Source organism: Spermophilus citellus (genome assembly GCF_964194105.1).
Source record: "Spermophilus citellus genome assembly, chromosome: 4".
NCBI lineage: Eukaryota > Metazoa > Chordata > Mammalia > Rodentia > Sciuridae > Spermophilus > Spermophilus citellus.
In genome coordinates, this window is record NC_138185.1 from 69,502,508 (window position 1) to 69,574,596 (window position 72,089).

Genomic DNA, 72,089 nt, shown 5'->3' on the forward strand with positions numbered 1-72,089 from the left:
CTGAGAACTTTTCCAACATCCTTGGAGGTGGGTTGAAGGCTGGATTATATTAGTTATTTATTGCTGCTTCATTACACATTATACCCAGTTTGGAGACTAAGCAGCTTAAAACAATAAAAAATTATTATTTCACCATTTCTGAGAGTCAGGAATCTAACAATGGCTAAGCTAGGTGGTTCTGGCTCAGGATCTCTCATGTTAGCCAGAACTACAGGCATTTTCAGCTTTACCTAGGATTGGAAGATCTGCTTCCAAGTTCATTCAAGTGGGTGCTGGCAAAGGCCTCAGTTCCTTGTCTTGGACTTCTCTGTTGGGCTGCCTACAACATGGCAGTTGACTTTCTCCAGAGCAAATGATCACAGAGAGAAGAGGGTGTGAGACTGAGATGAAGGCACAATGTCTTTTATAAACTAATCTTAGAAATGATATACCATTACTTGTATTCTGTTGTGTGCACACACCAACTCTGATAAAAATGTGGGAGGGAATGACATAAAAGTGCAATACCAGGAAGCAAGAATCACTGGGGCCATCTTGGAGACTGGCTACCACAGATCACAATTGGAAGGTGAGTGTACAATAAAGGCCTATAAGGAATTCTCTAATGGTCCTTGTTCACATTTCTTTAAAAAAATCTCCTCTACCATCTTAGTGCCAATTCAGAGGCAAAAGTGAAAAAGTGTCCACCATTCAAATCCCATCTCAGAACCTTCAGTTACAAAAATAGTGATCCTTGGGAGACTGTGGGGCCCCAAAGCTCTCAGGAAAGCAGTAGCTCCAGCTGCGCTCTGGTGCCACTATGCCCATCAATTCCCCAGAGTCAGACGCATGGCTATTCCCTGACACTGCTTTTTTTCTCTCTTCTTAAGAGGAGGCTCACATCTGTTTCACCATGGCTTATCCCTGAACAGACAGACTCAGGGATGCTTACATGACAGGGATGTGGGAAGGCATGGCCAAGGACCTAGAGCCTTGGTCATGGAGGATTAGAAGCTGAGGCACCACATCTCAAGCTGTTACTGGAATGTGTTCCTTATAACTCAGTCAACCAAAATGTTCTATTGAAAAAATATTCCAAAGTCAAAGCCAGGCTTAGGTACACTGCAAACTGTAGCCCCACTTTGGGGAGAGGGGTGGCCATATGCACATTAGCATAGTAAAGGCTCAGAGAAGGTGCATGGAAATATTCACTTAAATTCATTTTATTTAAATTAATGTTTCATTCTAAACTTATTTGATCATAGACCTTTTTTCTTCTTTTTTTTTTTCTTGTTTGTTTTCTTTTGGTGGGGCAGAACATATGGTAATGGAATGCCTCTTACATTGTTTACTCAACCTCTTCTCAGCAGGAAAGGTGTCAGGGAGGGCCACCAGGTTTGTCACAGTTGTGGAGGCTCTAATTATTACTACTCAAGTGTGACCATGGAACAGCAGCATTGGCAGCTGGTACTTTGTTAGAAATGCAGAATCTTAGGCCCCACCCATGAACTACTGATCAGAATCTGCTTGTTAATAGGACCCCCAAGTGATGAATGCAAGGCAGTTTGAGAAGCATGGTTCTATATCTTCTTTTCTTTCCCTTCTAAGATGGCCAGTTCAGTCATCTGTCTAGTCAGGTGGGGCTTCCAGGTTCTGTATCCAGATGTAATTTGACATATTTGAGCTGCACACTTTTGTTTAGGGAATTTCCCATATTATGAGTCCTTTCTACCCAAGGGTCCAAGAAGGAAACCAAGGGACATGACAAACACTGAAGAGGACTTGCTTCCGCACTGAAGGACCAAAGAGTAATTCTGGTTTGGCTTCCTCATCTCTACCCAGATGTCCTTCCACAAAGATGCCTATACCCTCCTAACCTAGAGAAGGTCACCTTGAGGATCCAACCATAGCCTCCCTTACAAGGTCACAAGGGCCAGCCACTCTTAGAAGGAAAGGTAAATCAACATCTAGGGAGAAGACATTTTATTGAGATTTTACTACACAAATAGCTACAGAAAGCTGGAAGGGCTGAAGACAGCAGATGCTGTCTCCCTCTACACAGGTCACTGAGGAACCCATGAGGAAGGGTTTTGGGGAAGGCATAGTAAAGACTACTGAGGGAGAGAAGACCCCATTCCAGATGCTATCTGGCATGAGGAAGATGATAGGACACAAAGAAAGAGAAAGAAAGGGACTAATATCTTAGATGTCATGGAGGAAGGGTATGTGAGGACCAAAGAGGTCTCAGCATCACAGCATTTGGGAATTACTGGGTGAGAGCTTGAATAACATCCTTCACCAGCATGGTACCAATCACCATCTTCTCACTGTTGACAATCAGCTGGGCAGTTCCAGTTGGCCGGGCATCCAGAGTCAGCAGAACCAGGCTCCCACTGGTCAGTGTCCTCCCTGCAAACCTGAGATAGGAGTAGAGAAAGGGGTTGGGGAAGAGCTGCTAATTGTGACTGTATTTGGAAAGGTCTTATATCTAGGGCTTGGGATCCCTCCTTTAAGTCATACCCCACAAGAACCCTTTACTTCCCCTCTACCAGTACCTGTACTCATCAGATGTCCCGCAAGGAACACGACCCAGGTTGGCAGTGGCAGTCACTTTCTGTACCACTATGTGGTCACTTCGACAGGCATCTGGCAGCGTGAGTTTCTCTGTGATCTCATTCATGCCAGTCAGCTTTCCTAGGGGTAGAGGTCATGATGATGACAGAAGTTGTAGTGGGCACTGATGCTGGCACCTGCATCTGCTTGCTGATTATTCTTATTCAGTTCTTCTAGGCTGGGCGGGGCTCATGCTAAGGGAAGTTCAGCATCTCCCTCTTTGACTTTGGGCCCTTGGTGTCTGGCCTAGCCTTCCTGCCTCCACTCAGGGCTCTTTATCTGTGGTGTTGACTAAAGACTGTTGGTGCCTCCTGCTGTCAGACATCTGGGCTTCAAGTCCCTTGGGAGTGGCCACTAAACCTGGGGGCCAGACAGTTTCTTCCACCATGGATCCCACGCTTTTTGGTCTTTCCGATGTGACTCTCTAATCCAGTCAACTTCTTCCAGCTCCTGGAAGTTAAGCCCTCACAAAGAGATGACAGTGTTTGCTAGGCTCCTGACCAGAGTCCAGGAGTCATATGTAAGCCTCATAGATTGTGCCTTAATTGAACCTCTACCAAAGCAGTTCCTGAAACCCCCAGACCCTTACAGCATCCCCAGAACCTCTTACTCTACAGGGTGACCTCTCTCTTCACTCACAAGCTCTTGGTCAACTATGAACACCTTTCTCTGCCTTCCTGCACACCACAGTCCTGCTCTTCAGTTTCTCCCCTATCCCATTATCCTTCTCCTTCAGACAACTGACATGCCCCTCCTGTTTCTTCCACCCCTTCCATTCTTAGCTATTAATATCTTGCCATGGTACCTCAGTCTGTCCATGTTCAAGTCTCTCCATTTCTAAAAAACTATTCTGGAAGAGAATACCTTCATCATGCCAATTCCTTGTCTTCTTCCTTATTCATGACCAAACTCTTCCAAAAAGGACTTCATTACCTCAAGGCCTTGGTCTCCCTCCTACTCACTACAACTAGCTTCTGGATTCCTTTAGTAGTGACTTGCTCTCTGTGAGGATGACAGTGGTCTTCTAGATGCTGGATCTGCAGGTTTTTGGTCATCATGGCCTGTAGACCAGCCCAAAGCACACTGCTGTCTTATCATGTCTCCTAATTCTCCCTCTTACCTCCCTCTGCTCTTCTTCCTATTCACCTCCTTTTTTTAAAAAAGTTCTGAGTACACACTGTCATTTTTTTAAATATTTATTTTTTTTTTTTAGGTTTAAGTGGACACAATATCTTCACCTTACATTTATGTGGTGCTGAGGGTCAAACCCAGTGCCTCATTCATGCTGGGCGAATGCTCCACCACTGAGCCACAATCCCAGCCCCCATATTCACCTCCCTTTTATCTGTAGAATAAAGATTTTCCTCAAGGTTCTATCCTTGGCTTCTTATCACCCCTCCCCAACTCTCTCTGCCAGGGTGATCTCATCTATACTCATAGCTTCCATTATGGCCTCTATGCTCATGACTCCAGGATTTAAGCGTTTCCTGGACACAGACCCCAATGTTCAGTGGCATACTGACTCCTCTTGAACTTCCCACATGCACTTCAAAATTAGCTTTCACAAAACTAACCATGATCTTTCCTCCTGCCTTACTCAATCTGTTCTTTCTTCTAGATCAGACGTTGGTCGAACTATAGCCTATAGGCCAAATCAGCCACCGCCTATAAGGCCCACAATGGTGTCTATGTTTTTGAAATATTGGGAGAAAAAGTCAAAAGAATATTAGTATTTTGTGATATATGAAAATTAAATAAACTTGAAATTTCAGTATCTGTAAGTGAGATGTTATTGGAATACTGCCACAATCATTCATTTATATCTTGTCTATGGCTACTTGTGTGTTACAACAGCAAAGCTGAATAACTGAAACAGAGACCACATAACCCTGAAAGCCTGAAACAGTTACTTTATGATCCATTACAGAAAAAATTCACCAAACCCTGTTCTAGATGAAGGGCATTACTTATCTTCCTACTATCCAAGCCAGAAATTCTAGAATATGCTAATATATCACCTCTCCTCCCTCTCAGGGCAGCTACCCATGGCTTCTCTCTTCCCAATCTCAACATTCACCCCCAGGACTTCTTTCTCTTTGCCATAGCTCTGACCCTTGCCTCACCATCTCTCATCTGATCTACTGCAATAACTGTATAGGTACAAAATTTAGCCCAAGATTGTACACCAAGAGAACAGAAGTTCAGAAATAATAGCTAGGGCTCATGAGGCCCCTTATTTCCCTCATTTGTGCTGGGCTGCCTCTTTTTTTTTTTTTTCTTCTCTATAGGCTCTTCCAATCCTAGCTGCTAGTACTGTCAGATTTCTCTTTTAAAGCCAAGGATTGAACCTGTACCTTCCTTCAGTGACTTCTCTACTACTAGGAAAATAAAGTCTGCAGTCATATCTCTCTAGGACTGCTTTCAACTCCAAAATTCTAGAACTGCAATCCTTTAGCATGGCATTCGAAATTCCTAAAAATTAGAAACCAAACACATATTGCTTTTTAGCTTTGTTTTTACTAATCCTCTATGCCAGGGACTCCTATGCCCCAAACCAATCTGCCCCCAACACTCAACACCATAGTTCTGCATGTGCTGTTTCCCCACCTGGGATGAGGTCCTAATGTTTCTGCCTGACTGAGTCTTTCCAAAGCCTCACCAGAATGCCTCAGTATCTGTAAAGGCTTTTCTAGAGGCACAAATTATAGGGTCTCTGTTTGAGGGAGCTGAGATTTTCCCTGTGGAACTTAACAGTAGTGGGTGGTGCTGAGCTCCTCTTTACCCACTCCCAGGGAGTGCCTGCTTACCCTGCTCCTTCTTGAATTCATTCTCACTCATGAATACAGGGGCCATCAGCTCCCCAACAGGTGGCTGAATGGAGACGTAGAACTGTCGGGTTTGGGTGCTGGGAAGAGTGGAAAGAGAGAAGAAGTGAGGTTAGCATCTCTCCCCCTCACCCATCCACCCCCACTCCCTCAGAGGCAGGATGTGAAGGCAACAGAAGAGAGAGGTCAGACATCACTGAGGGCTTCAGATGGCTGCCAGACACACCCAACCCTGATGTAGCCCCACCTACCCTCACCTCCATCTCTGATTCACTTTGATGTTGCTTCTTTCCAGCCCACCCTTCCACCCCTATATGAGTTGGACACATACCACAGCTGGAAGTTGGCTGCCTGGGTTGAGTCACAGAAATTAATGCCCATTATAGCAGTGGCAGATTCTCCAGGTGCCAGCGACTCTGAGTGATGTGAAGAAGGGAAAGGGGGAGCAGAGACACCATCACCTGATAGGCTTGGAGCCCAGTCAAGCCCCATTCTCCCCTCCCAGTCAGAGCCGACCAGTTCTCTATGGAATCCTAGATTTCTGGGTCCCTGCAGATCATCTCTAGTTTCCTCCTTGTATCTAAATGTCTTCCCTCACCTAACTTCAGCCCATTTAATTCAGTTATAAAGCAACCAAGGCTTAAATCTTCTGCTGCAAGTACTTCCTGCCCTTATACAAACTTGCTTGTTTCCTAATCTATCTCATCCACCACGTTATGGATCATGTTAGATATAATCACTGTGTCCCCATAGCCAGGCCCCTTGCTTGTCCCAAAAATTATCAACCACAAAAAGACTGTCTCTGCCCAGAAGCCTCCTCCTCCTCCCTCTGCAAAGCCCTTCTGTACCAATTTCTGGAAATTCTTGGATGCTGATGCCAGCAGGCAGTTTGGGGGTGCCCACATGTAGGCCCTTGATGGGAGTCTCAGAGCTGTTGGAGAAGTAGATGTGCACAGACACCATGTGGGGATCCCCGGAGAAAGGTTGGCGGCTGAAGGCATAGTCCACAGCCAGCCCCTCGCCAGCTACTCTGTGCAGCAGCTCCTGTCTGCCAACACCCGGCACTGGACTCAGCAGCTAGAGTGGTGGAGGAGGAAGAAAAGAGTCTGTCCCAGCCTTGCCCCTACCAAGGGCCATCCTGCAACTGGGAGTCAAAGCTATCCCCTCTATCATATCTCCTCTCACATACAAATTCACACCACAGGATGCATCATGGAGATGGGTCCCTTCCCTCAGCTCAGTCCCTCTCCAGTCCTACTCACCGAAGGTACCAGAGAGGAGTCTGTGAGTGTCAGGCCCTCCAGGTCAGCAGCCAGACTAGTGGACACAACCATGGGAGGAGACACAGGCTGGATGCTGGGAGGGGTGACTGTGGGAGGACATAAGATTATGATGAGGCAGAGGCAAAGCTGGCTTGGGTTGAATGGGGAGCCCAGAATGCAAGAAGCAACCATTTGGCACCATGAACAGTGATACACATGGCAGCCTGGAGGAAAATGCCCACCCTATACCCCAACCCCAGACCTTAGGAACCTGATTCAGAGCTTAAGTGGCTCTGAATCCCTTGACCTCCTCCCTGATGTGACTTCCAACACCCAAACTCACAGTCCTCTAGATCAAGCAAGGAGATCTCCTTGGCTGCTGGGGCACTTTTGCTGCTGGGAGGCTAAAAGAGAAAAATAGATTGTGGGTGTGAGGAAGGGAAGCACCTGGTCTGTAATGGGTTGAGTGAAAGAGCATGGCCTGTTTCAGATAACAGGAGATGTTAGGGTCTGGTTCAGAGGGTAGGGAGAACATTGGTAAGGCCCTCACTGTTTTCCTCTTCCAGGAGGCAGGTTCATCTTGTTCCTCCTCAGACTCTGAAGTCACCTCGGACTCTGAGGAGCTACTGCTGGAATCACTGCCCTCATCTGAGGAGGAGTCTTCTCCATGTCCCTCTGGCAACTTCTTCCTCTTCTTTCTCTTCTTCTTCTCACCTTCCTCCTCACTCTGTTCACTGGAGGACAGAGGGGGAAAACAGGGCTCAGGTCCAGCCTGGATACTCCCTTCTTGCCTCATAGAAGACCAGAAGAAGTCCTGAAAAATGGCAGGGAGCTGGGGAATCTGGGCCAGTAGAACCCATACTTGGGCTCCTATGTCTGGCCCCCATAAGATTTTTAAACCACCCTTACCAGTTAAGGCTCTGATTGCTTCTTACCATTCCCATGAGGTCTCAGAGGCTTTCTGCAGCTGACCAAAGCAACCAGCATGTGAGCTGACCCATGGGTGGTCTGCTGGCCCCCAGCACTCATGAGGAGCTCAGGACCTCATAGGAGGCTGACTAAAGCTAAGCATAAGCTTTTTATATCCAGGGGAAACCTGTGAACCTCACTAGCCATCTGACTCGTTCTCCTCTTACCTCTCACTGCCTCTCCCTTTGTCCTCATCCTCATCCTGGTCTTCATTGTCAGACTCACTGCTAGACTCCCCAGAGCCACTCTCACTGCTGCTCTTACTGTCCGACTCACTCTCAGATTCAGGCTCTGTGGAGAAATGGTATTAGGTCTCTCTCCTTCATATGCAGGCCTCCCTAGGTCCAAAGCAGGTGCCCATGTTCCCAGCTTTAGACTCAGCTCTGAAGCCTTAAAACCCTCTGACCTGCTCCCAGCCCCAGATGCCAATTGGAATTGACAAGGGCACAGGTAGACACATATGAATAGATGCTGCTATTCATAAGCACATACATATATGAAAATGAATCCCTTAGGTACACAAGTAGGTACACACCCCTAGGTCACTGACCATACAAATACACACACAGAGTTCCCTCGGACACACAGGCATGCATGTGGGCAGAAGCACAGAGGACTCCAGCTCTGCCTGTCTTCTCACCACTGTCTGCAGACTCTGTGGGGCCAGATTCCCCCTCAGAGTCTGAGTAGAAGGGCTTTTCCTTCTCCTTCCTTTTCTCCCTGTTTGAGCACTTGGTCCATTCAGGTACCTGGTGATGGGGGGTGGGATGGAGGGTCATTTCCTCATTGTCAGAGAGGGGAAAGGAAAGTACAGGCTCTTTTGACCTTTCGCCATACCTCTTTTGGGGGCCCTGGCTGATCCTGTCCCCAAAAGGGAGTAATGGGGAAGAGGGGCACAAACCACAGAGGGATACTGCTCAACCAAGGAAGAAACAGTGTAGAGAAGGCTGGGGGTATAGCACATAGGGATAGGAAGTACAGAATGGGGCAGAGAGGAGAGTATACAGCACACAGAGGGGACCTCGGTGTATTCGCCCAACAGGCCCACGTGGGTCTCAATAAGGAAGAGGTCTTCTTCCTGTGTATAGGGATGGTATCAGGAGGACTGGGCCAACACTGTCAGTACTCCCTGCTGCCTGCCTCCCCCACATCCATCTCTTTCTCTCTTTTTCTCCCTCACACATACACACATATACAATTCCACCTTCGACCTCGCTGACCTCCACATTGCGCACAGACGGGTCGGGGGCTTCCTCTGGCCAGTCTGGAAGCTCTTGGTATCCTGTGGCCTTGGCATTGAGCAGGTGGGATAGTGAGCCCAGTTGGAAGTGGTCCCGGTCTGGAGACAAGTTTAGAAATCAGAAGTGGCAACTAGGAATGACTTAGGAGTTGTCTTCTACTGGGGCTACATGGTGATTCTAGTCAGGGCTCCCTAGCTCTGTAGGAGAAGGAAATGATTGTGTCCTCTAATGGCTTCAGCACTCTAATTGCACCTTCAGGCCCACATGCTGGAAGAAAAAGCTGCCAGCCAGGGCAGTCCAGGGACTGAGGATTGCTACAGGTGGACCTGCAGAAGCAGGCAGAAGGAAACTCTGGGCCCAGAGACGCTGCTGGCCTGTTTGGATCTTCTCTGTGGGGAAGCAGAAGGGAGAGTATGGCTTCACTTTCAGGGCAAAGCTAGGCTTTGGAGGGAGGCCAAAGTGGTATAAACTGTCTGACAGCTGTGAATAAGAGGCTGGTCAGGCTGGGCCAAGGGGGAGGAGGCATGTCTGGTTTAGCTCTGGATACAGTGGGGAGAGCTGAGCAGCCAGAATGGGAGTGGAAAGGAGTTTGAGTCAGAGGTAGGGCAGCTGGTGTAGGAAGGCAACCCAGAGACCTATGTATGAGCCAAGTGTTGGGGCAGAAAGGGACTACTGCCCTCTTGAATTCGGTCCCTGAGAGGCAGCTGGAGGACCCTTCCCAGACCAAACCCATGAACAGAGGTCAAGCTGAAGGCCTGGGGCCAGAGATCTGGGCTGATCTCGAATGATTATGTACAGTTCTGGCAACTACATCTCAGAAACCCTTATAAATATACACCTCTCTCTCTTGTATGCTGTTTTTCTTCCTGCCTTCCTGTGTCTTTGGTATTTAGCTTCTGAATATAGATTCTCAAGCCTTCAGCATACTCAAGAAAGGCAGAAAGGGAGTCTGAGAGTAAGAGAGGATTCAGAACCCCATCCTGAGGGCATACACTCAGGTGAGATGATATATCTGGTGGTTGTGAGTGGGTAAAAGAGGTAATCCAGGGCCAGGACTGGCATTTCCCTGAAATTCTGCCCACAGAATCCTAAGGCTGGGACCTCAGGAAAGGGTTGGGGCTGGGGACCTGGCCAATTCCAGCTTTCCCCTGGGGAAGTTTCTCTTGATTTCTGCTTTTACCTTTGAAGGATGACTCCAAGACTGGGGCTGGCTTGGGTGCCAGGAAGAGCTTCTTGGCATGGCGGCTGAGGGCCCCACCCTGCTCTGAAGGGACGATGAGCTGCCGGGTGAAGCGTGCTCGGTCTCGGATGTCGTAGTTCTGGTCATATTTGGCCAGACTCAGCACATATTGGGTCAGCAGCTTGGTCTGGAGGAAGAAGATGAGGTGGCTCAGCAGCAAACAGAAAGGATCGGAGCACAGGAGGCTCTGACTCGGATTCTTTCAGCTGACATCTCCAAGCAGAGTTTCTCTCCTCAATTACAACCACCTGCCCACATCCAACTTTTCCTCCCCATCTGTCATGGTCGCAGGGTTCACATTTCAGTTTCATTTAATCTCTCTGGCTCTGACTCCTGCCCCCAACTATGACAACTACCTTGGAGAGGTTTCTCTTTTAGACTCTATTGTTTCTTGGCCCCAGACTCCATTCTTTCTCAGGTTTATGGTCCCCTCCACTTCAATCTCTACTCTGGAGCAGCAGGGTGAGTGGAAGCCTGGAACATTCTGCTAGACCTCATGGTTTCCAGGCTCCACCAGCCATGGAAAAAGTAAACAACACAAAGAGGGGGGCATAAATGGAGATCACTTTGGCAGGAGCTGCCTACCTGCCCTGTCAACCCACATAAAAGTTTCAGTGCAGCCTAGGGGTCCTGGAGGCACCAATCTTTTCCTGGAAGGCTGTCATAAGATCAGAGCAAATAGCAGTTGCTTATGAGTTTGCTGAGATCACATGGAATTCATAGTGTGTAGTCAAGGCAGCTATTATATCCAAGGACCTAAAGTCTCAATTTCCACCCTGGTCTTGGCTTAATCTAACCTGCTTTACTTATCACAATGAGAGTGGTAGTGGTCATCATGGAGTTCTTTCTGGTACTAGGCACTGTACTATGTGCTCCAACTATCTCATGTAGTCTCTACAGCCCTTCTGCCTTATTTTATAGAGAAGAAGTAAAATCATTAGGTGACCTCCCAGGTTGAGAAATCCATTAGCTCTGCATTCAAACCTGTCCCTCTGGAGCCCCACTTCCCCCTCTACTTATATGTTGACGTAAGGGGGCTTCCCTGACCTAGGTCTCCATATCTCCATCTCCTGTGACCAAGATCAAACACACCAAGGAGTCAATAGCCAAAGTTCCTGGGGGCAGTGGGGACCAGCAGGATGATACCTGGAACTGACTCTGGTCTTCCTAAGATTTATGATGACATACTGTCATATCCATACTTGGATACAGCTGACCTAGCTAATCTAGCAGAGCTATCAGGCAGATGTCCACGAGGGGCAGAGCCCCCTAGATGCTAACCCAGAATGAGAGCAGCTTATGTGGCAGAATTCCCCCCACATCACTTTAGGGAACCACTGTAACTCCACTCCAATCTACCTCAGAGCCTACAGGGACTTTGATGGCCTGATGTTCAGCTCAGTCCCTTCCAGCATAAGAGCGCCTGCAATACAGTTCTAGTCACAAATAAATATCTCTAACCTCACTCTCTCCCCTAATGCAATAGATCTTAAAACATGAAAATAGGGCAATATCATAATGGATTTCATTATAGACTGCCCCTCCTTTTGCCAGACATTATCTGACCAACCAAGGATGGCAGATGTCCTTATCTGTGTAGTCCATTATCAAGATGCTGTCGATCCTATTTTTAGTTTAGGATGGTATCCTCTTTCACAGACTTCCCAGCTGACTTATCATAAATCCTCTTCATTCCTTGCCTCATTCTAGAAAGAATTGTTTTGGGATTTGGATTCATCTGTCCACAGCCTTAACTGCATGTCAACAACCCACATAAGAAGGGGCTGGTCCACCCTCTCACTGTAGGATCTGCTGATTACAATTCATTACCCTTCTCCACCCTAACAACCTATTCTCCAGGGATTATGGTATATAGTCAGCACCATTAGGACACCCACCTCAGCTCACCAGGATGTATGGGAATTACAAGGCTGCTCAAGAGAGCCTAGGAGATATACTTTAAGAACAGAAAAGTTTTCCACTGACCAATGGACCCCAGTTGCCATGGAAGTGGGGAATACTGACTTCCTTTCAATAACCTATATTAACATACACCTTGCAACTACTTATTATTCTGTGAAAATTGACCATATAAAAAATACTAAGATAGGGCTAGGCTTGTGTCTCAGCGGTAGAACACTTGCCTAATACATGCAAGGCCCTGGGTTCAATCCTCAGCACCATATAAAAATAAATAAATAAGGGTATTGTCTACAGCTAAAAAAAATAAATGTTTTCTAAAAAATTACTAAAATAGCCAAGCATGATGGTGTATGCCTATAATCCCAGTGGTTCAGGTGACCAAGGCAGGAGGATCGCAAGTTCAAAATCAGCCTCAGCAACTTAACAAGGCCCTAAGCAACTTAGTGAGATCCTGTCTCAACATAAAAATTAAAAAATAAAAACAGGGCTGGGTATTTGGCTCAGTGGTAAAGTGCCCTGGGTTCAATTCTCAGTATTATAAATAAATAAATAAAGGCTCAGGCAAGAGGATCACAGGTTCAAGGCCAGCCTCAGCAACTCCTTGAGACCCTTAGCAACTTAGCAAGACCCTGTCTCAAAATGAAAAACAAAAATGTGTAGCTCACTGATAAAGTACCTTTGGGTTCAATCCCCAGTACCGAAAACAATTTAAAATTAAAATAAAAATAATTAAAACACATCCTCAATTCACAAACTACACAAAAATACATTCTATATGGGTATGGCGCACAGACTTTGTGGTCTTTCCTACCAGTCCCTGCTTACCAGTATTTGTATCTTTGTGTAATTACTTCACCTTAGTGTAGGCAAGACCCGGAACTTGCTTCTGATCAATAGAATGCAGCAAAGGTGACAGGGATAGAAGACTCTGTCTTGCTAGCAGCCAGGTTCTGGCTTTTAAGAAAAAAGTGTCACACTGGGAGGCCCATGTGGAAGCAGTTGACAGCAGCCTCCAGAAGCTAAGGGTGTTCTCCAGCTAACTGCCAGCAAGAAGCCAGGGCCTCAGCCCTATAACCTTGAGGAACAAAACTGGCTACCATATGAGCTTAAAAGTGAACCCTTCCCTCCAGAACCTCTAAGTGAAAACACATTCTATATGGGTGTGGCTCTATGGTAGCCTTGCATAAGACCTAACAAAATCATTCATGGACCCTGATGTTTAGAAACTGAGAGAAAATAACTCTGTCTTGTCTGAAACAGTAGAAAACTGATATAATGGATTTAAAAATATGAAACCAGAAAAAGTTTGGAGGAAATTGTAAATGAAAAATATAACTGATATGTGAATATTAAAAACTTTCTAGGGCTGGGGTTGTGGCTCAGAGATAGAGCACTCCCCTAGCATGCATGAGGCACTAGGGGTTCGATCCTCAGCACCATATAAAAGTAAAATAAAGATATTGTGTCCACCCAAGACTAAAAAATAAATATTAATAAAACTTTCTAAACATGAAAGTACTGGAAGAAAACAGAAATGAAAAGATTAAAATATTAGACAATTTTTTAAATTATTAAAAAAATTTTTTTAGTTATTGCTAAGACCTTTATTTTATTAATTTATTTATATGTGGTGCTGAGAATTGAACCTAGTGCCTTACACATATCAGGCAAGCGCTCTACTACTGAGCCACAATCCCAGTCCCAAAATACTGGACAATTTACAAATGAACAACTCACCTGACATAAAAGCACCCACCAAAAGCATTCCAGGCAGTTATCCCACATGCTATAACCAGGTGGCTGAATAAACACTTTCTTTACCAGTCCATCAAACCCTCTGTCACTTTTATCTATTGAGCCTGTGTGTAACAGAACCTGATTATCTATAATGAATCATAGGACACAGTCACCATCTTGGTAATCCTCTTGGTCTCAGCCTGATCTGGACCTGGCATGCAGCAGAATCAGGAAGGAGGGAGGAATGACTCGGATTGCTCTGGCCTTGCAGCAGAGGAAGATTGTTATTTATGGTACCAGGATGAGGGAAGGATCATTGCTGTATTGCAAGGATGGCCATGTGTACATCCAAGCTACCTGCCTCCTAGTATGCAAAGATTCCCTGTTCTCCACCACTTCCAGAACAGGCTGGGAAGAAAGAAGGGAGAAGGACAGTTTGGGGTCAGAGTCATTTGCCTGAACAGCACATACTGGGTGTCCTGGTGGGGGATGGGATCCCTCATATCTTGCCTAGGAGAGGGGTTTAGCTGTATATACCCACAGCTCTCTGCATTAACCCTGACTGTAATTCTTACTACTTTGTATTTAAAATGTTTATTTTTATGCTGTTTCTCTTACTTAATTATGAGCATTTAGATGCTAGTAAACATGTCCTATACATTCTCAAATCCCCAGAACATGGCTAAGTGCTGGGTAAATAGCAGGCACTCAGGAAATGTGTGTTAAATTAACGAACAAACAAATGCACATGTAGTTGATAAACAACCTTTTAAGAGTCCCAGGACTTGGTGGCTCTTCCTACCTCAGCTTGAGGCTGGGGCTCATGCTAGTCACCATGAATCAGAATAGTGACTGCAGAAATCAAGTGCCACCATCCAACATTGGGCAGGACCAGGCTTATGAAAACATGCCAACCTCTCCATAGATTAGTCCCTGGGTCTCAGGACTGTGGTTTAGTCCTAGGCATGTCAGACTCCCTTCACCCCTACTACCTGGGCAGCTCCCCACCCTTTCCACTTCATCTTTGGGAGGGTGTACCAGGGCCTTATGCATGTAAACATGTTCTGTCACTGAGCTACACTCCACATCCCCAGCCTAGTTTCATCATTTCAAATGTTCCTTCAACCTGCTCCTTCCTCTCATCTGAACAAAGAAAGAACACAAACATTTGATGGAATACTTCCCCAGGGTGCTCCCTCTAACTTTTCTCTCTCTAATTTACTTCCATACAATACCAAGACGCAGTACTTTGTTGCTTCCATATGGCAGCAACAACCATGTAGATGTTATCCTTTGGACTTCTGACAAGAACCCCAACACTTGGGGACTCTATGTACCTCACTTGAGTCCCTGGTCTCATGATAGTCACCATGAATCAGAGGAGCTAGTGAAGAAGCCAAGTGCAACCATCCAAAGATTCCCATAGAATGCCAAGAAGCCACCTTCAGGCCTGGCTAGGACGCTGCGGTCTCCAGGGAATGGCCCTGCTGTAGATCCCATTCACCCAAACATTTTGCTTCAAAGATTGACAAACTTTCTCTATAAAGGACCAGAAAGTAACTATTATAGGCTTTGGGGGCCTACAGTTTCAACTCATCAACTCTGCCACTGTAGCATAAAAACAGCCATTGACAATACATATTGAACAAACATGGCTGTGTTCCAAAAACAAAATTTTATTTACAAAAACAGGCAGCAGACAAGATATAGTCCATTGGGCAGTAGTTTGCCAATTCCTGTCTTGATGAACTGAATGGGATAGTGAAGGTAGGAACTTTCCTGGTGTTTGGTGTCTCCAATACCTTGAAAAAGTTCTATCCATGACACTTTATTCTTAGAACCCTCTGGAACCATCTCAGGGAATGCTAGACACCCATGAATCTTTTGACACCTGATATTCCATTTTAGTCAAACCTCATCCTTGGCTATGGTAACCCTCAGAATCCTTCACCTTGAGAATGAGGTTAATCACTAGTACCACCCAAGCCTGAGCAGTGACTTACTCTCTTTTCCCTAGCACAGGTTGGCCATGTATCATCAAGCTTTGGGAAGAAGCAAAGCCTGTACTTCCAAGGATGTATCTCCCATCAGTGCCTGTCACTGCTGGCCCCTTCCATTAGTTCCAATCAACTGTGGTTCTTCACAGCCCAAGGTTCCAAAGGTGGCAGATAGGGACACTTCTATTGGCAGACATGAATCACAGTCTCACAGGATAGCCTCTCCACAGTGAACACTAGCCCTACCAGGCTCCTGATTCCCCAGAATAGGTATGGATACTGGAGTAGCATTAGTTATTTAGGAAGACTAGCCACCTCCCTTGATTCACCTTTCCCCAAATAGAGACTGTAGTTCAAGTCTGCCTGAGGTATGCCAAAAGAACACTGCCTAAGGCAGTTTCTGAGGACTAGAATATAGGAGGAGTGTGTATGAGTCTTTAACCTGCTTAGAGTTGGTCAGGTAAAGCTTGGCTGCCAGGTTGATGACTTGTAGCTTAACAATGTCCTCCTCTGCTGTGAATGACTTGGCCATTTTTCTCAGAACATCAGGTGCCATCCTGGGGACATGCTCACAGTACTCTCCGATGAGCCACAGTATGCTGGCTCGTGCCATGGGCACCTGTAGGCATAGGAGAGGAGTTAGAACTGGGGTAAAAGTGGCAATAGGGACTGCTAAGGAAATGGCATCCCTCCTGTTTGTGCTGGCCTATATAGTCATCTGGGTTCTCTGAAAGTGGGAGTGGGGCAGGTGGAAGAGAGGTTAGAGGTAAGCATTTTCTGGACAGCACTTTCCCTCTTTCCTAGGGTTTCATTAGAATGGGCAGAGCCTCAGACCCCAAAGTTAGTCATGGTTTAAAAGACTGATTTTTGGGATTCATTGTCCCTCATCGCTCTATTGCTATGTTATTCTTCAGGAATGTCATGTTTGGATTTTTCAACTCAGCAGTGACATAGAGAAACACAGAATTTGTCAGTCAGCCATTCCTGGCCAAAGATTTAGAGAGAAAATGAGAGTGGTGGTAAAGGCTATGGAGCTCAGTGAGGGATCCTCAACGGGAGGCAAATCTTAGGCAACAGGGTAAGGATCACATGATCCAGCCTCTTTCTTCTACCTGAAGATCTTTTAGAGCCAATGTGGAAGTTTGCAGAGTTGAGTTTTGATAGGGCTAGAGTATTTAGTTATAAGGTCTTAAAATCACAGGGACAACATTGGGGTGGATTGGGAAACGTGGGATTACTCCCTCACCTGGATGTTGTCTGTGAGCTTTGCCAGGTGTTTGATGATCTCTCCATGCTGTGCTGGCTGCATCTGAAGCAGCTTTTTAATGACCACCACTGACTCTGCGACCACAAGCTCTAGGGAAGGAGAATGAGTATGTGGGCCCAGGGATAATCATATGGCCACACCTAGGTGGACACATCTGCAATGCCTTCATGGCACTGGCTTTTGTCCTCAACCTCCATACTTTTCAGAAATATAGGAATACTCAGACACTAACTGAGCCAGACAGACCAATGAACACACATTGTGCCTAGATAGATAGAGAATACTCATTAGTCAGAGTCAGACATGCAGGCATACACTGATAATCAAAGTTGGACACTTAGACAGGCAAACACTGACCATCACGGTTGGATAGAAGCTGCACTAGACCATTGAGGCAGGTGTCACGAACTCGGCCTATGTTAGTTGCACAGCGCCCAATGGCCTGGATGGTGGCTGCCACAAAGTCTTTGTCCATGCTGCGAATGTAAGTCTGTGGGACATTGTGAGAGAGAAACATTCCATAGGTAGCAACCCTTCATGACTCTGCAAATTTAGGGTGATTTTGATCTTTCATTTTATGGCTTATCATGCCAAAGACTAATCTTGGGAGAGATGTCCCAACCCTACACCCATCTAGTCCTTCCTTAGCCCAAAGTCAGCAGAAGGCATTGGAATGGGGACACAAGATAACACTTTTTCCAGCTTTGGGCTCATAGGAAAGGCATAACTAGGGCAACTGTCACTGAGCACAAGAATTAAAGGATACCTCCTCCTGGGACCCTCTGAATAGGAGTTGCTCTCTGAACCATACCTGAAATTCCCGTAGGACGGTAGGAATGTTGGTTTCATTGGCCAGGTTAGTCAACACTTCTAGCTGCAGGAAGGGGTAGAGGAGCAGAAAGTGGGCAGGGTGGCCAGTGGGGTTTCCATGTTTTCATTTCAAACACACCTCACAAACCAGAAAGCAATTCTCAGGACAGCCCTGCATCGTGCTTAGGTAAATGAGAAAACTGAAAGATGACAAAACTTGTCCAAAATGCAAGAGGTCCAGTTTGCCTCTTAAATGGATTCTTTGACAGAGTATATTTATAGTATGAGCATGTTACCTCTTACCTCCTTTGAAAACTTAAAGCTTCCTATTGCTATTAGGATAGAAACTAAGTTCTGTAAGTCCCTGAAGGATCTGACTGTTACTGACTCACCTTTTCCACTATTCTCCCACTTGTCCTCTATGCTCCAGTTATATGCCCTTCTCTACCTCAGGGTCTTTGTATATGCTCTTCCATTTGTGTGGAACAGTTCTTCTCTGCATTTACCTAGGTAGCCATGTTCATTTCTCAAGCCTCAGCTCAAGTCTCAACTTCTCAAGGAAACTTCCTTAACACAACTAGAAAAAGTCCTTCACCACATTTTATAATTTTCTACCCTCTTCTCACTACTATCTTTCAGGAACAGATTTTTCCATGTGTCTTATGATTAGCTACTTAATGTCTCCTCCTCTTTCCGAACAGACACAGTAGACAGAGACCCTACCCATCCACTAGCAGAGGGTCCTAGTGGAGGGTCCCTGATTAGCTTGCTCCATCTACATCCACTAGATCCAGGAATAAGACTAATACATAGTAGATTCTCCCAAGGGTTAGGAGGATAAATGAAATCACTCAATAATGACACAGCAGAGCAGGAATAGGATGGAGGTTCGGGCTCCTGCCACTTTCTGTTCATGTTTGTTTGCACAAAAGCCTTGGGGGAGCAGGCGTAGGGGTGATGCAAAAAATTGCTGTGGAAAAAGTATGGAGTCAGGAGAATTTTGTGACCTTGGGGCAGTTACTACATTTCCCAGAGTTTATGTTTTTATAAAATGGAGGTTATGTATACTTTATAGGGTTGTTATTAAAATCAAGTTACTTCTTATGTAAAGAGTAACTTGTGCATAGTAGGGAAAGGGCAGTCCCCTTCTCTTTGGCTCTCAGAGCAAACAGCTGCAGTATAGGAAGCCCTAGACTTAGCCCCAGAAACAGGTCACCACCAAGGTGGCCACTGTCAGCTGTTTGAATGAGTATGTGGGAATGAAGAGGGAATAGGGAGGGTCTGGAGAGGCCAACTACACTTGGCCCATCACTCACCTTTAGGATCTTAATCTGGGTGGGATCAGTGGACCTGATGTAGAAGCTCTTCAGGTAAGGCTCAAACATACCCTGGTACAAGAGAGCATCCCCAGGAAGTTTCAGCCCACCCCCAGGCCTGACTCTTCCAGAACCACCCTCCCCTCCTGACACTGAGCCTACTACCCTTCCAGCTTCACCACTGCCCTCCCCTTCCCAAGTCTTCACCTCCCCATCTCAGATCTGACTTGTTCTTTTTTCACTGGGCATCCCCACTCAGTGGTCCCTCAGGATCCAGGCCTTGTTCCTAGCCTGCATTTGGGGATCTTCCCTTTCCCACACTTTGCACAGCAAGAATAATCCCCCATCTTGCCCTATGCCAGCAATAGTGCCTCCAGAGCCCACAGGAGCCTTCCAGGCAGAGTCAGCTTGGCTTGCATGCTCACCCGGCGCTTGATGGACATGGTGGCCACATTCTGGAGTACTACGTACTGCACCTCGCTGCAGAGAGGACAGGTGAGAGGTACCAGGGCCCCTCAGATGAGGCAAGGGGCATTAAGTAGGGAGGAAGACAAGTGGGTCAAATAGTTGGGAGGAGAGGGCCAGTAAGAGAAGGGCAGGATGCAGGGCAGTGTGGGAATGGTGAGGAGGGTTGAGGAGGGTTGAGGAGGGTGCAGTAGGGTGAAATACAACCAGGACTACAGAACAGCCAGGGTATGGGAGTCAGGAGGTGCTGCAGGGTGTCACCAACCTGTGGCTTCGCAACAGGCGCACTAGTGCCTTGGCAATGACGCCCACCTCTGCCTTGGGTGCCAGGTGGAAGTAGAGCTGTGCCACCGCCATCACCACCGCAGCACTGCGGCTCTGCAGCAGTGGCTTGGTGTTGCGTAGCAGAAGCCGGTGATCAGGATCCATGACATAGGGCTTTCGAGCAGGTAGTGGAGTGGCAGTCGCCTCCTCAGACCCAGTGCCCTTGGCCTCGTCTTCCTCCGAGCCATAGAAGGCTTTCTCAGGGTTCTCCTCTAGCAGGGATTCCTGGAGGGGGTGACAGTAGCATCTGTGGGCACCTTCCTTAGGTGATCCACCTACTAGCTCTGCCCTAAGTCAGGGTTGGCTGGGATCCTGGCCTACTCACGTTCTGGGTGGGACTCAGGAACTGTGTGCGGGCATAGCGGGTGAGCATGCTGATGATGACCACCTGGCCCCATTCCTCCACGTCAATGAGCAAATTACAGAGTTTCCGGTAGTTTTTGTGAATCAGGTCGATGCGTTCTGGACATACCTCCTCGAAAGCCATCACCACACTGCCTGCCACCAGCTGGGGAACAAAGGCAAGAGAAAGTGAACAGGAAGGACAAAGGACCCTGGGGCAGCACCTGCTCCAACATTTTCTCCACTCCCCCCATGTGCCCATTACACTCACCGTGGTCTTGTCAGCCAGAAGCTTCTCAATGACTTCTATTAGTTGGTCCTTCTGGTCAGAGTCCAAACTGAGGGAGAAATTGTTGATAGGATTTACTCCCTCCTATCCCCATTTTTTTCAGTATCTGCCCAAATCATGTTCACCTCCTGTACCCAGCCCTATTCATCCAGAGATGTGAGCCCCCACTGTCCTCCAACTCAGTTCCCATATTATTTTATTTATTTATTTATTTATTTTTAAAGAGAGAGAGAGAGAGAGAGAGAGAGAGAGAGAGAGAGAGAGAGAATTTGTTAATATTTATTTTTTAGTTATTGGCGGACACAACATCTTTGTTGGTATGTGGTGCTGAGGATCGAACCCGGGCCACAAGTATGCCAGGTGAGCACGCTACCGCTTGAGCCACATCCCCAGCTCCCCATATTATTTTAAACTCTCAATCTGTAAGACTTGGGAGAAGGCAGGGTGAGTTTGGGGTTTAAGAACCAGTGAGAACCCTGAGGAGAGAAGGCCAAGGCTGGGACATACCTGTAGAGTTTAGGGATGGCATGGGCAGCAGTTTTCCGCACATAGGGTGACATGTCTGAGGCAGCTTCCTTGATGGCTAGCATCATGATGGGCACTATAATGGGCACACGGATGCTAGAAAGGACGCGGAGGGCACTGGCACGAATCAGTTGGTTGGGATCCTAAGGGCAGAGGTGGAGGCAGAGCTGTAAGAGGGCACCAGTGCCCTGATGGATGGGGACACCACACCTCTGGAGGTCACTATCTCTGGCTACTACGACCAGCTGTTGAATCCCTGCTTCCTGAACTGAGCCTAGATAAGGTGCCAGTATTGGAGAATTTGGGGGCATTGCCTGCAGGCACTGACTCTTGGCTCTGGCTGAAGAAATATGACACCTGGACAGGTGTGGCAAGGGGCAGCATTGCTTTCAGAAAAAGTGGAAAATCTTCAGAATCCCTAGAGTTCTTTTGGAGAGTCTTTTTATGCCTGAGGTTCTGCCAGCAAATGCAAGTTGGTCTTTCTTCCAAAGAGGTCACCCTTAAATTCTTCTCTCCCAGCAACCTCTCAACAACTGTTCTTCTTCCACAGTGTTTAAGACAGAGTAGCTGCATAGCACCCTCCTATCTACTTCTATTGCATCCTCTATATAACTGATAATCTCTAGACACACTGTATTATAATCATAGAGCTTAGGGCTGTCTTCCCACTGTTAGTATCATCAGCAAGAGCAGCAGCTAAAAATTATTAATCTTGAAGAATGACAATGGAAAAGATGCTGGAATACTAGAGGACAGATGTTACCCTGATTTTCTAAAATGGAGAAAGAGTCACAAAACCACAGATGAAATTGATGACAATCCCTAGAAAAATTCTGGAACTGATTTTTAAACAGGTGGTTTTAAAGCACTTATTTAAAAAACAGGAGTCTATATTTCCTTAGAGATAAATCATAACACATCAACTGCTAAAACCTGGTTCTCTTTTAATTTTTTTAAATATTTATTTTATAGTTGGACAAAATACCTTTATTTCACTCAGTTATTTTTTACATGGTGCTGAGGATCGAACCCAGGGCCCCGCGCGTCTGAGACAAGCACTCTACCGCTGAGCCACAACTCCAGCCCCCTGATTTCCTTTTTTAAAAAACATTTTTATTTTTGGAAATAAATGTAGAGTCACCAAAAAAATCTGTTTGCCTTTTTGATAGTGCAGCTAGACTAGTAGATGTTAGTACTATATCTTGATTTCAGCCAGGCATTGGTGAAACTCTCTCATAACATTTTCTGCATTGCCATGTTTGATATAGCCCTTTTGTTTCACCTAATATGTAAACTTTTTTTAAAAAATATATATTTTTTAGTTGTTGATGGACCTTTATTTTATTTATTTGTATGTGGTGCTGAGAATTGAACCCAGTGCCTCACACATGCTAGGCAAGTGCTTTATCACTGAGCCACAACCCCAACCCATATGTAAGCATTTTTAAGAACAGAATTCAGTTCTGTTTTATCTCTATTACCCACAGCCCTTTGTACATGAAAGATATTAAAAATTTGTTTCTTGCTATTGATTAAGATCCTTCCTTATAAGACAGGAAAATGCTGACTGGCTAAACATAGTGAAACACTGTGAATCCACAACTTGTTAAAAAAAAAATTGGTTGGGGAAGGTTCATTAACAGATTGGTGTCAACCTGGAAACATAATATGCCAAAGATTTGAACAAAGTTTGTGCTCTCCAAATAGCTTATCTTGGAGGAGGACATAAAGTTGAAAGGGACAAAATTAAAATTCAGAATCACCTTGGCTTGAATATTGTGTTAAACCAATAAAACAAAACAGTAGGGTTTCATAGGCAATTCAAGGGATTGTTTGCATAAAAACAGGATGGATTATCTGCTTGCCAGGTAGAGTCCCTCTCACAGGTATTTGAACTAAAAATGTGGAAAGAATAGGGAAGTTACAGGCTATAATTAGAGCTGAAAATCTGATGTGAAGAAAGTAGGCTGCCTGTACCCTGGAAGAATTTTTTTTTTCCTGGAGAGGGAGTGATAGGGATTGAATTTAGGGCCTGGCACGTGATAGGCAACTGCTCTGCCACTGAGTCACACCTCATTGAAGATCCCTGGAGGATCCCTGCAGATCCCTGGAGAAAGCACCCATTAAAGACTCATGCATGCACTTAATATACATGAATTCAATACTATATCATGGACAGAACAAAACTAAAGGTAAGAATATTCACAGTTTAAAACAGTATGGTGATTTAGCTCATCACTCCATTCTAGAGGACTTGAATTTTCCTGTTGTCCTTCCCTTTTGGTGATTTCAACTTCTGCCTCCCTCAAATTACACAATAGATGTGATGCAGGTGTTTAAAGATAGGCATTTTTACTACACTGAAACATCCATGACAAGCCAACTACTTCTGGTGCTAAACAGAATAAAGACTGATTTGTTCCACCTCTTCAGAAACCATTGTCGGTACCAAACTTATTGAGAATGAAACTCTCAGGGTTAGTTTTGACATTATGTGTTTTTGTCCTTTGTGCTGATCTTAGAACTCAGCCTCTAAGTGGAGGCTACTCTCATGCATAATAAACTGTTGTTCTCTGTGTAGCTCATTTGTTCTCAGGAAACACCCTGTCCTCCCTAGTGAGTCCCAGGTAAAAAGGTTCTGACGGTCATTGTTCTCTATGGATACCTGAACCAGGTGAACCTATCCATGAAGGAATGAGGAATCCAGATTGTCACTCCCCCTGCAGAATTCTTCCCCAGGAGGTTGACTTCTACCCAGCCATGGCCACAATTCACATCTTTACACCAGTGGAGGCAGGGACTAAGGGGTTCTCTAGTGTCAGGGGCTCATGTGATTCATACTGGAGGCAGACTGATACAGTTGGATTGTCTCCACCAAAATTGATGTTGAAATTTAATCATCATTTTGAGGTCTTAGGATCAGGTGGGACCTTTAAAAGGGGATCATATCAGGAGGGCTCTAAAGTCACAGATTAATAAGTTAATGGCTTATATAAACAGTGGGTCTGTTATAAAAGCCAATTTGGCTCTGTTATTTATATCTGCCCCTCTCACCATGTGATGTCCTATGCCACCTCAGGACTTTGGAGAATACCTACCAGCAAGAAGCTCCTCACCAGACATGGCCCCTCAACCTTGCCTTCCAGTCTCCAGAACTGTGATCCAAATAAACCTCTATTCTTTATAGATTACCCAGTCTGTGGTATTCAGTTATAGCGACAGAAAATGGACTAAGACACCATCATTACCAGAGGCTCCTAAGAGGTAGAAAGATATGGGCCCTGAGTACCTACTTGATCATCATGCCCCTTCTGTGCTTGGCCTCCACTCTCTGAGTTCCTGGCTGGTCCTGTCCTCTGACTTAGACCCTAAATTTTGACAGGTGAGAAGAAACTTCCAGAGCCTGCTCCCCTGCTCATAGCCTCTATATAGGCCCACTCTTCCCACAGGTTCCAATGAAGCTAAGACCTTAGGAAGGCAAATGGAGACCTCTAACCTTTAGGCCACGTTGGAAGGTGGAGATGGACAGCAGAGCCAGGTCTTGCTGTTCCTCAGCGTAGCGCACCAGGTACACATAGACAAGCTTCTTCACCTGGGGGAGAGTGGGTTTCTCACCAAGAGATTTTTTTCAGCAGATGCTCGTACATCCACCTCCCAGGATGTCATCACCCCAGTCAGTTGCAGTCCATTGGGACAAATTCTTCAGGGGGATATAGCATCCTTGAGAATGTTTCAGGCCCTTCACCCTGATCCATCTCCAGTTCAGGGATATGTAGCCAATGTCTTCTGGATCAGGGACATTTCTGAGCATGTTGGGCCCTCAAGAGCTGACTCATTTCCTTCATCATTCCCAATCCAGCTTGAGTTTAGTCCTGGCACTGGGGGGATGGGAGGCCCCTCACTGGGTAGTGCTCACCTCTATATTCTTACAGGCCACGTTCTTCACCACAGCAGGAAACAGGTCTGAGGCATTCTTCCCACGGGCAATCATCTGGGTAGTGGGGTCAAAGCAGAGGAAGAAGAGAAGAGGCACAGCACTGATTAGGGGAATGTCCAAGAAGCTGAGGAGAGCTGCTCTTTAAACCCAGGACCCTCCCTATGGAAGGCCCCTTCCCTCCCCTCTCACCGCCACAATCCTCTTCATGGCCTCTAGCTTGAGGGAATCCTTGTTGGTGTCCAACATCTCTTTCAGATCATCATGCCTGGGGGAGGCACAAGAGGTTAGCTGAGGGCAAAGGATGGAGGTGGGGGTATCAATCACAAGGGTCCAGGCAGAAAGAAGGGACACAGGCAAGGAAGGCTGAGATAAGACCAAACCAGAGGAGAGGGACTAGAGCAAAGGTAACTGGAAAGGGATAAAATATAGATTAGGGGACTCTGGGTATCAGGAGAAACATGTGGGCCAGCCAGTGTTATGGGTTGAATTGTGTTAAAAGATGTTAAGGCCCTGACTCCTATTACCTCAGAATGTGAGCTTATTTGGAAATAGGTTTGTTAAAGATGTGATTATAGATGCTCTTTCATTTAAAAAAGGGTTACAGCCCCATAAATCCATTATAAGTTGAAAATATTCTAAGTTGAAAATGAATTGAATACGCTTCACCTACCAAATGTCAGAGCTTAGCCTATCTTCCCTTAAATATGCTTAGAACACTTACATTAGCACATAATTGAGCACTGAATGAAATATCATATAGCATATTACCCAGAAAAAAGATCAAAATTCAAAATTCAAAGTAGTTTCTATCGAATACTTATCACTTTCACACCATCATATAGTCAAAAACTCATAAATTGACCCATCATATAAGCCAGGGACTGTCTATTCCTAAGCTATTATAGTTTGGATTTGGAATGCCCCTCAAAGACTTATGTGTTGAGGGCTTGGTCCCCAATACAATGTTCAGAGATGGGGCTTTTGGGAAGTTATTGGTCCATGAGGGCTCTGACCTCATGAATGAATTAATCCATTGATGGGTTCATAATAAATGAACTATTGGGAGGTGGTGGAAACTGTAGGAGGTAGGGCCTAGGTCACTGGAGGCATGAAAAGTACATCTTGTCCCTAGCCACTTCCTCTTGTTCTCTGCTTTCTGGCTCTCATGAAGTGAGTAGCTCTGCTCTACCATGCCCTCTCTACCATAATAGTCTGCCTTACCACAGGCTCATAGCAATGGAGCCAGCCAACCATTCATTCATTCAGACTGAAACCTCTGACTGTGATCCAAAATAAACTTCCTCTTTTACATGTTTTTCTCAGGTATTTTGTCATGCAATAAAAAGCTGACTAACACATAAATTAAATGAGGTCATACCACAGTAGGGTGGGTTCCTAGTCCAATATGCTTGGTCATCTTATATAATATGACAGTCATATGAAGAGACAATGATAGAAGAAGAATGCTATGTGAAGAAGGAGGATTGGAGAGATGCATCTAGAAGCCAAGGAATGCCAAAGATTGCAAGCAAACCACCAGAATCTGGGAAGGGGCAAGGCAGTACTCTCCTACAGGATAGAGAGACATCATGACCCTGTGGACATCCTAGTTCAGACTTTAGGCTCCCAGAACTATGAGACAATAAATATATTTTTTCTAAGCAACCGATGTTGTGGTGCTTTTTTACAACAGACATAGGAAATTAATATAGCCAGAGACTGAGAGTTAGGAGATGAAGGAAGGGTGAGGGGTGGGAAAATATGGACTGTACTCAGAAAACAAGGCCAATTGAATGGGTAAGAAAGACCAGTTAAAAGGAAGTGGGAGGGCTGGGGATGTGGCTCAAGCAGTGGCATGCTCGCCTGGCATGCACGGGGCGCTAGGTTCCATCCTTAACACCACATAAAAATAAAAAATAAAGATATTGTGTCCACCTAAAACTAAAAAATGAATATTAAAAAAAGGAAGTGGGTATTCAAGCAAGAATAGGATGCCTTTGCTCCATACCTAGTGTGTTTGCAGGTCCTGACCTCACAGACAACACCAATTCCAAGGACTAGACTGGTCCCAGAGACTTTACAGATAAATAGTCTTACAATAAAGACCAGATCTATCACTCAACATTCAACAATCATTCAAGGAATTTATAAAACCCTAATGAGAGAAATATACAAACATTTGAATAAGTAATCCCTTGTGCTTGGTTGAGGAAAATAAACATAGTAGCAAAAGCAATACATAAATTTTACATGCTGTCCGCTGAATTCCAAAGCAATAATTTTCTAAAACTTTGTTAAGTAATAGTGAACATTATCTGGAAAAAAAAATCAGTAGGTAAGTACTCCAAAGAATATTTTTTGGGAAAAGAAGGATGGCAGAGGGGATTCCAACAAGGCGGCGGGCACAGAGAGATCAAGTCTCTGACCTCTTCAGCTGTGCAGGCATAGGGAGTCGTAAACAACCTAAATCTGTTTGTTCAGGATCACTACGCAATGCTGAGCTGACGTGGATCTGGGGCGAACAGTCTGGGCCTCTCAGAACACACTCTGAGCCCGGACAGGCTGAATTCAAGCTCCCGTTCGCCTGCTTCCCGCAGACGAACAGCTGTGACTCAGCACTAATCCATCCGGCTGAAACAACTGGTCAGCCCTTCTCATCCTACGGAGGTAAATGCCTACCGAGCCTTCATAGGTAGTGGCCACAGGTTTGAAACGGGACTTGGGAGAGACAGTAAGGACCCACCCGTTGCATTGGTCGTCCGGCAAAGGGAAACGAACTGTTGCCATTTGCAAGAGATACCACCATGGCAGAGAACTGACATCATCAGACTGCGGTGGAGGAGATAACTTCATTGAAACCTGTGGCTACAGGTGTGTAATTCCCTAGCCTTCCCTCTCCACACATCGGGGAAACCTTAAGGGCCCCTCCCAGCTCTCCCGTAAGGGACCCTCCCAGCTCTCCTGTGAGTACGATAGCCAGACCCAGGGAATCAGAGGTGGCACAGGACCGTGGCGCGGAACTACCGCTCCCACCAGTGCTGACAGCTGAGGTCTCTTGCACCAGCTACCGGGGGAGTGGCTATCGGAGGGCAAATAAAATTCGCTGAGGATTCTCTGCCCCAAGCTCTACAAACTTAGGGTCTGAGGGAATGGCAAACTGGAAGAGTGTGCCCAGTCGTTCATGAAAACAGGTCTCCCAGGAGCAGCAGACCTGGCGTGTAGCCAGTATTGTGGTGAGCGGCACCCGTGAGAGGGGCCTGGCTAGAGGAAAAGTGGGAAGTGACTAGACACAAGAGGAGGCCCGAGGCACTCAGGATTGGAGACTCGCCCAGTCTGGGAGGAGCTGCTGCACAGTGATTGGTTCCTGCGTATTGACAGGAGAAACTTGGCCTGGTGGGCACAGCGCCACCTACTGGAAGAGAAGTTAATCAAACTCTAAGACTGCATTTATTAGTTTTTTTTTTCTTTTTTTCTTTTATCTTTTTTTTGATTTGGGTTTTTATTTCATTTTCATTTTTCTTTCTTGTTGTTTTTTTAAATTTTTTTTACAATTTTTTAAAATTTTTTTTCTTCTAATTTTAATTTTAATTTTTTTATTATTTATTTATTTATTTTTTCTTTTTTTATTTCCTATTTTTTTCTTCTTTTGTCTTTTCATTTCTTTTCAATTATCTTATCTCCCCTTCCTTGAATTCTACCTGCTTACTCTCATTCTCTTTAGTGACTTCTTCCCTTCCCTTCTAATACCTTTCCTCCCAAGCATCTAATAAATTTATAGGAGTAAACAGTAACTCATCAGTCAAACAGAACAAGAAGTAACATGAGCAGCTTCAAAAAGCAAGGAAGAAAAGGAGTACAAACAATGCAGGACAGCTTAAATATTCAGGAGGACCTAGAGTCATCAGAAAAATGATCATATAAAGAACTCAAGGAACACCTTATACAGATGGAATGGAACCTTAAAGAGGATACGAGACAGCAAATTCAAGCAGCAAAAGAACACATTGAGAATGAATTACATAAAGAGATAAAAGAAGAAGTTAAGCATCTTTATCAGGAGATAGAGATTATAAAAAATAATCAAACAATAATTCTAGAATTGAAGGAAACGATAAACCAAATTAAAAACTCAATTGAGAGTATCACTAACAGAGTGGAGCAAGTAGAAGCCAGAACGTCAGATAATGAAGACAAAATATATCATCTTGAAAAGAGTCTCGCCAACTCAGAAAGGCTGGTAAAAAATCACGAGAAAAACATCCAAGAGTTATGGGATAACATAAAAAAAACAAACTTACGAGTCATCGGGATAGAAGAAGGTACAGAGATTCAAACCAAGGGAATGAGTAACCTGCTGAATGAAATAATTACAGAAAACTTTCCAGAAATAAAAAAGGAAACAGATATACAAATTGAAGATGCATACAGGACACCAAGCACACAAAATCACAGTAGACCAATGCCAAGACACATTGTTATGAAGATATCCAATATACAGAACAAAGAGAAAATATTAAAAGCTACAAGAGAAAGGAGACAGATTACATTCAGGGGTAAACCAATAAGGTTAACAACAAATTTTTCATCATAGACACTGAAAGCAAGAAGGTCATGGAACAATGTATTTCAAACACTGAAAGACAATGGATGCCAACCAAGAATTCTGTATCCAGCAAAATGAAGCTTCAGGTATGACAACGAAATAAAAATCTTTCATGATAAACAAAAGTTAAAAGAATTTGCAGCCAGAAAACCAACATTGCAAAGCATTTTGAGCAAAACACTACACAAGGAAGAAATGAAAAACAATAACCAAAACCATCAGTAGGAAGTGCCTCGGTAAAGTCAGAGGGCGAGGGGAAAGATAATCATGGAGAAACAAACTAAATTTTTTTAAAAAAGGATAAATAATCAAACATGGATGGAAGTACAAACCATATATCAACAGTAACTCTGAATGTTAATGGCTTAAACTCTCCAATAAAGCGACATAGGCTGGTATCATGGATTAAAAAAACAAATCCAACAATATGCTGCCTCCAGGAGCCACATCTGATTGGAAAAGACATACACAGGCTGAAGGTGAAAGGATGGGAAAAAATATACCATGCACATGGTCCTCGTAAGCAAGCAGGGGTGGCCATCCTCATATCGAATAAAATCGACTTCAAGACTAAGTTAATCAAAAGGGATAAAGAAGGACATTATATACTGTTAAAAGGAACCATTCACCGACAAGACATAACAATTATCAATATTTATGCACCAAATAATGGTGCTGCGACATTCATAAAACAAATTCTCCTCAAGTTCAAGAATCAAATAGACCACAACACAATAATTATGGGTGACTTCAACACACCTCTCTCACCATTGGACAGATCCTCCAAACAAAAGTTGAATAAAGAAACTATAGAACTCAATATCACAATCAATAACCTAGACTTAACTGACATATATAGAATATATCAACCATCATCAAATGGATATACTTTTTTCTCAGCAGCTCATGGATCCTTCTAAAAAATAGACCATATATTATGCCATAGGGCAACCCTCAGTAAATATAAAGGGGTGGAGATAATACCTTGCATTTTATCTGATCATAATGGAATGAAACTGGAAATCAATGAAAAAAGAAGGAAGGAAAAATCCTACATCACATGGAAAATGAATAATATGCTACTAAATGATCAATGGGTTACAGAAGACATAAAGGAGGAAATCAAAAAATTCTTAGAGATAAATGAAAATACAGACACAACATATTGGAATCTATGGGACACAATGAAAGCAGTTTTAAGAGGAAAATTCATCGCCTGGTGGTCATTCTTCAAAAACAGAAAATCCAACAAATAAATGAGCTTACACTTCATCTCAAAGCCCTAGAAAAGGAAGAGCAAAACAACAGCAAATGTAGCAGAAGGCAAGAAATAATTAAAATCAGAGCGGAAATCAATGAAATTGAAACAAAAGAAACTATTGAAAAAATTAACAAAACTAAAAGTTGGTTCTTCGAAAAAATAAATAAGTTCGACAGACCTTTAGCCATGCTAACGAAGAGAAGAAGAGAGAGAACTCAAATTACTAACATACAGGATGAAAAAGGCAATATCACAACAGATGCTACAGAAATACAGAAGACAATTAGAAACTATTTTGAAAACCTATATTCCAATAAAATAGAAGATAGTGAAGACATCGATAAATTTCTTAAGTCATATGATTTGCCCAGACTGAGTCAGGAGGATACACAGAATTTGAACAGACCAATATCAATGGATGAAATTGAAGAAGCCATCAAAAGACTACCAACCAAGAAAAGCCCAGGACCGGATGGGTATACAGCGGAGTTTTACAAAACCTTTAAAGAAGAATTAATACCAATACTTTTCAAGTTATTTCAGGAAATAGAAAAAGAGGGAGCTCTTCCAAATTCATTCTATGAGGCCAACATCACCCTGATTCCGAAACCAGACAAAGACACCTCAAAGAAAGAAAACTACAGACCAATATCTCTAATGAACCTAGATGCAAAAATCCTCAATAAAATTCTGGTGAATCGAATACAAAAACACATCAAAAAAAATTGTGCACCTTTCTTGTAGAAATAGAGAAAGCAATCATGAAATTCATTTGGAAAAATAAAAGACCCAGAATAGCAAAAACAATGCTAAGCAGGAAGTGTGAATCAGGTGGTATAGCGATACCAGACTTCAAACTATACTACAGAGCAATAGTAACAAAAACAGCATGGTATTGGTACCAAAACAGGCGGGTGGACCAATGTTACAGAATAGAGGACACAGAAACCAACCCACAAAACTACAACTTTCTTATATTTGATAAAGGGGCTAAAAGCATGCAATGGAGGAAGGATAGCATCTTCAACAAATGGTGCTGGGAAAACTGGAAATCCATATGCAACAAAATGAAACTGAACCCCTTTCTCTCGCCATGCACAAAAGTTAACTTAAAATGGATCAAGGAGCTTGATATCAAACCAGAGACAAGGCATCTGATAGAAGAAAAAGTTGGCTACGACCTACACACTGTGGGGTCGGGCTCCAAATTCCTCAATAGGACACCCATAGCAAAAGAATTAATATCTAGAATCAATAAATGGGACTTGCTCAAACTAAAAAGTTTTTTCTCAGCAAAAGAAACAATAAGAGAGGTAAATAGGGAGCCAACATCATGGGAACAAATTTTTATTCCTCACACTTCAGATAGAGCCCTAATATCCAGAGTATACAAAGAACTCAAAAAATTAGACAATAAGATAACAAATAACCCAATCAACAAATGGGCCAAGGACCTAAACAGACACTTCTCAGAGGAGGACATACAATCAATCAACAAGTACATGAAAAAATGCTCACCATCACTAGCAGTCAGAGAAATGCAAATCAAAACCACCCTAAGATATCATCTCACTCCAGTAAGATTGGCAGCCATTAAGAAGTCAAACAACAACAAGTGCTGGTGAGGATGTGGAGAAAAGGGTACACTTGTACATTGTTGGTGGGACTGCAAATTGGTGCAACCAATTTGGAAAGCAGTATGGAGATTTCATGGAAAGCTGGTAATGGAACCACCATTTGATCCAGCTATTCCCCTTCTGGGTCTATTCCCTAAAGACCTAAAAACAGCATGCTACAGGGACACTGCTACATCGATGTTCATAGCAGTACAATTCACAATAGCAAGACTGTGGAAGCAACCTAGATGCCCTTCAATAGACGAATGGATAAAAAAAATGTGGCATTTATACACAATGGAGTATTACTCTGCATTAAAAAATGACAAAATTATAGAATTTGGAGGGAAATGGATGGCATTAGAGCAGATTATGCTAAGTGAAGCTAGCCAATCCCTAAAAAACAAATGCCAAATGTCCTCTTTGATATAAGGAGAGTAACTAAGAACAGAGTAGGGAAGAAGAGCATGAGAAGATGACTAACATTAAACAGGGATGAGAGGTGGGAGGGACAGGGAGAGAGAAGGGAAATTGCTTGGAAATGGAAGGAGACCCTCAGGGTTATACAAAATTATATACAAGAGGAAGTGAGGGGAAAGGGAAAAATAATACAAGGGGGAGAAATGAATTACAGTAGAGGGGGTAGAGAGAGAAGAGGGGAGGGGAGGGGAGGGGAGGGGGGGATAGTAGAGGATAGGAAAGGCAGCAGAATACAACAGACATGAGTATGTCAATAAGTAAATCAGTGGAAGTGTAACTGATGTGACTCTGCAATCTGTATACGGGGTAAAAATGGGAGTTCATAACCCACTTGAATCAAAGTGTGAAATATGATATATCAAGAACTATGTAATGTTTTGAACAACCAATAAAAAAAATTTAAAAAAATTAACAAATAAACATTAAACTAAAAAAAAAAATAAAGTAAATGGATGGAGTTAGAGAAGATAATGCTAAGTGAAGTTAGCCAATTCCAAATAACCAAATGCCAAATGTTTTCTCTAATATAAGGAGACTGATTAATAGTTGGGTAGGGTAGGAAAGGGGAGAATGGGAGGAATAGACGAACTCTAGATAGAGTAGAGGGGTGGGAAGGGAAGGCAGGGGGCATGGGGTTAGAAATTATGGTGGAATGTAATGGACATTATTATCCAAAGTACATGTATAAAGACACGAATTGGTGTGAATATACTTTGTATACAACCAGAGATATGAAAAATTGTGCTCTATATGTGTAATAAGAATTGTAATGCATTCTGCTGTCATATATAAATAAAAAATGATATAAAAAAAATTGTGCACCATGATCAAGTAGGATTCATCCCTGGGATGCAAGGATGGTTCAATATACAGAAATCAATAAATGTTATTCACCACATCAATAGACTTAAAGATAAGAACCATATGATCTAGGGAGCCTACATCCTGGGAACAAATTTTTACTCCTCACACTTCAGATAGAGCCCTAATATCCAGAGTATACAAAGAACTCAAAAAATTAGACAATAAGATAACAAATAACCCAATCAACAAATGGGCCAAGGACCTGAACAGACACTTCTCAGAGGAGGATATACAATCAATCAACAAGTACATGAAAAAGTGCTCACCATCTCTAGCAGTCAGAGAAATGCAAATCAAAACCATCCTAAGATACCATCTCACTCCAGTAAGATTGGCAGCCACTATGAAGTCAAACAACAACAAGTGCTGGCGAGGATGTGGAGAAAAGGGTACACTTGTACATTGCTGGTGGGACTGCAAATTGGTGCGGCCAATTTGGAAAGCAGTTTGGAGATTCCTGGGAAAGATGGGAGTGGAACCACCATTTGACCCTGCTATTGCCCTTCTCGGACTATTCCCTGAAGACCTTCAAAGAGCATGCTACAGGGATACTGCCACATCGATGTTCATAGCAGCACAATTCACAATAGCTAGACTGTGGAACCAACCCAGATGCCCTTCAATAGATGAATGGATAAAAAAAAATGTGGCATCTATACACAATGGAGTACTATGCAGCAATAAAAAATGACAAAATCATAGAATTTGCAGGGAAATGGATGGCACTAGAGCAGATTATGCTTAGTGAAGCTAGCCAATCCCTAAAAAACAAATACCAAATGTCTTCTTTGGTATAATGAGAGCAACTATGAACAGAGCAGGGAGGAAGAGCAGGAAGAAAAGAGTAACATTAAACAGAGACATGAGATGGGAGGGAAAGAGAGAGAAAAGGGAAATTGCATGGAAATGAAGGGAGACCCTCATTGCTATACAAAATTACATGTAAGAGGTTGTGAGGGGAATGGGAAAATAAACAAGGAGAGAAATGAATTACAGTAGATGGGGTAGAGAGAGAAGATGGGCGGGGAGGGGAGGGGGGATAGTAGGGGATAGGAAAGGTAGCAGAATACAACAATTACTAATAGGGCATTATTTAAAATTGTGGATGTGTAACCGACGTGATTCTGCAATCTGCATTTGGGGTAAAATTGGGGGTTCATAACCCACTTCAATCTAATGTATGAAATATGATATGTCAAGAGCTTTGTAATGTTGTGAACAACCAATAAAAAAATATTATTGTCATTAAAAAAAAAGAAGGATGGCAGACAGCTCAGCCTTCTAGATATCAAAACATAAAACAAAAGACAATGATAAATGCATATTGTACCAGGTTAAAAACAGAAGATCAAAAGTCACTGGGGAGGAGCTGTGGCTGTAGCTCTGTGGCAGAGTGCTTGCCTAGCATGTGTGAGGCACTGGGTTTGATCCTTAGCACCATATGAAAATAAACAAATAAAATAAAGGCATTCTGTCCATCTACAACTACAAAACTTTTTTTGGAAAAAGATGTTTGGGCTAGGGATGTGGCTCAAGTGGTAGCGCACTCGCCTGGCATGTGCGGGACGCTGGGTTCGATCCTCAGCACCACATACAAACAAAGATGTTGTGTCCACCGAAAACTAAAAATTAAATATTAGAAAATTCTCTCTCTCTCTCTCTCTCTCTCTCTCTCTCTCTCTTTAAAAAAAAAAAGATGCTTTAGGATTGGGGATGTGGCTCAAGTGGTAGTGCGTTCTCCTAGCATGCGTGAGGCACTGGGTTTGATCCTTAGCACCATATAAAAATAAACAAATAAAATAAAGGCATTCTGTACATCTACAACTACAAAACTTTTTTTTAAAAAAGATGCTTTAGGGTTGAGGATGTGACTCAAGTAGTAGCGTGCTCGCCTAGCATGCGTGAGGCACTGGGTTCGATTCTCAGCACCACATAAAAACAAAATAAAGATATTGTGTCCACCTAAAGATAAAAAATAAATATTAAAAAAATGCTTTAAAAAAAGTCACTGGGGAAATTTCATGAAAGGATGTAATTTGATACTTTAGGAACAAATAACTCCCCAATGTTGGAACAACTGCTATGCACCAAAAAATTAAGTTGTGCACATACTTCACACCAAAATAAATACCACATTTACTTATAAATTATTTTTAAATATGGAAGGAAAGAGCAAATTTTATTTATTTTTATTTTTTTAAATATTTTTTAATTGTAGATGGACACAATATTTTTATTTTTATGCAGTGCTAAGGATCAAACCCAGTGCCTCACACATGCTAGGCAAGCATTCTACTACTGAGCTACAACCCCAGCCCAGAAATTTTAATTTTTAAAATACTTTTAGTTATAGATGGACGCAATACCTTTATTTTATTTATTTATGTGGTGTTGAGGATCGAACCCAGTGCCTTACATGTGCTAGATAAGTGCTCTACCACTGAACTATAACCCCAACCGAGAAATTTTATTTATTTTATTTTTTAAAAAATATTTTGTTTTAGTTGTAGTTGGACACAATACCTTTATTTTATTTTTATGTGGTGCTGAGGATCGAACCCAGGGCCTCACCCATACTAGGCAAGAGCTTTACCACTGAGCCATAACTCCAGCCCCAGAAATTTTATTTTTAAGGGCATAAAATTACCAGTAACGATATGGCTAGGTTTAATTTTTTTTAATTTAGGTATATAAAAACTAAATTTAAAGCAGGCATGGTGGTACGTGCCCGTAATCCCAGAGATTCCACAGATTGAGGCAGGAGGATTATTGAGGCCAGCCTTAGCAATTTAGTAAGACCCTGTCTCAAAATACAATAAAAAGAGCAGGGTATGTGGGGATGTAACTTAGTTGTAGAATGCCCCTGGGTTCAATCTCCAGTATAAGAAAGAAAGAAAAAAAATACCTAAATTTAAAGAAAAAAATATGGCAACCAGAACCACTATTAAAAGTCCCATGCATAGGGCTGGGATATAGCTCAGTGGTGGAGCTCTTGCCTAGCTAGCATGCACAAGGCCTGAAGGAAAAAGCCAAAAAAATCCCCCGAATAGTTCCACACGTGGTGGCTTAGGCAACATAAATTTATTTTCTCATAATTCTGAAAACTATAAATCTGAGTGTGTCAAGGTGTCAATGGGGTTGGTTTCTTACTCTCTCTGGCTTGTAGATAGTATGAGAGGTGGGTCAGAGAGTTTTTGAGAGTGGGTCAGAGTTAAACCCTAGGAAGGGGTTTATGGGAACTCCCAATTTATAGCCAGTTGGTCAGTTGCAATTGATTTCTGAAGCAGGGGGCAGTCTTATGGGACTGAGTCCTTGACCTGTGGGATCTGACACTCTGTCCAGGTAGAGAGTGTCAAAATTAAGTTGAATTCTAGGATACCTAGTTGGCATCTGCCAGATAATTGGTTGTTGGTGAGAAGAAATCCTCACACATTTTAGTTACCAGAGATGATGTTTTCTGGTGAGTGGTGTGTATGAGAGCTGCAAAAACACACTTTGTTTTGTTTTGTTTTTAAACACGCTGTATTTTTTCCTATCTCTTGTCACTGTCCCTGTGTCTTCACATGGTCTTATCTCTATGTGTACATATGTCAAAGTTTCCTCTTCTTATAAAGAACCAAGTCATGGGCTGGGGCTGTAGCTCAGCAGCAGGGAGCTTGCCTAGCATGCGTGAGGCACTGGGTTCGATCCTCAGCACACATAAAAATAAAATAAATAAAATAAAGGCATTATGTCCATCTACAACTACAAAAACAAAATTTAAAAAAGAACCAAGTCATGTTGGATTAGGGCCAACCCTATACTTCATTTTAGCTTAATTGCCTCTTTAAGGACTCTATCTGCAAATAAGGACATATTCTTAGGTACTGGGGGCTAAGCCTTCAACATATGAATTTGAGGTGGACACAATTTAGTCCACAGTAGGAACAAAATAGAAAATATTTGGTATATGGTAAATAAAAGTTTAATACTCAAAACTGATAAAGAATTGATATAAATTTATAAGATCTGTGTCCAGCATTCACTGTCAGGGATGCTACAGGCCCATCTGTCATCTGCTTGCCCCATCAGATAGAGAGAGCTCTGAGCTGTTGTTCTCCATTCACTGAGTAGAGCATGGGCCATTTTCCTTGGTCAAATACCCTTGAGTAGTAAACAACATGCCCATCCATACCCAGAGGTCCTGGATCTGACAGTCAAAAAGCAAAGATAGAACTGTGAATAAACTGTGAATAACTGATGGAATTGTTGGCAACCATACCCTCATGTTGCCAAGACAATTTCAAAATGTAGTGAGTAGCTGTGGGGGGACCTGCACATACTAATCTCCCAGATGACACTCTGATAACACTGATAACCCACAGGGTTTGGTGAGTTTTTGTTTTTTGTTTGTTTGTTTGGTACTGGGATTGAACCCAGGGGTACTTTACCACTGAGTTACATCCCGAGCTGTTTTTATTTTGAGACAGGGGTCTCACTAAGTTGCCCAGGATGGCATTGAACTTGACATCCTCCTGTCTCAGCCTCACCAGTCACTAGGACCTCACCAGTCACTAGGACCTGTGCCACTGCACCTGGCTAATCCACAGCTTTTGATTCAAGTGCAAGAACCCAGTCCTGAGAAATATCATAAAAGGAAGAAATTAAAAATCAGTGTATGCAAAGTGAGTCAGAGAAGTGAAGCATTTACAAACAATAGAAAATAGAAATTGAGGCCAAAAATTCTAGGAGAGGGAAGAGCATAATAAGAGAGGTAAATGTGCTGAGTGTGGTGACACATGCCTATAATCCAGCTACTAGGGAGGTAGAGACAGGAGGTCTGCAAGTTCGAGGACAGCCTCTGAAACTTTAGCAAGACCCTGTCTCAAAATAAAAAATAAAAGGGCAGGAGATGTAGTTCACCACTGGGTTCAATACCCAATACCAAAAAAAAAAGGCAAATGTGACTGTTGTTGATACTGAGAAATGAAAAATGGCCAACACTGACAGGAAAAGAGCCCAACATAACATGTTCCCTAGTGCCCTAGTCACAGGGCTGCAGAGTGTATAAGTGCCTAACAGATAAAATGAGGAAGGACAAAAGGAACCCTAGGATGCTGATGGCCCAGTAACTTCGGAAAATGTCTTTCCTGAGAAGATTTTTCACAGAAAGCAAAGTAGAAAAATGGTACCTTCCAGAACACAGAGGCCTTTGCTAACTATCAGGTTAGGGGTGAAGAAGATACCTAGACCCGCTCATATTAAATCAAAATTAACATGAGCCTGGGGAATGCTCCCAAAACCAGAGAACATGGCCCAGCAAGGAATAGAATATAACCACCTTATCACCCTCTCAAACACAGCCCTGGTTGTCAGTTCCTCACGGGTGTCAAGCTCAGAACATCTGGGGTGTCACAGACCATTCAGGTGGGTTTGGATAGCACTGAGGGTCACTAGCTTCCCCAAATACAAACGTTCACCCAGGATCCTTTATATATGCAGTCAATTTACACACTCCACAGACACTCACAACCAGTATGATACACACATACCTCAGTCACTCCCATATCCCCCATCATGGAATACTTATACCCCCTAGATAGACCCACACACACCCAGATACATAAACAATCCATACATAAACACATATACATACAACCCCTGCTGACACACATCTATAGCTCCCAGAGAAACACACCCACACACCCAACATAAACACCTCCCTCAGAAACACTCCTCACCCATAACCCCCATACTTATGCACCCACAAATACATATTACCATCCCCATAGATCCCCCTACCACAAGATCTCTCTACCACATCCTCATAGGGACCTACATATCCCACACAGATATACTCATCCCATAATACGTCCTGCAGTCACACATGCCATTAGGTCACACCTAATAAAAATTTAACTTTGACAAAAGTTAGCCATTCCCATCTCATTCATTAAAATGGCCAGTGGACCCCTTTTTGAGTTTTTTAAAATATTTTTATTTGTCAGTAGACCTTTATTTTATTTATTTATATGTGGTGCTGAGAATCGAACCCAGTACCTCACACATGCTAGGCAAGCGCTCTACCACTGAGCCACAACCCCAGCCCTTTTTTGAGATTTTTTTAAATGAAAAATTTAGGCTTTGAGGATCAAATACATCTAGCCTCAGGGCTGCTTTGAGTTTTTCTGAGGACTCACCCTGGGGTGACTCTTCATTTGCCTTCTTTGGGAGGTGTAGGAGTTGCCCAGTCTCCTTTAATTCTGGGCATTTCCTAAAGCTGACTTCTTCACACTTGCTCATACCCACAAATGCCACAGACCCCTGTCAAATGCACACACCCAAGGGCAACACCCCCACCCAACTTCCTGCACACATTCCAGGCCCCTGAGGGAGAAGGGAGCTGAGGGAAGGGAATGGTCACTGGCTGTAAAACAGATATCAAATGCCCACTGACTCAAAACAGCAGCACCCTCCTGGGGTAAGGTAGCCCTGGGTCCCTCAGTCTTGCTTCTACCAGAGGATGTTCCCAAGAGGCAAAGGAAGGGAACATAGCAACACTCCAAAGCCATGAAACATTCATCTCCCACAGTCAGATCCCCTTACACTGTACTCACTCTGTCTTGACCCCTGGTCTGTTCTGGCCTGGCCTGACCTGAGAGACTCTCCTGGAGTGGCTGGAGCCAGCCAGGGAGGTCAGACATGATGTTTGAGGCCAGTACATCTGCCTCCCCTCATCATCCATGTCCCAGTCCACTAACCAGGCAGGAGCTGGCCAAACAGTCTGTGATTTATCCTGCCCCCATCATCCATGTCCCAGTCTACTAACCAGTCAGGAGCTGGCCAAACAGAGCCCAGTCCAACCAAGGTCTGCAGGGAGAAAAAACAGTCAAGGTGGGACACTGACCCTAAATATTTTACTGTCCTCCTTCCCTTAGAGCCTCCAGGGAGTTAAGCTCCTTATCCCCACAACATACTCATACTCTCAACCCATTTATTCCCTTTGGGCTGCCACCCAACACCCAGCCCCTGAGCCTGGAACCTAAATGCCAGTCCAGAAGAAGCTGGGCTGTGTGATGGCTACCTAGATTTCCTGGATGTCCAGTTTTAGGGGTTCTAGGGGGTCCCTCTTTACCTTAATGGCTGGCTCTGGCCTTGGCTGGCCTCTGGGCTAGATCCTTCAGGGGATGCTTCCAGAGTTGTGTCTTCCTCTGGGGCTTGAAGCCACCGAAGTTCCTCAGGCTGCAGGGCCTGGTACCAGGGTGGGGGCCCACCTTCAGGGGCCAGCACAGGGCTAGCAGCCTCCTGATCTGCCCCACAGGTCCCTCTGGCCCCTGGGAGCTGCAGGAATCGCTGCATTGGGCATCAGGTCCTGCTCCAGGATAGGACTGAGCTGGTCAGTGAGCTGGGGCTTTCTGTCACAGTCACCAGGAGGCCGGCCCCAAAGTAACCTGACACTGGCCAGGAGGGAGGTTCTGGTTTCCTCTTCCCTACTCAGAGATGAGATCTCAGAAGGGACAGAAGGGCAGGGCCTGTGGACAAAGTCTACCCCAATCTCTGGGCAGGGAACTCCTCTCTGATATAGGCAGAGGCAAGGAATGCCCTCTTCACCTCCAATCCCATGGCCCAACTGGACCTCAGGTCCCTAAGAACTGCTTACCCCCAGAAATCTTGCATGTCTGTCCCCCTTTCATGCTTCCCCCAAGCCTCTTGATCTTCACTGCCTTTCCAGAGCCAGTATCTTGAGGTCTTCCTTCCCATTAGCCTTCTCTGTTTGATCTCTGCTTCTTCCCTCCCAGGCTCCAAGGTCCCTCTCTCCATCTGTTCTCTCTCACTCTTGTCCTTGGTCCTCCTGTCCCACTGCCCTCCACTGCCCCACCCTGCTTTATTCACCATATTTTAAACCCCTAGGACCATCAAGTCCCAGCCCTCAGCCTTGCCCTTTCTCTCAAAGCTATACTATCTGCCTCTCCCAGAATGAAAGTCTTTAGAAGAAACCCCCTACAGCTCCCCGCCCCAGGCTCACACACTTTTGCATCTACTATATGTTCTCTCTCCTCCCTATGGGCAGAGCTGATCCTCCTTGCACCCAAGCTAGTTCCTTCCCATCAAGGATGAGGCTACTTCATTCCCTTCAGTCTTTCTCTTGCTACTGGCTCCTTCTTATCAGCACTCAATTTTTTTTTCCTAATAATAAACAAACAAAAATAACTGCCAAAAAAATCCATGAACTGATAATCTCCTGCAGCCAACTCTTTTTTTCCTTAAAAACTACTTAAAAGCAAAATTCCCATTGTATATTATTTATTCACCTTCTATTTGTTCCTTTATTCACTTTAACCTAGCTTTAGATATTGATTTAGAATATATATATCATGAAGGGTCATGATTTCTGCAACTTACACCATTCAACCCAAAATAGACATGGAGAGATGGCTAGATAAAGCAAGCAAGTTATCAAGGATGTTTGATTCTAGATGGGAGATATATATATATATTCATTTAAATTTTCTGTTTAAAATAATTCATAATAGAATGTTGGGGACAAATAATCTGGCTCCTGTTGTCTTCACTTTGCCAGAACTGGTCTCGCAGGGCAGGAGGCAGGGAGTGGAATGGGAAGAAGTTGACCTCTTTGTGAACCAATAGTCTCAAATTTCTTATCTTGTTTGACTTGGTCTTAAAGGGCATAGACACTACTGTTCACTTTATCTTTCTTGAAATTGCATTTTATTTTCTTCCTGCCCTTTGGTTCACTTCTTCTCAGGTGCCTTGAAACATTCCCCTAGCTCTCTATTTGCCTTAACATTAGTGTCTTTGAGTTCAGACTTGTGCCTGATCTGAATTTAGATCCTTTCCCTGATTACTTTCACTGCCTCCTATGGCCTTAATTAACATATATGTTAACAATGTCCTCATCTCTCTCCTAGAATACAAATCCTACTACATTTTAATTATTACATTTGAATATCACTCAAAGTCTACATTCAATCTTATCATGTTCAAAGTTGGGCTCAACACTTCCACAAATTCGTTTGTAACATCATCTTTATTTTTAATTACACTGAATCCTGCTACCATCTATTTGGCTGTAAGAACTAGTAACCAGAGTATCATCCTTAACTTTTTCCAGCCACATCCTCTTACCCCTATTTCCCAAATCCAGTCATCAAGTCAGGTCTGCTCTTCTTCACAGTCCTTAAATTCTCTGTCCTTCTGCTCTAGACCACTAATGTGAACTGCCTGTCAACTTCAACATCCCCATTACTTATTTCTTGCTTGGTTCAACAAACCCTCTAATCTCTTCTCTACAGTCCATCCTGTGAGCCTTTGAAAATAAAAACCTGATGGTGATAGTTTCTTAGAACCCTTCAGTGGTCCTTCCTACCCTCATTTCTGGTCATATGGTACTAGAACATACAAAATTATAACCTGGATTGACTTAATTCTTCAACCTTTCACTCTTGGCTCTCCACTTTCTCCTATGGCTCCCCACTTTTTTGCAGTACTGGGGACCAAACCCAGGGATGTTTTACCACTGAGCTACTTGTCCAGCCCTATTTATTTATTTATTTATTTATTTACTTTTGGTAGGATTGGGGATTGAACTCAGGACCTTGTTGCATGCAAGGCAAGCACTCTACCAACTGAACTACATACATCCACAGCCCCCTTTTTATTTTTTAATGAGACAGTTTCTTGCTAAATTGCCCAGGCTGTCCTCCAACTTGTGATCCTCCTGCCTCAGCCTCTGGAGTTGCTGGGATTACAGGTGTTCACCTCCATGCTCACACCACAGCCCTCTTTATACTGAATTGTCACAGACTGCTCCATCTGTGCTCCCTCTGGACCAACTTGAGGAAAAGGACTTTCTCTGTGTTCACATCTGTATTCAGTGACTAGCATGGGACTGTACATGGTAGGCCTTTAATAAATGCTTGTTGCAGAATTTACGCATAAACAAATGAACAAACGAGTCAAAGGTGGGAGGAAGTTAAGGTAGAATTGAACTGTAAGGGCAATGTGGGCAGCAAAGGTGTGTGTCCCAGATGCCTGACGGCAGATGGGAGCCAGAATGAGAGAAAATGAATTTGTAGGAGGAGCCATGCCTGAGAATTTCTGGGTCTACATTCAAGGCCCACCTTCCTGGAGAGGCCCCAGGCTCACACTCAAGTTCACAGGCTCGGACCCCTCCCCCAGTTTTTAATTTTTTTTAAGCCCTACGCGAAAAAGACTGGGCGCCTATAAATCTGAGCTGAAACCAGGAGACACCTAGGACTGAACGGGACAGCTGGTCCTCCCGAAACCGAGCTGGTTGGCCCATCCCCCATCAGCCTACACTCCCACCCCGGATCCGGGTCCAGGTGGGTCCCTAGGGATTGAGTGGCGGCTCCGGGGCCCCCGGGCCGCCGCGGGAGGGGGCTGGGCGGGCTTCCGGTCGGCCCGGCCGCAGCGGGCGGGCCCGGGCGCTGTCCATGGTGCCCACGACATCCGCCAAGTCCCGGCCCTCGCGGCGGCTCCCTCACCGCTTGTAGTCGGAGGAGAAGATGCCGCCGCTCGCCGGGTCGTGGCCGTACTCGGGCTCCCCAGGGCCAGCGGAGCCGCCCTTGTCTTCACTGTATGCAGGGGCGGTCGACATGGGGGTGGGGGTGGCTGGGAGAAGGCTTCGCCAGAGAGGAGGCCGCGCGGCCGAAGTCGGGCGGAGGCCCAGGAACCGGGCGCAGGACCTAGGAGGGATCCGCGGCTCAAGCCCAGCTCCGCAAAACTGCAAACTGCAACGGTGGAGGCTGCGCTCGGATTTATCCCTCTCCGCGGCGCTTGGAGGTTCTTAAAGGCACCAGCGGCCGCGGATCTCAGGGCGTGTCGGCTAGGGGACGGGTGGGGAGGGGCTGCAGTGTCTGCCCCGCCCCAATCTCGCGGAAATCCCCCCCGCCCCAAGGCTGGTTCCTGCCCTTTAAAGGGACCTGAAGCACTCCACGTCTGGGGACGGGTGTGGCTGTGGCATTGAAGATGGGAGAGCCTTCCGAGGCGTGGAAGGGGTGCACAACGTCTGTACCCATCCCTGATCACCCGACCTGAGTGGAAAGACCTCTAGAGGGTTCCACACGCTCCTGAAGTGGAGGGTGGGGAAATGGGTTGAAAGGAAGACTATGTTCCCAGGCCTAGGGGGGAAGGAAGCACCACACAGAAGACCAGCCACAGTGACCTAAGGATGCTTCCTTTCCTGTCCTATCCTTTCTAGAAAATCTAGGCTCCTCTGATGTCGTTCTGCCTTTTAAGTGGGAATCTGAATAGCTTCCTGGAAGAGGTGGAATTTATGGGCAAGCACCGAGGAACTCTTACTGGGCTTCTGGCAGACAGGAGGGAGACAAACCAGAGAGGACAATGAGCTCCCTAAATAAGCTTTGGAAAGTACTTTAATGATCCTTTCTGAAGTCCCCTCTGGCCACCCAGGAGGGCACAAGGTCATACCTAGCCCATGCTTAGCTTCAGGTCCACCGATGCCTAAGAAGAAAGGAAAATGGAAGAGATCAGATTAGGATCTGCCAGTACTCCTGGAGGTGATGCCTCTAGTTCCCAAGGCCTGAAACACCCCCAAGGGCCAAGCAAGGAGGGTCTAGTCAGAGGGAAAGTAGTGAACCAGGCTGGGGAAAGGGATTGGATCTAGATGAGTGTCAGGTTGGGAGACTGGAGTCTCTTGGCTGGATTTGGAGAGTGGGAGAGTTCCTAAGAGCTAAGTCTTGATCTGTGCACTAGGGTCCTGAAGTCTCCAAGGCCAGAATTGGTGGACCTGGTTGGAAATGAATGGGGCTTAGAAAGGTGGAGCTTGGCTCAGTATTGTGCAAATGGGAATAATGGGGGCTTGACCAGGACTGGGATGGAAGCTGGACCTGACCTGGAGGTTGGTAGGCTGAAGTAAATACATATGGCCAGGATCTGTGAATTGAGGCCTGGGGCTTACTTGGAATGGGCACAAAAGGGTTTCAAAGAGCCTGGAAGTTCAACAAATAGCCTGGGCCTATTTGGTTCTGGGGGCTTTGGACCTTCCAGACTAAAGCAGATCTTGAGTTTGAAGGAATGAGGCCTCAGTGGAGTTGAGAGGAGAGGGCCTGAACTTTGCAGGCGCAATTGATAAGGCTGTTAGCAGGCCCTATTGGGGTGAGATTCTGCATGAGTAGCTGGGCTATGCTTACTGAGTTGGGGTTTCTGTCCAAGCCGAGCAGGTGCAGTGCAAAATGCACACAGTTGTTGCGTGTGGGATGATAGGGAGGTGGATCTGTATCCATAGCTTCGCGAACTCGGAGCTCCAGCAATGTGCGGTTAATGCCACCTCGTCGACGAAGCACACGCCAGAGGGAGCGGGAGCGCAGCATTGGGCCCTGCCCCTGTTTGCATACAACTCCTTCCCAGGAGCCCAGAAACTTATGTGGCCCACAACTGCCAGGTATCTTGCCTGTGGGGATCACGGGCCAGGTACACATCAGAACAATCTTAGGTGCTATACTTAGTAGCTCCATACCTGTATTTCTTTGGATCTGGAAGCCCTGGTACCCATATGCTGGCTTCCTAATCCCCTATCTTCAGAGACCCACACCCCCTGCCCAGGACCACAGCCTGCATCACCATGTAGCCCACCCACTTGTGGGGTGTGCTTGGCTGGGCAACCTCTCTTTGCACATTTGAGCCTTAATTTCAGCTGAAGGCACTCACCCTCAAAGTGGATGATTTCTCTGTGGCCACAATATACACCCACATGGGCCCCACACCAGCGTCCAGTTGGGGACTGCAGCCTAAACAGGAAGAGGTCTCCAGGCTCAGGATCACTTTGTTCCAACTCCACAGCTTCAAAGTGCTGACCCAGGAAAGCTTCTGAGAAGAAGAACTGAAAGGTTCTGGATGCCCCAATAATTGTCTGGGAGGAGAAAGGAAATAGACTGCAGGGCATTTGTACAGACCTGGTTGAAGAGAAGCTGGATCATTCTACTGATCATAAATGGCACATGATTTGGGATTGGACCCTAGGCAAAATGTCTTCATTGCCCCACATTTGCTTCCCTGACACTGGGACAGCTCAAATTATCCTGGCCTTGAGCCAGGCTGGGAACTGCTCATTTTCCAGCGACTGGGACCTCCTTTCCATCCACCCGTGTCTTCTCATCTCAAAATTTGGTCATTCTATTCTCTTCTTCTGCCCCAGGATCCCTTTCTCCAACCATTTCCCATCTTGCCATTTCTGGAAGCAACACTGGGGACTGGGTGTCAGCTGGTACCTGGACTGAGCAGGTGACCTGAAGAAAGAAGAAAACCTCAGTGAGATCTGGACCCAGGACAGATCCCTCCTCCCAAGCCCAATAACCTTTTTTCCCCCCTAGAAGGTTTTAATTTTTTTATTAGTTGTTCAAAACATTACAAAGCTCTTGACATATTTCATACATTTGATAAGTCCAACAACCTTGACAGCAAATATCCATTGAGCAGTGGCTCACTGGATCCTTAATGTAATCTTACAAGATGGGTAAAGTATCCATGTATTTATGTCTGTGTGTGTGTTGTGTGTGTGTATTGCTGAGTATCAAACCCAGGGCCTTGCACATGCTAGGCAAGCACTCTGCCACTGAGCTACATCCCCAGTCCTTTTTGTTTTGAGATAGGGTCTCACTAAATTGCCTGGGCTGGCCTTTAACTTGGCAATTCTCCTGTCTCAGCATCCAAAATTGTTGGGATTACAGGTTATGCCACCACACCTGGCCGTTATCACCATTTTTAGGATAAAGAAACTGAGGTTCGGGGCTGGAGATGTGGCTCAAGCGGTAGTGCGCTCGCCTGGCATGCGTGTGGCCCGGGTTCGATCCTCGGCACCACATACAAACAAAGATGTTGTGCCCGCCAAAAACTAAAAAAAAAAAAATAAAAATTAAAAAAAATTCTCTCTCTCTCTCACTCTCTCTCACTCTCTCTTTAAAAAGAAAGAAAGAAACTGAGGTTCACAAACTTTACCAGAGTTCACACAGCTAATATATGCCTACATGACTTTGTGTCCTGTGACCCTGGTACTAAACATCAGTCACATATTCTTCTTCCATAAAACAAAGTGAGAAAGGTAGTTTAGTTCAGGTTTCTCCTATCTCTACTGGGAACAGAGGGATTTGGGGGCTTGAGAGGATGGCTCCATTGCATGGGCTGTGCTTATGCTTTGGCCTCAGAGACTGGGAAAGGGGGTGGGCCTATTGGGCCCCTGAACTCTCCTAGGCTGACAGAAGAGCTGGGAACAGGAAGTGACCCATGGTACCAGGTCTCTGGGCATCTTTATGAAGAAAGAAAGGGTTGACTCCAGCATATCTGACTTGGGTAAGAAAGACTCAGATTCAAATGAGGCGCTGCCCAAGACCATGATGCATAATGCCAGCCACTTTGTGGCTCACCATGTGTCTACCTTGACTCTTCCTTTCCCTCCTGGCCACAGCCTATAATATCCTTGCTGAGTGAGCCCCTTTTTCTGACTGGACCTGTGGAAGACTCAGGTAACCAACTCATCCCAGTCTGTCTGACTTTGCATGTTTTAAAGTTGAAAGTCTTGCATCCTAGGAACCCAGGAAAACTTGGACAGTTGGTCACTCTTGACTTCAGAAGACCACAGGGAGAACTCTATCATGTGAATAGCACTTTGGTCTTGAGTCATACTCTCCCAATATCCACTAGGTAGGGAGTGCACCTTTCTTCCTTCTTCATTCTCCCTCAAAACCTAATGGGCTAAGCAGAGGTTACAGCTGTGGAAGAGGATGGACTGTCCTATCCCCTGTTGAGGCAGCAGGCACCTGTCTGGAAAGAAGACAAGATGAGCCAAGGACTTCTGCTTCAATTACCTGGGATGTGAAGCTCATCTAGGGAGAAAAACAAAATAAAAAACAACCATCACTGCCTGACTCTCTGCTTCTATTGTCCCCCAAAGGCTGTACACTGTATCAGTGAGTTTGTCTGTCTATATGTTGGTGCATGGTTGTGTGTCTGGTGTTCCCAAGAGTCTGTGCTAGAATGCTGTCTGTGACTGAGACCTAGTACTGGCAATGTTACCTTTCTATATGAGACAAAATAAGCCACTTCCTCTCTCTGGGCCTCAATTTCCTCATCTGTGAACTGGGGACAATAAAGTTGGAGGGCTGGACATCACATAACTATTGTAAAGCACTGGACAAGGCAAGAGGGCAGGGTTTGTTTATCTAAGATCTGCTCCTGAGCATGCAGATTTGGATGCCAAGAGGAGGGTGGGGAGAATATATCTTTCTCAATTCAGAGGAGAAGAACAATGGGCCCTCAGAGGCCGGTGGCCTCCCTGTCACCCCTGCCCCAGAGCGCAAAGGGAATCACCCAGCTGGAAAGGCCCTGCAAAGCAGGGCCCCACCTCTAACTTTCCCTCTTAAAGTTCTCACTGGGGTTGGGCAGGGAGACACTTTGGCCACTGTCAACTGAGCTCCTGGGTCAGGGTCTGGACCACAACATGCCCCTTCAGATAGGGAAATCTATGTCCACACATGGTTCTCTATTCAAAATGATAATAGCATTTATTACCAGAAACTGTGCTAAAGCCTGCTTAGCTCTGACAACAACATCAGGAAGGAGATAATGTTATCATTGTTATTTTATAGATGGAGAAACTGAAGTTTGGGGAAGTTGCTAAGTTTACAAGATAGAAAGTGGCAGAACCAGGATTCAAGCTGAGATGATCTGGCTTAGCTTCTGTGTCCTTAACCACTGTACAGGACTCCCTCTCTTATACTGTTAGCACAGGGGTCTCCCTTCCCCCACACTCTACCACCAGGAAGCCCTCAACCCCTATATCCTTCCTGACCTGGTGAAACAGTCACCCTTCCACTTGACTTTCATTTGGCTAAGATTTCATTTCCTTTGTAAGAAAGGAAAAGGAGCAAGGCCCTGGAGTTATGAGAGCCCAGGGGACAAGAATTCCAATTTTAGGGCACTTCACCTGAAAACCCTGCCTACTCCACTGGGGTTCCTTGCTTGCAGCCTGAGCTTCCCCTCTTCTCACCTTGGCTAAGGCTTTCAGGGGAACAGAGTAGTGGGGGTGCCTGCAACCGGGAATAGGGTTACATTCTCTCTGGGGCACAGCCTTTCCTCACAAAACCAGGCCTCTACAGAACCTCAACCCAGTGGAGGCATTGTAGCCACCCATGGCCATGATTTGGCCTGAACTCCCAGCCTCTACCCTCACCCTTCAGTCTTGCTCTGGACAAAGGGACCTCTATGGAAGGCAAGGCTTTGGGGTTACTGCTCCCAGCTAGTCATTTTTAGCCAGAACAAGGTCAGAGTTCTTATTGTGGCTTTTTTTTTTCACAAGAGACTTTGGTTACAAAGTCCCCCTCTTGGCACATAATGATCCTACCTGAATCTAAGCCCCCAATTCAAGCAGCTCACCTCGTAGTGGCCTCCGCTCCACACCTTGTAGAATCTTCTATGGCCAGAGCAAGAGGAAAAGCTGTCCATCCCTTGGGCAGATAAAGGGGCCAAGCAGGAAGCCCTGGGGCCCTGTTCTGACATCAGTGCCTAAGCCAGTCCGACAATAGCAACCCCTCCCCCTATAGCTCTGGGTGTAGGTGAGAAGCCAGACACTAAGCATGAGGACAAGGTGGGTAACTGGTGCCCTCTTTCCCCTCCTCCTGATGTTCAACCCTATGCCACCCTGCTTGTGCTATCACTGCCACTTGCACCTGCTCTCAGCACCGGCTCTTCGCCTTTCACTGGCCTCCTGGGTGCTCAGATGCTTCATACCTATGGTCAGAGGACAGTGTCTTATTTCAATCCCTTTAGATTTAATGAGGTTTATTTTATAAATTAACATATGGTCTATATTGGTGGATATAATATGCACACTTGCAAGTGTGTATTTTGCAGATTAGGTTATAGTATTCTACAGACATCAGTTAGTTAGGTGGTTGATAATGTTCAGATCATCTATGACTTTAATGGGTTTTTTTGTTCAGTTTTTCTGTCAGTTGAGAGGAGAGTCAACACTTCTAACTATGATTATGGGATCTTCTATTTTTCCCTTTAATTCTGTCAAATTTCACTCTGGATATTGAAATTTCATTATTAGGTATAAACATTTTATGATTATTATGTCTTTCTGATGAATTGAATTTTTTTAAAGCCTCTTTTTTTTTTAATTTTATTTTTTAGTTCTCGGTGGACACAACATCTTTGTTTGTATGTGGTGCTGAGGATCGAACCCGGGCCGCACGCATGCCAGGCGAGCGCGCTACCGCTTGAGCCACATCCCCAGCCCTTAAAGCCTCTTTTTTATCTTTATTTTGTTTATTTATTTTTATGTGGTGCTGAGGATTTAACCCAGAGTCTCACACGTGAGAGGCGAGTGCTCTACCACTGAGCCACAACTCCAGCCCCTGATGAATTGAATTTTTATCATTATGAATATTCCTTTGTACCTCTACTAATGCTTTTTGATTTGGAGTCTATTTTATCTGATCCATTTACTTTTAATCTATTTATGTCTCTATATTGGTTTTCATTTTTGAGCTGGTGTCTCACTATGTTGCCCAGGCTAGTCTAGAACCTCTGGTTCCAAGTGATCTTTCACTTCTCAGTCTCCTCAGTATCTGTGCCTGGCTTTGTGTCTTAATATTTAAAGTGTATCTCCTACAGATAGTGTCGAGTCATGCTTTTAAATTCATTTTGGCATTTTCTGCCTTTTAATCTGTTTTGTCCTTAGATATTTAATGTAATAATTGATATGGTTAGATTTAGGTCTACCATTATTTATTTGTTTTCTGTTTTTTCCGTCTGATTTTTGTTCCTTTGTTCTTTCATTCTTCTCCCCCCCCCCCTCCTTATTTGAACATTTTTAAGAATCCCATTTCAGGGCTGGGGATGTGGCTCAAGTGGTAGCGCGCTCACCTGGCATGCGTGCGACCTGGGTTCGATCCTCAGCACCACATACAAAGATGTTGTGTCCGCTGAAAACTGAAAAATAAATATTAAAAATTCTCTCTCTAAAAAAAAAATTCCATTTCAATTATCTATTGAAAATTATCTGTTTTATATAGTAGTGTTTTCTCTGGGGATTACAATATAACTTCTTAACTTTTCAGTCTACCAAGAGATGATGTTGTACAACTTCATGTAAACTGTAGCCTTGTAATAATATAGGTTCATTTGCCACTATCTCCTGACCATCTTTTATGCTGTTTGTCATATGGATTTTAACAACATATATTTTATGCTTCACAAGAGTTATATTTTTTGCTTTAAACTGTCCTACATGTTTTAAAGTGAGAAGAAAATCCATTTATATTTATTCTGATATTTACCATTTCTAATCCTCTTCATTCCTTTTTAAAGGTCTAAGATTTTTTTTCTCATCTTATTTTCCTTCAGACCAAAGAATTTTCTTCAGTATTTCTTGTGCAAATCTGCTGCTGAGGAATTATTTTAGTTTTATTTGGAAACACCTTTATTTTATCTTCATTCATCCTGTTGGATACAGTGTTCTGTATTAATATTCTTTTTTCTTATGGCTCTTCAAAGATTTTTCTCTACAAATGTCTGAGCTTCATAGTTCCAGGTGAGAAGTCAACAACTTAAATTGTTATTCTCCACATTATAATGCGTCATCTCTGGCTGCTTTAAAGATTTTCTTTATCTTTGCTTTCAGTAGTTTTATTATGATGTGGTTTTCTTCACATTTATCTTATGCTTCCCTGGTATTTTTTAATCTAATTTTTGTCCTTTACCAACTTTTGCCATTTTTCCTTTGCATTTTCTCCTGTTCTACTTTCTTTCTCCTCTTCTTCTAGAACTCTGGCTAATACTGTCACCTTACCATTGTTTGATTAGAATTTTTTAGAGACTGTTAGGTCTTAATAATTATTTGATTTCATTGACCTCTTTTTATGACACCCCAAATTTACTATTAAGCTCACTCTTTGATTGTTGATTTTAATTTTTTTAGTTCTAGAATTTCTATTTTTAAGTTTTCTTTTTTTTTCTCCCAATTTCCTTATGAATATTTTTTTCCTTGAAGTCCTCTGTAGATGTTTATAACATCTGACCCAAAGTCACCCCTGCTCCCAACACTTGGGCGATCCTAGCATCTATTTCTACTCACTTTGTGTGTTTTTGTGGGGGTTGTACAGGGACTGAACTCATAGGCATCTGGCCACTGGGCCACATCCCCAGCCCTATTTTGTATTTGATTTAGATACAGGGTCTCACTGAGTTGCTTAGCACCTTGCTTTTGCTGAGGATGGCTTTGAACTCACGATCCTTCTGTCTCAACCTCCCAAGCTGCTGGGATTATAGGTGTGCGTGGCAGTGCCCAGCTATTTCTATTCACTTTTTTAAAAAATTGTTTTATAGTTGTAGATGAACAGCATGGCTTTATTTTTATTTAATTATTTTTAATGTGGTGCTGAAGATTGAACCAAATACCTCGAGTATTCAATACAAGCTCTCTGCCACTAAACTATAGCCCCAGACCTTCTATTCACTTTTATACTGTTGAATTACATTTTCTTTTTTCCTTTTTGCATATCTTGGATTTTTAAAAATCACATACTGGTCTTTAGGGATGATATGTGGTAGAGATTCTGGATTCCTTTATCTTTCCCTGAAGAATGTAGATTTTTGTACTAGCAGGCAATTGAATTAATAGTTTGAATGTGACCTCAAATTTGTGGGGTCTTGGTTTAAATCTCTATTACAGCGATTCTAAAGTTTTATCCTTATTATTTAGGGTGAATTCCTCAGTTCTCAGGTATAGTCTTCTAAGGCATGAATCCTGTGGTATTTTAGTGGACAGTCCAAGGCATTTATCAAACCCCTATCATTTGTGGAAATTAAACTACAAATTATGAAATTCTTTTTGGTAGTCAATAGCTGAAGTATATGTTATTTTCTTTTTGCCTTCCAGCTGTTGCTTTCTACTTGGGTTCTTGGAGTTGCATCCAGTGGATATGCACTAAGGGAGCATTCAAGGACTTTTGAGGGTTTCATGTGTAGATTTAGGGGATCACTCTATGAAGATCCCTCTTTTCTGGGATATCTTTCATCAATTTATAGCTGCTTCAGAGATCAGCAGAGTAGAACAAGTAGATCAGGGAGAAGGAGGAAGGGAAGGAAAGGGGAGGTATGGGAAAATGAGATTGATCAAATTATGTACATGTATAATCAGCCCCACCATAAAATATAGTTATAATGCACTATAATTTTAAAAAATACATTTCTTAAAAATTAAATCTTGCGGGGCTGGGTTATGGCTCAGTGGTAGAGCACTTGCCTTGCAAGTGTGGAGCCCTGGGTTTGATTCTAAGTACCACATAAAAATAAATAAATAACATAAAGGTATTGTATCCATTTACAATTGAAACATATTTTAAAAATCAAATTTGGGTCTCTTTTCAAGGTGGTTCATGCAGTCTCTATGCTGCATGCCTTGCTAATTTATCACCCTAACAAATTCTTGCTTATAAAAAAAATTAAATCTCTGCAATGGTTAAAAAAATTTTTGAAGCTGCTCTAAAAACTCTGAACTTTACCCACTGTTATCTTAAGCTAATAAGTCTGTGGCTTTCTGGATCAAGTGTTTGCCACTCTGTTAGTCACTATGTAGATTGGAGAGTTCCCTAAGAGGAAAGCCTTGGAAATATAATCTCATTCAGTGCAATTCTGTTCTTTCAAGGGCTAAATCTTCAGGTTCTACTGGCTCTTGATTACTCTCCAATTCCTCCAAATCATTTTCAAAATTTTATGTTTTAAGTTGATGTTCAGTAAAACTATTTTTTATACCTTTCTGTGAATTTTATACGGGCATACATTCATCATAAAAAGATGAATATTTTCACACAACAGAATAGTTCCACCATACTAAAAATCTAATCCTTTTTAATGTCTTGTCCTGGTCTGATCCACTTGTCACAAATAATGAACTAATATTAATATTATTAATTAACTGTCAGGTCGGTGGCAGTGACTTAGGAACAAAGCACCAAGCATCCCGTGTGGGTAAAAGTAACATCAATCAGGCACTCACTGAACTGCCTGTCAATCAGCAGGGTCTCCTGGCCAATCCTGGATCTTAGCCAGTTCCCTAGACCACTGGGACAAGGGACTTTAAACATCCCTTTTCTTTTCCCAAGCCCTTCCCTTCCTGCTGTAAGCCCCATAAAATTCCAGTCCAGTCAGTGACATCTCAATAAAGCCTTGTTCAGCGGCCTTTTAAAATCTGCCTCCTTTTGGTTGCCGTCGTTGTCTGACCTTAAATTAACTAAGGTCCATAATTAATTCACATTTCCTTAGTTTGGGCTAAAATCCTTTTTTTAAAAATTATTTTGGTGTTGGAGATTGAACCCAGGACCTCATGAACACAAAGCACATACTTTATCATGTCCCCTAAAGACCTTTTTTGTTGTTGTTCCAAGATTCCATCCCTGGTGCCATATTACATTTAGTTGTCATTTCTCCTTGAAATGACTCATCACCCTGGTTTTAATTTGTTGAATTGCCATCTATATAATCTCTTTGGTGAAGCACTTGTCCAAGTCTTTTGCCCACTTTTCTATTTGATGTCTAATTTACACACCATCAACTGTATCATCTAAAAATGTGTATAATTCAGTAGGGTTTTTTGTCATATTTACAAGCTGGTGCACAATCACAACCATCTAATTCTAGAATATTTTCACACAACTCCCTAAAATATCCCATTCCACTCCCCATTCTCTTTTTCTAATAACCCCCAATCTGTTTTTGTCTCTATAAACTTATCTCTCTCTTCTGGCTATTTTGTTGTCTTTTATGCTGGAGGTTTTTACATAGCATATCATCAGATTCATCCATGTTGTGGCATTTATCAGTATTCCATTCCTTTTTTTGTTTTTTGTACCAGAGATTGAACCCAGGGAGCTTAACCACTGAGCCTCATCTCCAGCCCTTTTTTATATTTTATTTAGAGATAGGGTCTCTCTGTGTTGCTTAGAGACTTGCTAAGTAACCAAGGTTGGCTTTGAACTCACAGTCCTGCCTCAGACTCCCAAGGCATTGGGAGTATAGTCATGCAACACCACACCTGAATTCCATTCCTTTCTGTTTATCCAATTATCAGTTGATAGACATTTGGGTTGTTTCCAAAATTTGAATATTATAAATAAGTCTGCCATGAACATTCACATGTGAGTGTTTGAACAAGTATTTTAAATTCTTTTGAATATATACTTAGAAGTAAAATTGCTGGGTCACATGATTATTCCATGTTTGAGTTTTTTGAGGACGTACCTAACTGCTTTCCAAAGCATCTGCACTGTTTTATGTTTTCATTAGCAGTGTTTCAGTTTCAGCATATATTCACCATCACTTAAAAAAAATTATAGCCATTCTAGCAAGTATGAAGTGCTGCTACCCTATGGTTTTTAATTGTATTTCCCAGATGATTACTGATGCTATACATTTTTTCATGTGCTTATTGACTTTTTATATATCTTCTTTGGCGATCTTACTATTTTTAATTTGGTTGCCTTTTTATTGCTAACTTGTAAGAGTTCTTTGTATGTTCTGGATACTACACATTAAGCATATGTATGGTTGGCAATTTTTCTCCTATTCTGTGCATTGTCTTTTCACTCTCTTTGATAGCGTCCATTGATAAATAATTTTTTTTTTACTTGGAAGTACTCCAGTTTTTTGGTGGGAGGGGTTTGCTTATGTTTTTCATGCCATAACTACTGCCTAATCCAGTGTCACATTTTTTTTTGTGTGTGAGTATTGTGCTGAAGGTGGAACCCAAGGCCTCTCATTTGCTAGGAAAGTACTCTACCACTCTCAAGGTCACAAAAATTTATACCTGTTTTCTCCTAAGAGTTTTCTAGTTTAACTCTAACATTTAGGACTTTGATCCATTTTGAGTTAATTTTCGTATATGCTGTAAGGGTCCAACTTCATTCTTTTTTATGTGGTTATTAAGGTTTTACAGCACCATTTGTACAAATAGTCTTGTCTTCACTGAATGATCTTGGGACTCTTGTTAAGAATCAATTTGGTTGGGTTTTTTGGTTGTTGTTTTTTGTGGTACTGGGGATTAAACCCACAGTCCAACACATGCCAAGCAAGCACTCAAACACTGAGCTATATCCCAACCCCTGAGAATCAATTGACTATAGATTTTCAGTTCTATTCTATTGACCTATCTGTATATACTTATGCTAGTACCATACTATCTTGATTATTATAGATTTGTAATAGGCTTAAATTGGCGCAATGTGAATTCTCCAATGTTGTTGTTCTTTTTCTTTTTTTATTATTATATTTTTATTGGTTGTTCACAACATTACAAAGCTCTTGACATATCATATTTCATACATTAGGTTGAAGTGGATTATGAACTCCCAATTTTACCCCAAATGCAGATTGCAGAATCACGTCAGTTACACATCCACAATTTTACATAAGGCCCTATTAGTAACTGTTGTATTCTGCTACCTTTCCTATCCCCTACTATCCCCCCTCCCCTTCCCTCACATCTTCTCTCTCTACCCCATCTATTGTAATTCATTTCTCTCCTTGTTTATTTTCCCATTCCCCTCACAACCTCTTATATGTAATTTTGTATAGCAATGAGGGTCTCCCTTCATTTCCATGCAATTTCCCTTTTCTCTCTCTTTCCCTCCCATCTCATGTCTCTGTTTAATGTTAATCTTTTCTTCCTGCTCTTCCTCCCTACTCTGTTCATAGATGCTCTCATTATATCAAAGAAGACATTTGGTATTTGTTTTTTAGGGATTGGCTAGCTTCACTAAGCATAATCTGCTCTAGTGCCATCCATTTCCCTGCAAATTCCATGATTTTGTCATTTTTTAGTGCTGCGTAATATTCCATGGTGTATAAATGCCACATTTTTTAATCCATTCATCTATTGAAGGGCATCTGGGTTGGTTCCACAGTCTAGCTATTGTGAATTGTGCTGCTATGAACATCGATGTGGCAGTATCCCTGTAGCATGCTCTTTGAAGGTCTTCAGGGAATAGTCCGAGAAGGGCAATAGCAGGGTCAAATGGTGGTTCCATTCCCATCTTTCCCAGGAATCTCCAAACTGCTTTCCAAATTGGCTGCACCAATTTGCAGTCCCACCAGCAACGTACAAGTGTACCCTTTCCTCCACATCCTCGCCAGCACTTGTTGTTGATTGACTTCATAGTGGCTGCCAATCTTACTGGAGTGAGATGGTATCTTAGGGTGGTTTTGATTTGCATTTCTCTGACTGCTAGAGATGGTGAGCATTTTTTCATGTACTTGTTGATTGATTGTATATCCTCCTCTGAGAAGTGTCTGTTCAGGTCCTTGGCCCATTTGTTGATTGGGTTATTTGTTATCTTATTGTCTAATTTTTTGAGTTCTTTGTATACTCTGGATATTAGGGCTCTATCTGAAGTGTGAGGAGTAAAAATTTGTTCCCAGGATGTAGGCTCCCTATTTACCTCTCTTATTGTTTCTCTTGCTGAGAAAAAACTTTTTAGTTTAAGTAAGTCCCATTTGTTGATTCTTGTTATTAACTCTTGTGCTATGGGTGTCCTATTAAGGAATTTGGAGCCCGACCCCACAATATGTAGATCTGAGCCAACTTTTTCTTCTATCAGACGCAGAGTCTCTGATTTGATATCAAGCTCCTTGATCCATTTTGAGTTAACTTTTGTGCATGGTGAGAGGAGGGGATTCAGTTTCATTTTGTTGCATATGGATTTCCAGTTTTCCCAACACCATTTGTTGAAGATGCTATCCTTCCTCCATTGCATGCTTTTAGCCCCTTTATCAAATATAAGATAGTTGTAACTTTGTGGATTAGTCTCTGTGTCCTCTATTCTATACCATTGGTCCACCCGCCTGTTTTGGTACCAGTACCATGCTGTTTTTGTCACTATTGCTCTGTAATATAGTTTGAAATCTGGTATTGCTATACCACCTGATTCACACTTCCTGTTTAGAATTGCTTTTGCTATTCTGGGTCTTTTATTTTTCCATATGAATTTCATGATTGCTTTATCTATTTCTACAAGAAATGCCGTTGGGATTTTGATTGGCATTGCATTAAACCTATAGAGAACTTTTGGTAATATTGCCATTTTGATGATGTTAGTTCTGCCTATCCATGAACAGGGTATATTTTTCCATCTTCTAAGATCTTCTTCTACTTCTCTCTTTAGGGTTCTGTAGTTTTCATTGTATAAATCTTTCACCTCTTTTGTTAGGTTGATTCCCAAGTATTTTATTTTTTTTTTGAGGATATTGTGAATGGAGTGTTTTTCCTCATTTCCATTTCAGAAGTTTTGTCGCTGATATACAGAAATGCCTTTGATTTATGTGTGTTGATTTTATATCCTGCCACTTTCCTGAATTCATTTATTAGTTCTAGTAGTTTCTTTGTAGATCCTTTTGGGTCTTCTAGGTATAGAATCATGTCATCTGCAAATAGTGATAATTTAAGTTCTTCTTTTCCTATTTTTATGCCTTTAATTTCTTTTGTCTGTCTAATTGCTCTGGCTAGTATTTCAAGGACTAAATTAAATAGAAGTGGTGAGAGAGGGCATCCCTGTCTTGTTCCAGATTTTAGAGGGAATGCCTTCAACTTTTGTCCATTCAGAATGATGCTAGCCTGAGGCTTAGCATAGATAGCTTTTACAATGTCAAGGTAAGTTCCTGTTATCCCTAGTTTTTCTAATGTTTTGAACATAAAGGGATGCTGTACTTTGTTGAATGCTTTCTCTGCATCTATCAAGATGATCATATGGTTCTTATCTTTAAGTCTATTGATGTGGTGAATAACATTTATTGATTTCTTTATATTGAACCATCCTTGCATCCCAGGGATGAATCCTACTTGATCATGGTGCACAATTTTTTTGATGTGTTTTTGTATTCGATTCGCCAGAATTTTATTGAGGATATTTGCATCTAGGTTCATTAGAGATATTGGTCTGTAGTTTTCTTTCTTTGAGGTGTCTTTGTCTGGTTTCGGAATCAGGGTGATGTTGGCCTCATAGAATGAATTTGGAAGAGCTCCCTCTTTTTCTATTTCCTGAAATAACTTGAAAAGTATTGGTATTAATTCTTCTTTAACGGTTTTGTAAAACTCCGCTGTATACCCATCCGGTCCTGGGCTTTTCTTGGTTGGTAGTCTTTTGATGGCTTCTTCAATTTCATCCATTGATATTGGTCTGTTCAAATTCTGTGTATCCTCCTGACTCAGTCTGGGCAAATCATATGACTTAAGAAATTTATCGATGTCTTCACTATCTTCTATTTTATTGGAATATAGGTTTTCAAAATAGTTTCTAATTGTCTTCTGTATTTCTGTAGCATCTGTTGTGATATTGCCTTTTTCATCCTGTATGTTAGTAATTTGAGTTCTCTCTCTTCTTCTCTTCGTTAGCATGGCTAAAGGTCTGTCGAACTTATTTATTTTTTCGAAGAACCAACTTTTAGTTTTGTTAATTTTTTCAATAGTTTCTTTTGTTTCAATTTCATTGATTTCCGCTCTGATTTTAATTATTTCTTGCCTTCTGCTACATTTGCTGTTGTTTTGCTCTTCCTTTTCTAGGGCTTTGAGATGAAGTGTAAGCTCATTTATTTATTGGTTTTTTCTTTTTTTGAGGAATGACCACCAGGCGATGAATTTCCCTCTTAAAACTGCTTTCATTGTGTCCCATAGATTCCGATATGTTGTGTCTGTATTTTCATTTATCTCTAAGAATTTTTTGATTTCCTCCTTTATGTCTTCTGTAACCCATTGATCATTCAGTAACATATTGTTCATTTTCCATGTGATGTAGGATTTTTCCTTCCTTCTTTTATCATTGATTTCCAGTTTCATTCCATTATGATCAGATAAAATGCATGGTATTATCTCCACCCCTTTATATTTACTGAGGGTTGCCCTATGGCATAATATATGTTCTATTTTTGAGAAGGATCCATGTGCTGCTGAGAAAAAGTATATCCATTTGATGATGGTTGATATATTCTATACATGTCAGTTAATTCTAGGTTATTGATTGTGGTATTGAGTTCTATAGTTTCTTTATTCATCTTTTGTTTGGAGGATCTGTCCAATGGTGAGAGAGGTGTGTTGAAGTCACCCATAATGATTGTGTTGTGGTCTATTTGATTCTTGAACTTGAGGAGAATTTGTTTTATGAATGTCGCAGCACCATTATTTGGTGCATAAATATTGATAATTGTTATGTCTTGTTGGTGAATGGTTCCTTGTTGTTCGTTTTCAAGATTGTTTTGCCTATCTAGGATCACTTGCAATTCTAATGATCCTAGAATTTTTAGGATGAGCTTTTCTGTTTCTGGAAAAGGCAGTTGGAATTTTCATCACGGTTGTATCAAACCACAGATCAATGTGGAAAGCGTTGGCATCTTAATATTGTCTTCTAGTCAAAGAAATAGGGGACATCTCATACTATTTAGGTCTTCTCTAATTTCTTTCGAAAATGTTTTGTATTTTCAGTGTACAAGTCTTATAGTTCTCTGTATGGCTTGTGTGTGGTGTATGTGTGAGGGACTGAATCCAGAGCCTCACAGATGCTAGGCAAGCCCTCTATTACTAAGTCATACCCCCAGCCCTAAGTATTCTGGTAGATTCTTTTGTAAATGGAATTGTTTTCTGAGTTTCATTTTCAAATTGTTCATTAGTATTATATTTTTGTGAACTGATCTCATATCCTCCAACGCTACTCAACTTTTGTACCAGTTCTATTAGCTTTTGTGTGAATATGGATCCTTTAAGATTATCTACATATAAGATCATGCATCTTCAAATAGAGACAATTTTACATCTTTTCCAATATGGATGCTGTTTGTTTTTCTTGCCTAATGCCTTTGATAAGGTGTTGAATAGGGGAAACAAGGGTGGACATCCTTGTAGTATTCCTGATGTTGGAGGTGAAGCTTTCAGGTTTTTATCATTAAGTATGATGTTAGCTCTGGGTTGTGTGGATTAGTATTTTCGTAACTTAATAATGTTAGTTCTGTATAGCTGTACAGAGCTCTATTGGAGCCTGAAGCAAAAGAAAAAAAGTGTGCCCCTGGTTTTAATAATAATAAAAAAGAATTATAAATTATATATAACATAGAATTTATCATTTTAACCATTTCTTTTCTTTTCTTTTTTGGGGGGTGGGGTGGGGAGTGGGTACTGGGGATTGAACTCAAGGGCACTCGACCACTGAGCCACATCCCTAGTTTGTATTTGATTCAGAGTCAGGGTCTTGCTGAGTTGCTTAGCACCTTTATTTTGCTGAGGCTGGCTTTGAACTCATGATCCTGCTGCCTGAGTCTCCTGAGCCCCTAGTTTTACAGACATGTGCCACTATGCCCAGCCTCATTTTAAACATTTCTAAGTGTACAGTTCAAGGGCATTTAGTACATTTATATTGTTGTGCAACTATCACTATTTATTTTCAGAAGTTTTTCATCTTCTCAAACAGAAACAACTAGTACTCTGTTATATCAATCCAATCTGTCAAAATCCTTACCTCATTGTGTGAGGCCATTGTAGTGACATAAAAGATAAGGATAGTACATAGATACAAAAACTATCTCCTGAAATATTAGTAAATTGAATTTAGAAATGAATCAAAGATCATGACCAAGTTTGAAGTCTAGGGTCTTACATTTTCTCTCATATGCAGAAGCTAGAGAGAAATGAGGAATTTTAAAATGAAGGATCTCATGAAAATATAAGGGAGAACTGTGTAGTAGAGGAAGGGAATTAACTGAGAGGGAAGAGGTATGAGAAAGGGGAGGAACTGAGGAAAAAATTGATCAAATTATGTTTTATGCATGTATGAATATATACAGCAATGAATTCCAGTTTTATGTATAACTATAATGTATCGATTATAAAAACAATAAATAAATTGAAGGAATGCCAGTATGTTGTAGTGTGAACTGATCAATATAATCAATGTCATAAACATAATTTATAGATTATAGGAATAAGGTAAGATATCATAGGTAAGCAACAGTAAGACATAAGTTCATAGATAAGTTCATCAGGAGTAAGCCTAAGTAATAGTAACAAAATCATGTAACTATAAGACATAGGATTTAAGCCACAGGAAAAAAAAATATGGAACAGTGAAAGGTGATAAGTCAGTATGCCAGTATAGTTATAGATAAATATAGGCTGATAGGTTAATATAGACAAGGTTAAATCAATATAGTTGTGAACAATTGTATTAGCTTAAACATGTAGATATAAGGCTTAGAGATATCAGTAGTAAAATGATGAGTAAATGAGATAACTGCAAGCATCAAATAAGTCACTAGTACTGGAATAGTGGGAATGGAGTCACTGTGGCTATATGAACAAAAAGTGTAGCCGTAGGGACTCCATCTTAGCTGTTTTAGACTCCATCTTAGTTTTTCTGTTACTTCTTCTGTGAAGAGGGAACTGCTTGACCCATTTCTGAGAAACAGAAATGAAAGCTGTCTTCTTTTAAAAATTGTTTTTCTGTATTTTGTACCCCACAGAATGTATCCAACTCAGGATATGGTGTTGGTCGTGGTGAGCTACAAGCTGGGTTTGAGTACATTTATGGGTCTATGTGACTTTGAAATAGATTTTTGCCCCTGCTCAGCTGAAACTCAGTTGTCTAACACTTGTTGGGACCCCAGATGCAGTTAAGCTAACTGCTTTTTTTAGCTTCTATAACTTGCTTGCTTGCTGACTGGAAAATTCCAGCCCTGCTTAGGTCCCACTAATTACTGTTTTAACTTCTATGATTGGGTTGCTTATATGACACTAAACAAGCCACTGAGTTGTGGTTTTTTTCTTTAAATTCCCAAGACACAGCCCAGGAAATTGCTGTTCTCCCACAGAGCATCAGTTGCTATGGGTGGGTGACAGTCCCTGGCCATGTAAATAAAGTTCTCCTTTGTTTGAATTTGGACTTAGAGTGCACCTCCCCAGGACAAGTAGAGTTAGGAGATCAGAGGGAGGGAGGAGTAGAGAAAAAGGGGATTAAAATGGAGTAAATTGTTAAATATATCTTTGAATATGTCAAAATTATGTATATGTTATTTATTATTATAATACACTAGTAAAACAACACTTATTTTTAGAAATAATAAATGATACTTGATATTCAGAATTATAATTCTAATATAAATCCTATATAAACTTGGTGTTTCATTTTACAGATGGGAGTCTGAGAAATAGACTATGTTACTGAAGCCAGATTTAAAGTTAGGTAGTCAGTGTAGTTAGGTAAATTGGGTCTAATATCGAGTAAGATCTAAAATGGAGGCCATGTTGAGAATGAATTCCAGGAAACACAGGACACCTCATGGAATATTAATGAAGTCCAGGAAAAAGCCCAAGGCCAGAGCCCATCCCAAAGAAGTGTTAATGAACAGCCCCCAGCAAACATGAAGATAGCCCATCCCAAAGAAGTGTTAATGAACAGCCCCCAGCAAACATGAAGGTGCTGACTCAGAAGTCCTTCCTGACCAGATTACTTCTTTGGCCCACCTGTGTCCCACCCCTTGGGCCTTTTCACCTACATTCCATCACTGAAGGAACTATAAAAATGGGAAACAACCGCACTTCCACGGATTCCATCTCTTGAGTCCCCTTCTTCCTCCAGGAGAAGTCTTTTCTGCTGTCCTTTAATAAACTTCTATTTTCCACTCTAAACTTGCCTTGGTGTGCTTCTCTGGTGTTATACTTCAACATTGGGGAAGCAAGGACTCGTCACAGGTCAACAGCGGTAACATTACCAGTTCCAGTCACATAACCCAGGTCTGCTTGATTTCAAAACCTTTGCTCTTTAATGACTATTGGTCACAGAGGGTTTAACCCACAGTGACATAGGAGACATATAGGATACATTGTTGCTATGGGCAAAAGGTGTGACTTATGCAGTCCAGGGAAAGAAATAAAGAATGTCCACATGCTTCTGCCCTAGTCAATGCTTTATTCACTCAAATCACTCAATATAATTTCACTCTATAGGTTCTTTTTTCTTTTTAATATTTTTTAGTTGTTGATGGACCTTTATTTTTATTTATTTGTATGTGGTGCTAAGAATTGAACCAAGTGCCTCATGCATGCTAGGCAAGTGCGCTACCACTGAGCCACAACCCCAGCCCCCATATATAGGTTCTTGTTTTTTTTTAATATTTATTTTTTAGTTGTACACAATACCTTTATTTTGTTTATTTATTTTTATGTGGTGTTGAGGATCGAACCCAGGGCCTCCCAGGGCCTCCCAGGGCCTCGTGCATGCCAGACGAGTGCTCTACTCTGAGCCACAACCCCAGCCCCTATAGGTTCTTAATCAAGAAAACTGTTAGATTGGTTTGAGGTGATTAAGCAACATGTGCGCAAAAGAACCATCAATCCAGTGCAGACAGATCCGCCTGTCAATCAGTGGGTCTCCTGGCCAATCCTGGATCTTGGCTAGCTACCCCCAACCAACCCCCGTCCGAAGGACTCTAAAAACCTCCCTTTCCTGTCCCAAGCCCTTCCTTCCTGTCCTAAGCCCAATAAAAATTCCAGTCTGGTTCAGTACCAGTCTGATCCATACGCTCTTCTTACTCAGTCTGAGAATTCCATTGGGGGGCGGAATCTCAATAAAGCCTCATTCAGTGGCCTTTTTAAATCTGCCTCCTTTTGGTCACTGCTGCCTGATCTTACAAAAATGGCAATCCTTAATGCTAGGCACTGCAATAGACATAATCAATTCACAGGAAACAATTCTAGATCAATTAATTCACAGCAAACATTTCTAGATTAATTCTAAGCACTGCAAACACACTTAATCATGATAGGCTAATGACAGACATTCCCTCTGCATGCTAAGTTCAAGTGTCAGATCAAAAGTCTTAAGCCTTAGTCTCTAAGTACAGCAGATGCACACTCACTCAGACCATGGTGATCAGGTCCAGAACCAAGGCCGGCTTCTCCTGGGGTGGAACTGACAGCTGTTTGAGGAGAGAGTCATAAGAAGTTGCAGCTCTCACCAGGGTCAAGATGTGGCTGTAGAGTTGGAGAGCTGTGATGAAAATGCAGAGGATCAGCAAACCATGAAAAGTGTTGGGATGTCAGTCCGGGTCCTCATCAGGCTCTCAGAGTGAAGATATCATTGTCGTGTAAGGGTCCAGCGAAAAGTCGGAGGAAGAGACCACCAAGAGACTGACTCATGCAATTGCAGAAGGGGATTTATTGAGGATCCAATTCAGCGCGTTGAGGCTCCAGGCTCACTCAAGAAGAGAGAGCAGCCCAGAGCCCCGAGCAGAGGTTAAGCAGTGCTTAAGTACACTTTTTGGGGAGGGTGGAGGCTTTGCATACATCAGGACAAATCATCATGAGGCCCGGGAAAATCAAACAACAATTCTTAAACTTGATTAGTACATTCATTGGCGGGAACAGGTCGGGCGGGGGTGATTGGTCACTCCTAAGCTGGGTACACGTTCAAACTGATTGGTTCGGGCCCTGTATGCTTACGTGACAAGCTGCACAGGGCCCTAGGCTAAATGGCCAGTAGGGCATTGTCTTAACTGCCTCAGGAGTTTCAGGTTCTTGGTGTAGCAGAGGAACTTAACAATACCTGGTCCTTCACTTTTTAACTCAGGCCTTGAAGCTTAGAAACTTTACAATGCCTGGTCTTTTACATTTTAATTCAGGCTTTGCAGCTTAGAAACTTTACAATGCCCGGTCTTTTACATGTTAACTCAGGCTTTGCAGCTTAGAAACTTTACCCTTTCAGTTGCTGGCTGAATGTCTGTTCATTTGCTTTATTATTTATACCAAATTTGGGGGCTTTTGACCCCCCTTTCAATCCTTATCAGCTGCCACCAGATCTCTCAGTGAAATCATTTACCCTGGGGTTAAAACATCTGGTCTGGTGGTCCCCACTCTGATCTTCTCGAAAGCTGCCAGAGACTTCTCTCTTGAGTTTATCAGGGTGGGGAGATTTTTTTTTTTTTTGACATAAGATTTATGTCAAAAAAAAAATGTAGTGACTTGTTTGTGCCTGAGGGCCATAATGGAGGGCTCCATTAGTCCTGCCTGAGGTTTCAAACTACAGTTTTGTTTTTTTTTTTTAAATGGAGTTGCTATGGCTCAGGCCTAAGGCCATCCTCACACACAGAGAACAAATCAGGTAAGCTCCCCTCCAGGGATTTTTGCTTAGAAAGTGAAGGAAGGAGTTAATTGACAGGCCAGGACTGGAGGAGGCAAATGAGGTACTTATCTTGGGCACAAAAGATCTGATAATCAAGATAAATAATACTTTCATGTACATTTTAAAAATCAAAATTCATGTAAAACAATCCATGATGAACAAAATAGTATAATTTAAAATAAAGACAAGTGCTGTACAGAGTATATTGGAGCCTGAGGCAAAAGAAGAAAAAAAAAGCATGCACCGGAACCTATCATATATATTGTTTTTTAAAAACTTTATTTATTTTATTTTAATTTTAATTGATTTTTTAAAAAATAAATGACTGTGGAATGCCTTACAATTTTTTTTTGAGAGAGAATTTTTAATATTTTTTTTTTTTAGTTTTCGGCGGACATAACATCTTTGTTTGTATGTGGTGCTAAAGATCAAACCCAGGCCTCACGCATGCCAGGTGATTGCGCTACCGCTTGAGCCACATCCCCAGCCTGCATTACAATTCTTTTTCTTTTTTTTTTTTTTTTAAAGAGAGAGTGAGAGAGGAGAGAGAGAGAGAGAGAGAGAGAGAGAGAGAGAGAGAGAGAGAGAATTTTTTTTTTAATATTTATTTTTTAGTTCTCGGCGGACACAACATCTTTGTTGGTATGTGGTGCTGAGGATCGAACCCGGGCCGCACGCATGCCAGGCGAGCGCGCTACCGCTTGAGCCACATCCCCAGCCCTACAATTCTTATTTCACATATATAGCATGATTTTTCATATCTCTGGTTGTATACAAAGTACTTTGATACCAATTCATGTCTTCATACATGTACTTTGGATAATGATGTCCATCACATTTCACCATCCTTGCTATTTTAATTTTTTTGTTGTTGTAGTTGGACACAATACCTTTATTTTATTTATTTTTATGTGGTGCTGAGAATTGAACCCAGTGCCTCACACATGCTAGGCAAGTGCTCTACCATTAAGCCATAACCACAGCCCCATGTTATTCCCATTTTATAAAGAAATTTATCAGGAGAGGTTATCTAACTGCCCAAGGTCTCTGGCTCTGCTGGTGTTGTGAGGGGGCAAAATTTCGACAGATGCAGTTGAGGGAGAGAAATAAAGAATGTCAGGCTGGGGTTGTGGCTCAGCAGTAGCAGAAGTGCACTTGCCTGGCATGTGTGAGGCACTGGGTTCAAGTCTCAGCACCACATACAAATAAATAAAATAAAGGTTTATCAACACTAAAAAAAAATGTCCACACACTTCTGCCCCTTTCATTGCTTTATTCACTCAAATTACTCAATACAATTTCACTCTATAGGTTCTTAATCAAGAAAACAACAATCCTTAATGCTAGGCACTGCAATAGACATAATTAATTCACAGCAAACAATTCTAGATTAATTCTAAGCACTGCAAACACACTTAATCATGCCAGGCTAATGACAGACATTCCCTCTGCATATTAAGTTAAAAAGTCTTAAGCCTTAGGCTTTAAGTCCAGCAGATGCACACTCACCCAGACCACGGTGATCAGGTCTGAAACCAAGGCAGGCTTTTCCTGGTGTGGAGTGGACAACTGGTTGAGGAGAGGGTCATAGGGAGAAGTTGTGGCTCTCACCAAGGTCCAGAGTTTGAGAGCAGTGAGGGTCATTCAGAGGATCAGGAAAATTATAACAAGTGATGGGATATCAGTCCAGGTCCTCATCAGGTTTTCCAGCTCAAGGGCATCCTTGTTTTGGCTGGCTGAATTCCTGTTCATTAGCTCTATTATTTATGCTAAATTTGGGGGCTTTTGATCCCCCTTTCAATCCTTATCGCTACCACTGGATTTCTGCATGACATCATTTACCCTGGGGTCAGAAACATCTGGTCTGGTGGTCTCCACTCTGATCTTCTCACCTTTCCTTCTTATCAGGTGAAGACAGCCTGCCAGAGGCTTCTCTCTGTTTATCAGTGTGAGGGAAGTAACTTGTCGGAGGCCATACTGGAGGGCTCTGTTAGGTGTGCCTGATGAGACTGGAGTTTTCAAACTGGACTTTTTAAAATGGAGTTGCTTAGGCTGAGGCCTAAGGCCATCCTCACAGTTGGGTAGTAGAAGCCAAGACTTAGAGCTTGTATTATTGTTCTCATTTTTTTTTTTACTAGTAATAAATTTAATTATTTAATCAGGTCTTCTTATTATTTTTTAATTATTGATGAACCTTTATTTTATTTATTAATTTATTTATATGTGATGCTGAGAACTGAACCCAGTGACTTACACATGCTAGGCAAGCGCTCAACACTGAGCTACAACCCCAGCCCCAGGTCTTATTCTTTTACATGGTTTGTCTATATGACTCCATACATTATATGTTAATATTGCCATTATTTAGACTCTTCAAAAGAGAATGAGTTTTTATCTTGCATGTAACCCTGAATGTACATGTGTCTGGATTAGGTCATCTGTGTTGAACTTGGAAAAACCTTTAAGGCACATCTGTGGAATTCTGCATTTGCTTTTATTTGTGGATTTGATATCCCTGTAGGAAAAATAGAGAACTGATCCTATTTTGGATCTTATCCCCACACAAGGATCTGAACACTCATAATTAGGATATTTAGGGATCTAAGTTGAAGGAATAAAAAAAGACTCTGGGATCTGAGAGGCATGCTTTTTATTTAATAAGTTTTTTCATCTACAAATGACCCATTATCTTGTAAGGGTCTGGCGAAGCGTTGGAGAAAGAGACCACCAAGAGACCACTCATGCAATTGGCAGAAGGGGATTTATTGATCCAGCATGCTGGGGCTCCGTGCCCACTCAAGAAAGGAGAGCAGCCCAGAGCCCCGGGCAGGGGTTGAGCAGTGCTTAAGTACACTTTTTGGGGCGGGCGGGGGCTTTGCATACATCAGAACAAATCATTATGAGGCGTGGGGAAAATCAAACAACAACTCTTAGACATGATTGGTACATTCATTGGCGGGAACAGGCTAGGCGGGGGTGATTGGTCACTTCTAAGCGGGGTACACATTCAAACTGATTGGTTTTGGGCCCTGGATGCCTACGTGCCGGGCTACAGGGGCTACACAGGGTCCTAAGTTATTAAACAACTAAATGGCCAGTAGGGCATTGTCTTAACTGCCTTAGGAATTTCAGGTTCTGTGTGTAGTTCAGAAACTGTACAATACCTAGTCCTTTACTTTTTAACCCAGGCTTTGCAGTTTAGAAGCAGCTTTACAATGCCTGGTCCTTTACATTTTAACTCAGGCTTTGCAGCTTAGAAACTTTACCCTTTCAATCTATTTGTTATTGACCTGGCATTACTAGCTGAGAAAAGTATCAGATAATCTGATCACATGCAGGATACACTCTGTAATGCATATTCCAAGGCATTCTGGGCTAGGTATTCTGGCCCAGGTTTGAAGCTGTCAGATTGATATTTGTAATAAGATCTGAGGCAAGATCCTCACAATAATGAGAAGTGAAAAACATCCCTGAAGCCTACAAGGAATACACACATAAATGAGAAATGTCCTCAATCAAAGTTTTGAAAGTAAGTAGTAAGATCACATGTGAGGCTGAAATGGAAAACCCTGTGAAAAATCTTGAAAAATACAAAGTAAAGTTGATCCTTATACAATTCACAAACCACACATTGACCTTTATTTCTAAATTTTTGGGCTTGCTAATTAAATTTAATGTCTCAGAGTGAAGAAATAGTTTGTTTACTTTATAACCATAGAAAAAAGCTAGGTAAAACACTGAAGAAAAATTGAGGGGAAAAAAACAAAATGCCTTCTACCACTAATTTTTTTTTCCAGGTTAGTAAAGCTAAAACAAGGACTGAGACTCTTCAGCTGTCCCTGAAAGTGTCCAATGGATAACTAAAGGCAGACTAAAAAATTCAGCATCTTTGCCTCCATTTTCTATCTGTCTCCTTTGCTGTGAGTTACCTTGGATTCCCAGGAAGAGGACTGAAGAATAAACATCTTGTAATGACTTGAAACTATGCCCCAAGCAACAGCAATAACAATAGATAGAGCTCTGAATCTACCTAAAGAAATTTCTTTAGGTAGATTCAGAGCTCTATCTATTGTTATTTTCCTTCTTCCTGAGTGGTATTATTTAGGGTTGTTTTTTGTTTGTTGTTGTTTTTTGTTTTTTTTTTTGTGCTGGGGATTGAACCTGTGATAGTAAAAGCAAATGTGACTCCATTTTGTTTTGTGACTCCATTCTGTAAAACAACCATGCCAAGTAGAAGGGTCATGACTGGGGCAAGATGTTCTTTTCCTTTTGCTATAGAAACCTTTAAGAACACAGAACTACCCAATGGGGCATTGTTTCTGTAACTAGGGTAACAGGGGCTCTGTTTCTGTAACTGGGATGATTGGGTTAACTGAGATTGGTTAGGCTTCCTGCCGCTTGACTACACTCTTCCGCTTCTGTAACCTGGCTTGCTTGCATTGGATAGACCCCTGAACATCCCTTTTGCAGCTTTCAGGCTTATATGGAATGCCCTTGCAATTGTTCTGGGCTGATCAGGGGAACAGCTTTATGTTCTGGTCAGTCACCACTGGTGTGCTTCAATAAAGGCTTGATTTGATTATATGTGAGTGGTCTGGAAGTCAGTTTATGAAACCCCAGGACGAAGCTTTAACTATAACAAACCTAGGGCTTCATACGTGCTAGGCAAGTACTACCATTAAGCAATATCCCCAGCCCCTCTTTTAGCTTTTTAAAATGTCTTTAAAAAGTCTTCATTTCACCTTCATTTTGAAAGAAGTTATAAATTGGTATAGAATTCTAATATTAATAGGTTTCCCCAACCCCCAATCCCACCCCTCAGTAGTCCTTCAGAGGTATTTCCCCCCAGTCTTTTCTCTTGGGTTATTTCCATTGAGTTATCTATTGTCAATGGTATCTTCATTCCCCTGTGTTTTCTTTCCCCTCTGTTTGCTTTTACATTTTTCTTTCACTGGTTTAGAGAAATTTGATTATGATATGCCTTTATCTAGTTTCCTTTCCGCTTGTTGTTTT

General features: G+C 42.7%; 2 protein-coding genes across 6 annotated transcripts; both read right to left on the reverse strand.

The window, feature by feature from the left end:
- Window positions 1-1,956: 1,956 nt before the first annotated feature.
- Window positions 1,957-44,720, reverse strand: AP3B2 (adaptor related protein complex 3 subunit beta 2). Of its 5 annotated transcripts, XM_081293003.1 has the most exons (27): window positions 44,391-44,720; window positions 25,251-25,326; window positions 25,041-25,115; window positions 24,621-24,716; window positions 21,107-21,267; window positions 20,582-20,648; window positions 20,294-20,476; window positions 19,910-20,193; window positions 19,605-19,659; window positions 19,180-19,251; window positions 17,865-17,927; window positions 17,411-17,543; window positions 17,033-17,142; window positions 16,229-16,405; window positions 10,070-10,256; window positions 8,869-8,987; window positions 8,670-8,726; window positions 8,289-8,397; window positions 7,816-7,939; window positions 7,230-7,413; window positions 7,023-7,083; window positions 6,680-6,786; window positions 6,266-6,494; window positions 5,749-5,833; window positions 5,400-5,497; window positions 2,535-2,673; window positions 1,957-2,396 (listed from the first exon to the last, which is right to left on the reverse strand). In XM_081293003.1, the coding sequence occupies exons 1-27, from the start codon at window positions 44,501-44,503 to the stop codon at window positions 2,246-2,248; spliced, it is 3,315 nt and encodes a 1,104-aa protein (XP_081149129.1). In that variant the 5' UTR covers window positions 44,504-44,720; the 3' UTR covers window positions 1,957-2,245. The 5 variants fall into 5 exon arrangements, with proteins under 5 accessions (XP_081149129.1, XP_081149125.1, XP_081149126.1 ...); XM_081292999.1 differs by lacking the exon at window positions 8,670-8,726; XM_081293000.1 differs by lacking the exons at window positions 17,033-17,142; window positions 17,411-17,543; window positions 17,865-17,927; ... (8 more) ...; window positions 25,251-25,326; window positions 44,391-44,720 and having other exon boundaries at window positions 8,486-8,726; window positions 16,229-16,358.
- A 579-nt stretch (window positions 44,721-45,299) lies between these two features.
- Window positions 45,300-50,364, reverse strand: LOC308648157 (uncharacterized protein; the record flags this gene model as incomplete). The annotated part of the gene is made up of 4 exons (XM_081292845.1): window positions 45,300-45,369; window positions 46,059-46,318; window positions 46,576-46,777; window positions 50,296-50,364. 4 exons carry the CDS (start codon window positions 50,362-50,364, stop codon window positions 45,337-45,339), a joined length of 564 nt encoding a protein of 187 aa, XP_081148971.1. The 3' UTR covers window positions 45,300-45,336.
- Window positions 50,365-72,089: the final 21,725 nt, after the last annotated feature.

What these genes read in the sequence shown, in the direction of transcription:
- AP3B2 (XM_081293003.1), bottom strand. Translation starts at nt 44,503, where the DNA reads ATGTCGACCGCCCCTGCATACAGTGAAGACAAGGGCGGCTCCGCTGGC. An exon ending in TGGCCTGTAAGAATATAGAG is followed by an intron (nt 24,717 to 25,040) that starts GTGAGCACTACC and finishes ACTCTCCCCCAG; the next exon opens with GTGAAGAAGCTTGTCTATGT. An exon ending in CCATGTCCATCAAGCGCCGG is followed by an intron (nt 19,252 to 19,604) that starts GTGAGCATGCAA and finishes CTCTTGTACCAG; the next exon opens with GGTATGTTTGAGCCTTACCT.